Genomic DNA, 71,343 nt, shown 5'->3' with positions numbered 1-71,343 from the left:
ATCCTCTATGCTGCTCAAATGTAGAAAGCATTTGGGGAATAACACTGGGAATTAAACAGACTCTGATCTGCTACCTCACTGTGAAATCAGGGGTATTTCCAGCCTCAAGTAAACAAGGCCTTTCCTCCTTTCCCATTGTTCCTAAGAATAGAATCAGGACATTACAATAAACTAAGTGTAAAGATTTGAGGTCCACACAGCCTATTTCCCCTCATATTTTCAGATATCACCATTCTGATAGAAAAAACATGGGCACTCCACACTTCCTGTGCTGAACAAGAGAACAACATCTCTGCACTTCAGGAGCAAGACAGCTGATACATAAATACAAATATTATATCTGTAAACAAATGTCCCAAGACTCCCAATTAAAATGAATAAACTTACCAACAGCTGAAAGGGCCTAATACAGTAGTGGTAAGTAGTAAACATATAACAGTAAATAGTATCTCTTGTAGTTAGTACTAGAGAAAAGAAAACCAAAATATCCCCTTCTTCATTTAAACGTCCAAAAAATCTATTTTCCAACAAGTTTCCTCAGCCTGAGATGGTCTCTTGATGCAAAATAGCAAAAGGACAAGAGGGAAAGTGCCAAAACTTGGACGGTGAAATGCAACATCTCGTTATTCAAGCTGCAACCATCTCCCACTCAGCTGTTCAGAAAACAGCTAATGGCATAAAAGTGGATCTGTGCCCCTAGAGGGCAGACCCTTATACATTAAAATTTCACTTGAGTATAGATTTTATAGATTTTTTTGGGACTTAGTTTTGCTACTGGGATCAGCCTTGAGAAAACTGCAGTCGAGATCCAGCTCTTAGGGCCCGAGGACAAGCAAGTGGGAGATGTTCTGGTGTCTTCTAGCAATCTGCAGACCAGAAACATTTTCAGAGGCCTCTTGCAGCAAGGTCCCCCCTCGCTGGCTGGGGAGCTGCTGCTATTCGATGCCTCTGGGCTTCGGTCTGCCTCTTGCTTCTGCGTGCGAAAGCAGGGACAGGCTCTGTGCTGAGTCATGAGACCCTGGTCTTTAAATCAGGCAATGTGTTTATAAAGAAAGTCACTATCGTGCTCTAGAAGGGAAAGGTGAACTTTAGGTTATGTCATTTAAAGCTCTGAAGTATTTAAATGGCACTTCAAAAGTCATAGTGCAGTGATTTATGCTCTTTTTTTTTTATCTATTGACGTAACACACCCAAGGACCTTAACCTTTACATCATACAAACTTCAAATGATTTCCTCTTCATCTGCTTTGGATCACTTCCTTCACCTGGGAAAGATCAGCAGTTTTGAGTAGAAATCACAGAAACTGATAACAGGTAGCTCCTGAACTGATAGCCTTCACAGGGTCTGCCAACATGGAAAAGCCTCATTTGTCCTGCTGAAGGAGTAGAAGAGAATATCAATCATATAATCATTATGGTTGGAAAACACCTTCAAGATCATGGAGTCCAGCCATAAACCTTACAAGACCATCCCGCTAAGCCATGTCCCCAAGCGCCTCATGTACACGTGCTGAGCTCCTTGGCAGTGACGGGGCTACAGCCCATCCCCAGATACACACTGAAGAAGGAAGCCCTGAACACTTAAGAATATGAATAAGAGCTCAAGCTAGCGCAGGAAAGCCTTACTGTATGATAACCACTATGATAATTCTCAAAAGCCACTCAAAATGTGCCTGTGAGATAAGTTACTCTCCTGCCTTTGGAGAACACGGTGCAGCTTGACTGCTAGCTGGACATCAGGAAACCCAATACCTGATACAGGAGGCTACTTAGAGATCCCATCGTGCCATCAGCTGCTGAGCTACAACATCTTGCTAAGTCTGAGCTAACAGTGTAATTCCCAGAGCAGTTTACCCACTGCTTATTCCAAAAATACCAGCAAAAGAAAGGGTTTTGTTACTAATGGGAAGTCCAAAGGATAGGGCTGACATTAAATCTACGAGTTACTCGTGGGCTGAATCCAGCAGTCTGAACATATATTCTATCTATCTGCTCAGACCATCTCTTCCAGAAAAAGGAAGCAGACTCGACAGCTAGGCTGGTACCAGAGCCTTGGGTATCCTCTTAAAAAAACAGCTCATCCAGCACACATTTGGTTTTCTAGGATCCATTTTATGTTAAAAGCAAGTTTAACTCAGAAATACACCTATCACTTTTTTAAGCTACTCTCTTTGTCCTAAGCTCAGCATGAACAACCAGGATACTGTGAAACTGAAGGTTATTCTGAATTTCTTTTCTTCTCGCTCCAAACAGCAAATAATGCAGTGACAGATGTTACGGTAACCAACCAAAATCTTGTGCTGTGATTAGCTATTGTTAGCATGTCTATAATCCTCAAGGGATTAAGTGGTCACCTAAGCATGGCTTCAAGTGTCACCTGTGTCGCAAAGGGGCATAAACTAATCTGTTTTGTTGAAAATAGATGAAGTGGTAAATATTTTGAAGCCTTTCTCATTTACAGAAAACTCTTGTCTTTCATTCTGTCTTGGACCACTACTTTGTGGTGGAAAACAGAAGTTCTGTGTGTGGATTCAGTTTCATGAGAATGTCCTTTGAAAAGTTAGTGCATATTCAGCCCACGAAAGCTGTTTAAGAAGTTGCTCTTCACGTCCTTATTTAAGTGGCCAAGCATTTTAAAGAAATCAAGTGATCCTTCTGTTGACTTTCCTTTATTCCACAATTAAGTAAATGCTGTTTGATGAAGAAAAGGAGTACGTTACAAGGGAGCTTTTGGCTCCAAAATCACCAGTATTTACATGTTCAATTCACAGGTTTTTAAGCCCGCGTTCAGGCAGCCTCCCCTCCTCTCCGGCAGCTGAGGTGCTGCCTGTGAAGGGTCTGCATGCCAAGGAGGCACCAGATGACGGTGCGCGTCTGACGCCTTATGTAACCAGTTCTGCCTAAATTAACTGAGCTGGTTATCGTCACGGCCGGCGCAGACGGCTTCAGCCCCGTGCAATCCCTGCAGGACCCTGCTGATCCCCGGGGCACCACACATATGGCGAGCGGACAGCTGCAGATGAAGGATTACTTCGGCAAACGGCCACTTGGCATCTTTCTAGAAAAACTGGCCAGAGGTCCGGGCAGGATGTGGTAGGTCCATGTTGCCCCAGGCATGCAGCACCCAGGAGCTTGTGGTGGCAGAGGGGCATGTGTTGTCTTCTCCAGGGGGAGAACAGGCAGATGAGAGTGTTATTTGAATGGTGGACACAGGTTGCTGCCAAAAATGCTATTCTCGTCATTCCTGGCATCCTAGTTACTTGTGTGTCGTTGCATCCCCATGGAAAGCTTCTAAAAAAATACCTTGGGAAGGACAGAGTTTTGTGCAGTGTTTGTGCAGCTGGAAACGTCCATGAGACAAGCTGGGAAAGAATGTGCATAGATATGTTTCCCCGGAGACTTGGGGACTCCTAGGTTTGTTGTGGACCTGGAGACAAAACTTTGGTTTCTGCAGGTTTTTCTGCTTCAGCACCTCTCTGCTCTTGCAGGGATCACCTTCATTCCGAGGTGCACGCATTGGAAGTGACCTGCGATGTAAGTCGGCAAGTATGAACACATGCCCATGCCAGTGCATATGCACAGTCCATGAGTTTCTGATTAATGCTGTGTGCTTATTCTCTTAACACGTGTAAGGAGCAGGAAGACTTCAATGAGACAAAGGTGTGGTACAATCGCTTCAGCAGACTTACTAGCTTTCTGGGCTGCTTTTTCCATTATGTAAAAGCTGTGTTTGTATTAGTATAGCAGTCACCCACCAGCGTGAGGATTACAGCTGGTTTTTACATAATGGATTATCCAAGATTAAGTGTTTTATTCAGACACACGAGCAAAAATAACCAATTAGTGACTTTGCAGATTCATTATTTAAAGGCAGCTGGAGGGCAACTCACTGAACGCTCTCCTGCTGACTGCAGCCCCAGGACCGCAGAGTATCCTCAGGGACCTCCAACACCTCTACCCCAACAGGTAGGTCTTTTATCTGGTATCTCTTGCAGCAGGAGCCTGCAGCTCACATGGCAGCGCAGGGAGCAGAGTAGCTGCTTGGGTACCTGGTAGGCTCAGGCTGGCAGCTCAGCTCCGATGAACATGTCAGGTTTATATATATGTGTTTTAGATTGTCATCAGAACATATGCTGCATATGTGTATGCAGGGGCTCTCTTTTCACAAAAATGAGGGCCAAACATGCTGGGGTGCAGGTGAGCACCGACAGATGAATGCAGGCATGGCCATCTTCTGCCTTACTGCTAGACAAGATCAGCCCTCCAGAGACTCCGTGTAATCTGCTATGACTGTAGGGGAAAAGATCTGAGCAAAGGAAATACTGAAATGTACTTTGCCGTTAGAGGAGGCAGCTCTAGTGCTTGATTGGGTGATGAGAACTGGGCATAATCACAGTTTTGCTGTTTTTTACTGACAGTTTAAAATGACAGTTTTAGCTGGTTTTAAAGAGTGGAGAAGCATAATTAGAAGCAACAGGCTTTCAACCTATGCTGCTTTACCAATTTTTTTTTTTCCATCAAAAGAAAGAAAAAACAGGTATAAAATGTTATAAATTCATACCGACTTTATCTAATAGAGTCTAGCTTGATTTACAGCGTAAAAAATGGCATGAACTGAAATACTGCTAGTGACAACCAAAATGCAAAGGATTTCCCTTGGTGCTCAGATGCACATAGTGAGCTGGATTCCGGCATGAAAATGACTTAGATTTCTCAGTGAAATAGTTCTATACTCAGTGGGGGATGAAGCTAGTTTTTAAAATAAATGAAATGTATCTGTAATACAGCACTGGCTACTACATCTGCTGTGAAATAAGGCTCTGCATGTCTGCTTTTGTCTTGCAGAATGAAATACGCACAGTATGTTTTCCTGGCATCGATCTTCTCCACTGTTGAATATAGCCTAGCACAGTCCTGCGCAGTGGAGTCTTTCTCTGTGAAAGACAATTTTGATCCAAAAAGGGTAAATTTCATTATTTAATCTACTATGTGAAGAAGCCTTACTATATATTTTCCCAAGTTAAGGCTATGTAAAGAGGTTTACTGCAAAGAAGTTATCTTGGTTTATATGCTGTCTTGCAAACAATATTTCCACAGCTTGCTCTTTTTGCTAGTGTTTGACTTGCTGAAAATTATGGAAATACTGGCCTAAAAAGACTGAGATGTTATTCTACTAGACATAATCTTCTGTTAGCTCAGTTTCAGTATGGCTTTCATTTTGAGGCTGTCTCAGGAATACAGCACATTACTAAACAGAGAAGGTACAAACAAGGTACCCCATGGACTTGCATCCAGAGCTGGCCACTCTTGGTAGCCACAGGAAGACTATTTATCTAGCTGTGTATCCCGATCACAGGATTTTGGTTTGGGCTTTTGGTTCTAAACACAGCATTTAATTTGCCAGCCTCTAAAGGGGAAATCACAGCTAACTGTGTGCTGTAAAGGTCAAGTCCCGTGTTCCAGTTCCTGTTTCGACTGCTGCCTGCAAACATCACTTCCAGCCACAAACAGAATTTATGGGTTGCCAGCACTCTTTCATTCAAAGTTTCCAGGACTGGAAAGAAACCCATGTTTAGGGAGAGTTTTAGGATCATCAGTATCTTACTAAATTGGAGTTCTGCTCAGCATCTTGTATGTGGGAGATAATGCACTCTATTTCACTCCTAAGCATTTTCATTACCTTGACTGAAGAGTCAAACTGAGGAGAGATAAGTTCTGCTAAGTGCTGCTTTCCCCACTGGTTTTATCAATAACAGCAACTTTTGAGGGTCTTCCTATCTTGCAGTGACTTGTTTAAATCTTATTTTTATTTAACATGATACTGAATTTTGAATTTATCATGATCTCTAATTATTTTCTTCTTCTAGATCTGATTTCATTTCCCTCTTTTGCACATCTCCCCCCAAGTAGTTTATTTCCTCTTCCTAATTCACACAGTGATTGCTCCTTTCTTCTCCAGGCAGTCCTGTGAGACCTTCATAGATCAGCTTGGGCTCACAGCAGCCAGAAGAGTAGCTACAGGCAGTTTGCTCCAGCCTTTGCAGCTCTGATTTTGTGCCCACATTGTCATCTACCATGGAAAAGCTCGGGCCTAAATGAGAACAGAAGAGAGCTGGTCCAACTCAGGGCAGGCATTTCAGACCTGTGAGACCTGTTCAGAGCTGAGCTGTGGCTACAGTAAAACCTAAGTGGTAAAAAGTCAATCTGTACAGAAAGGTGGAGCTGCTAGGGTCATTCCTGGTGGTGTTTCATGAAGCTCAGAGGCACAGGGTGATCAAACGGAGTGGCAGGACCTGTGTGGTGCCTTCCCACCTAGGGAAGCGTGTGGGTCTCTCCCTTCCTTGCAGTGGTTGCTTGCAGGGGAACTCGGTTTACAGGAGTACCTCCGCATCAGCCTTGCCGTGGCCCTTAATCTGGATGTTGATAATCTCTCCTTTTAGTATGCTGGCAAGTGGTATGCCCTGGCCAAGAAGGACCCAGAAGGCCTCTTCCTTCAGGACAATATCTCCGCTGAATACACCGTGGAGGAGGACGGTACAATGACTGCTTCTTCCAAAGGCCGAGTGAAGCTTTTTGGGTAAGCAAGTACCTGCCAGCTCTAGGTGGTGGCATGAGGAACTGGAGAAGGGATGGACAGAGAACTACCCTGAGTGCACAACCTGCCCCGTCATCAAAGGAAGTTCAATTAAGCTAAAGGTTAAGCTCATGGGAGTCCTTGGGGAATTCTCGGCCTGCCTTGGCCTAGCTCCATCACAAAACCACTGTAAAAGTGCTAGTTCAATTGCAGTGTCCAATCTTTAATTACAGAAATTTAATTATAGAATAGTAAACAAATTGCAATAAGGAGGAAGCAGCTAGTGTAGCCTGGAGGCCCAGGGGTAGCACAACATCTTATATTTCTTTGAGAAGAATGAAATGAGTGTAAATGTGCATTACTTGAGTTCTTTCAACATAGTGTAGGACAGACTTCCCAGGAAAATAGTTAGCTCTTGGATATCGCTGTGGTGCCGGAATGGACAGATGAAAAGAAGCTTAAGAGTTTTTCTTGTCAGTAATACTTACTGTGAGGGATTACAATAGAAAGAGATTAAATAGATTTCTGGATGTACAAAAGAAAAACTGGAGCTTCCAGCAGGTCACACCAGGAATGTTCTTTGTTAATTGCTCCAAACTGCCCAACGGCAGGAACAAAAGAGCAGAGCAGGTGGCTGTGCACCATAGGCTTAACATGGGAGCACTGTTAGGGTATTTTCAGACAGAGCTAAATGAAGCTTTGCACATATTCCATGCAATGTGGGACTTCTCTTCAGAGAAGAGTCCCTCTTCAGAAACCACGTGGGATCTCAAGGTTGCCATAAATTTGCTTATGTAAAGGCAGGCTCAAAAGGAAGCTCATCCTTTGCTAGAAGGGGAACAAAGACCTTAATGCTGGTGCACAAAGCCAGCATTTCCTCTGCACTTCCTGCCACTTGTAATGCAGGTAGAATTCAAAGCAAGATACAAAATTCAAAGACACAGGTAGTATTCAAAGCAAATTAGATATAGGGTCAATAAGGGAAATGGATAAAGAAGATGAGCCGTTCAGGTGACAACAAGGCCGTCTTGTAGCCTGAAGGCATTTCACCACTTTGGATGGTGGAGCAGATGTAATTATTTTCTTATATGTAATAGGAATCTCCTAGGCCAACCTCCAGCCTCTCCCTGGGGATACAACAAATTTTCCCTATCCCAGCACAAGCACAGGCCAGTCCACACCCTTCTGGCAGGGAAGCTAGAAGTATTCACTGCTTTGCGTGGAGGTTGCATAGTTGTACCCAGGCGGGTGCTAAGAAGCACGTGGAGCTGGAGCAGGATAAGAGGAGCTTCCCAACCATGGGAACATTGATTACTGTGCAATGTAAGTGGATTTCCCATCAGTGGATGGGAAATCACAAACTTGCTCTCCTTGATGGCCAGGAGAGAGGCTCTATTAAGAAAAGCTATTCCTGTTGGTGTGCTCAAAGCAAGTGCACTGTACGCCAGGCTGGTGCTCCTTCCGGTCCTGCATGAGGCTGCTGTGGGGCCCCTGCTCAGCAGGGTTTTGCCTTCAGCCCCAGGGATCTCGTTACAGGTTCTGGGTGATCTGTGCCGACATGGCTGCTCAGTACACGGTTCCCGACCCCACCACTCCAGCAAAAATGTACATGACCTACCAGGGCCTGGCCAGCTACCTGTCCAGCGGTGGTGAGTTTCTTCAGTGTCCGCTCTCCCAGCTCTTAAATCCCCCCAAATGTTGGTCTATAGCTTATAGCTGCCCAGATTTGTGTATTTCAATATGTCAGCAGGAAAAACAGCTGAGCTGAGACTCCTCTAGATGCAGGTAAAACATCCCTGGAGGGCTCGAGATCAGGCCCTCCTCACGCAAGTCCCCCTTGCTGAAACTCCTTGAGCTGAATCTCACTAACGGCACCCTACACGCCTTGCATTTCCAGACTGAGTTGCCCATACCCATTGGATAGTACTTTGGAAACTTGGCATGATTTATCTAGCTTGCTAAATATACATATATTCAGATCTGGCAGCCACGCTGTAATATAATTTGTTGACCAAGAAGGCGGGAAAACAGGAACCACACTTTACTGAGGCTTTTTGCACAGGAAACGTGATCTTTCTGGCCTTTAGCACCACTCCTCCCCACAAAACACTCCTGGGAAAGAAAAAGAGAATTTTGTGATCGGAATGTTATCCTGTGAATACTAGAAGGGTAAAAAACAGCAGGGGGAAAAGCACTAACCTCAAAGCCTGACTGAGCAAGAAGTTGTTTTGTTGAGAGGGACCATTGGAACTCGCCTAAGCCCTCATCTGCAGGGTGGAGGTCAGACAGTGTTGAGATGATGTTCAGCTCTATCTGAGACATTCAGTCCTGTTTTCTCTTGGGAAAACTGTCATGTGTTGCATTGACAGGATGAGGTGCATCCAAGGGTGCATTCAAGAAACACCAAGTTTGTCTTAATTCTGTGGGAGATGACTTTCCATCCATTGGGAAGCCACCCTTGCCACATGTTGCTGTAAAGCCTCTCTTGGCTGGATAAGCACCTGTGTCCCCCTTTGACCTGCATTGCCCACCTGACAAGCACATATATTCTGATGTTTCAGGAGACAACTACTGGGTGATTGACACTGACTATGATAACTATGCCATTACCTATGCCTGCCGCAGCCTGAAAGAAGACGGGTCCTGTGATGATGGCTATTCCCTCATCTTCTCACGCAACCCTCGTGGCCTCCCCCCTGCTATTCAGCGCATTGTGCGCCAGAAGCAGGAAGAAATCTGCATGTCTGGGCAGTTCCAGCCTGTGCTTCAGTCAGGTACTTCAAGTTAATTAACAAACTCACAGGAATGGCTGCATTGGCAGCTTGTAGAGCGTTTGCTCTAACTAAGTGCAGCAAAAGTGCTCATTCTTTGAGCAGTAATTTTTTCTAAAGTCACATCTACTAAGAATGTTGCTGCAAGAGCAGGGGTGGCTAAACCCATGACTCCATGGTTCTGTAGCCTCAATTTTCCCCTTTTGGCAGTGTGTGTGCAGAAGCCGCCACACTAAGAAGAAAGTGAAGGCTTCTTTTTCCTAAGACACACACACACACACACAGAAGGACTTGGATAGGTTTAACAGTGTATTGTTTCTGAGCATGGTTTGGGCACCTGTGTAACAGCAACTTAACTTAGGTCTGTGCACTGTGCCATACCAGAAAATCTCCTTCCAGATGGGAACCCCTCACTTTCAGTGAAAGGTAAAAATGTTGAAGAACTTCACAAATTTGCTTGTGTGAACTAAAGTTTGCTTTTCTTTCTTTCCAGGGGCTTGCTAGAAAAATACTTCTGATTCTGTCCTTAAGCACAGAAACCAGACCTCTTGGTCTTGAAGTTGTCATTCAGCTAATTGAGAAAAAAAGAAATCATAGTTTGGACTAGAGTGTTTTTCCTGAGGAGCACATGAAAAAACTTTTTTTTTGTAAATTGTGTGCAATACAGTAATGATATTTGAATTTTCAAGGGAATACCAAACACAGCATTTGTCAATAAATGTTTTTAAAAAAAGCCCGTGTCTTTGCTTTTTGCTACACACTGCTGGGGAGAGGTTTTACTCCTTGGGAAGACAAAGAGGGAGCCAAGGGCAGCATCTCCCCCCACCAAGGGAACATGGGCCAGGGCTGGTGACAGGGACAGATCGCACTGTCACCAGCAGCATGATCTGCAGGACCCAGCTGCAGGACAGTAGCAGGGTGACAAGGCAGGTCCAGGGTCTACCCAGCCAGTCCAAACTATGAATGAGAACAGAGGGGCACAGGGCTGGGCACAGGCACATCTACAACGTGACCCCCCTCTTACCAACACCATCTGTTTAAATTCTGAAGCTCTAAAATCCTCTTGAACAACAGCTCTGAGATGAGGTCAATAATGTGAGCCTTGCTGCCTGAATATAAAATAAATATCATTATTTCTGGCACTGTTTCTAAGGAGATTCTTAATCAACAACACAGTAAAGCAACTGTTCCTATATATAACACCAGGCTGTTTCTTTAATCGAGCTGTCACTTCCGTTCTGTATGGTATAAATGGTAATTTATTCTCCATTACTTCATGATCCAGCCTCAGTATCTGAGAGGCACAGCTGACAGGCTTCTTGGCCAAAAAGCTTGAAGACAGGAGGAACCAAAATTCTAGGTAGATCTTTGTAGGAGAAGTAAAATGTGCATCAGTATTTCTCAGATGTTTGCCATTACTCCTGAGATAATCAAATTCACTTTGAATGTTTCCCGGGAATTTTCTGCAAAGTATGGAGTTCTCCCAGGCTTGCTTTTCTCAAGATTTCCAGGTGGGACATCTAAGCATCTCAACAAGTAGAAACTAGTAGTAAAAAAAAAAGAGTGTTTTCTCTACTGGTGCAAGAATGGTATCTTGAAGTACCATGGTGAACTACCACTGAATGCTTAAGACAGAAATGGAAGAGCAACTGGCCATACAAAGGAAAAACATATAGACTGAGACTATCTAATGTTGAAATACTGTTAGCCTTCTGTTTTGGACTAAGTGCAAGGTCTATGCATTGATTGAATGTTCACCAACTGCACCCCTCTCCCATGAGGAAGTATTAGGGTGGAGTTCTGTGAACTTAGGCCTTGTATCATTATCGATTCGAAAACATTAACCCCTAGCTGAGGTAGCCTAGCCTTTGGCCAAGACATACAGACCAAAACTACAAATTCTAAAGCATTGGGATTTTTAAATGTCTGCAGCTGTAGTGTCTGTATGATCAGAACTGCTGAGAGTTCTAGCAAGCAGGAATTAGATGCTAATGTCCTCACTGAGCTTAGTAGACTATTCAGAGGAGCTAACCCCTGAAATCCCTTCTCTGCCATGCAGTGTTGAGGCTCCGGGATAAAAGAGGATAGCAGTGGTTCTGGGTGTCTGTGCTGCTCAGTTACACAGGACCCATGAGCCTGCCTTGTCCTTGGAAGACCTATGCGCCTGTCAGGTCTGCAAGCTCGTATATTACAATCTGCTTAGTTAATAAATAGATGGGACCACACCAATTAGCTAAATTTTGTTTCCTTCCACAGACTACAGAAAATACATACGGGAGTCAAGCAAGAAGGGGTGTAATTCTGCTTTAATTTCCAGCTGTCTCATCCCATTGAGATAGACATAGGAAATAGTGGCCTTGGAGCTGACTGATTACGTTGCAAACATTTTGTTATCTTACCTTTAATGAACCAGGCTGTTATTCTCCATTTTAACTGTGTACATAGGTCTTTGTCCTGCACAAACTTTCCACTAACAAGAGAAAAGAAAAAGCTGTTTACAAATGAAAAGGGCTATTGTTTTGTCCTTACAAGGTCCTTTGGTACTAACAGAGTAGCTATGACCATGCAAAAGCAGGAGGAACCCTGCAAGGATTATGACCTTCACACATCAGTGAACCTCCTACCACAAGGACACTGCAAATCCTGAGATCTAATGCTATAGTATCACATTGTTTTAGACCAGTCCCGCCTTGGGCACAAACAAGAGTGCCTAGGACTCTGGACACTGAGCACAAGGCTATATATGTATTTTTACATTTCTACTTTAACCTTTTAGTTTCTTATAGTCATACTCCTTACATCTACAAGAAGTTGGAAGTTGGTGCAAGTTGCATAAATGAAGAGGTCTTCTCTACCTTGAGCCCAGACTCTACTTCAAAATAAAGACAGAGTCAGTGACAGAGCGTTACAGAAAAGTCAAGTTTCCTGTAAAATAGTATTTCTTTTATTCTAGAATTTTAATTACACAAAAGGACAGAGCAGCCTAAAACTTACATACTTTGTTATGCATCCTGGAAATATCAAACCATCTCCTCTGATGCCTATTTTTTTAAACTTGCTCACTGACTAAATGAGTAAGTTTATGCAAAGGTCATAAAAATAGCACAAAGGTAAAAAATGCTGAATTTCAAAACCATTTTCAGTACTACAGTACTACAGTACTACAGACCACCATTTTTGTTCAGTTCTGCTTTGCAAAGATTTGCCAATGCCAAGAAAATACATGAAAAAGCATGTGCCATTTACAGAAATATTCAGCAATATGCTCTTGATGATATTAAGAATAGAAATCCTAAAGGAGGGAGCTAGTGACAGATCTTCAAAGTGCTTGGACCTGGTTATCCTAAGAGATCTGATTTTATTCATATCTATCACATGCTGTCTCCTGAACTTGCAAATAAAATTGCTGCCCTTAGGGGGATAAGGGGAACAGGGGAGATTCAACAGGCAATATTATAATGTCTGAAATTTTAAATGGAAAGTTTTGCAAAAAGAGATGCCACAAGTGGGACATCCTGTTAACTCATTTTTTTTGTATCTGAGAAACTAATGAATTAATCATCTCCTTTTTCTCTTCTGCACCACCACAAGGTTGCACGGGTAGAACAGGCTTCTTATTCAAAAAATAAGGAGACACAAAACTGATCTATCTGATTTCTGCAACAACATGGATCTTTCATAGCTAACTTTCAATATAAGTAAATCAACAATACAAAAAAAGAGGTAACAAGCTTCTTCTGATATATACTGACTTTTTATATATATGTCTTTTCCATAATAAAAAAGTGAGGCCATTTGAGGTGATTTGGCCCTGTCCTACTGTGAAACTCGATGTTCTGAGACCTGAATGTTTCACCAAATATGCAAGATTTGTTGTTGTGCTGGTGAAGCACTCCATGTCAGCAAAGAGAGCAGTAGGGGAGTTGTTTGTGCGACAAAGCTGCTTCTCTAACGGAAAACACTCCAGCTGTTTTCACTGGCATTATCTTTCCCTCTATAAGCATTTTAAAGGCAGAGTTCAAAGTGTTCTAGTTTTGAAGACGGAAAGTTAAGGAAAAAAACAGCTCTGTAATTTCAGGGCACTTTTTTGTTACATAAAAGTGTTTGGCTTTTGCAGGGATATCCACTGGTGTTCTGTACCCCTTTATTTGAGGCAATAACATACTCGCAAAAGTGCTTTGCAAAACTCAGAAAGTCAAGGTGTTCTTAGTTTCCTAACTGGCAATGAGTAGCAGCCCTCTATTACATTCAAAAGCATGCCCAAAATGAAAATGAAGAAGGCAAACTGACCATTTTAACTTTACCCTTGCCACCTAAAACCAAGCTTTATCTCACTTATGAGTTTCAGCATGAGATGCTCTAAAGAAGTTCTGCTGGATAAGGAGATGCCAGCTGTAAGAGTGCAGGAAGCCAGGCCAGGTGAGTGCAGCAGAGAAAAAAAGAGGCTGTCTTTCAGGGCTAGTGTCCACAATGAGGGAGCAGTTGAGGGTCACTTACCAACATAAAGACCTCGTGGGGGGAGGGGGCGGGGGGGGGGGCGCGGTGCAAGCACATTACTTAGACTAAAGCAGAAGCAGGTAAATCTTGCTACAGCTTTCTATGTGAAACTTCCCCACTGAGGATGAGTTGCTACTCCTTCTTTTGCCTGTGTGAAGGGAATAGTTCTGACATGGAAATAACAGTCCCAAATGCAAAAGCAGCTGTGTTGAAAACCGTGTATAAGGAAGCAAAGAACTTCTTGTTCAGAGACAGGGCAAATGCTCTGCAATAAATGATTAGAGCATGTGGAAATAACCTGCGGTGCCTCTAGGGATTTGTGGGGACTCTTGAAGTTCCACAGCCATTCATGTAGCCATTCATTCAGTCTCCCAGCTCCCCTTTAAAACAGTCAGTCTGCATGCTGTGGACAGGCAGTGCTGTCTCCTACAGGTGCCTTTGCAACCATCCTTACCTGCACAGTGAAACAATGGTCCTGTTTCTGTTGCACTTTGTGGCTTTCATAAATCTTTGGATGCCCCTGATTTAGCTCAGTGTGACACATGAAATAATAGTTATTTATGCACATAATGGCTAATTACCAAACTGAATCCCAGTCCTTGAGCAGCCTCTTACAATTCTACCAGTTGGTTTGTTGGATGTGTTTGTTTGATAATGTTGCCTTTGAGTTCTGAAGAGTTAATAGGTGCAGTGCTTCTAACTTGCATTCCTAGCTTGCTTCATTGTGTCCCTTCTGTACTCCCTCCTCAGCTAGGGAGGAGTTTATTTTTCTGGAGAGTTGTCATCTGCAGGGGACCGTACACCACCCAGCCACCAAGCCAGGCATCACTCTTCAGATTTGCTTGAAAGTCTCAACATATTTCACAGGGACAGAGGGCAGGCCTGCCTTCCCCCAGTAGTCAATCGCACTCACTCTGTAAAAGCCGGAGACTGAGCTTCCTGCAAACGAGAAGGTTAGATATGGTCACTTTGAAAGGCTCACATCAATGGTGCTTGGAGGACACGGAGAAGGTACTACTCTTACAAAACACAGGTTTGAGGAATAGACTGGGGAAGTGTTGAAATCAGTTCTGCTCCACAAGTAAGTGTGTCTGGGCCTATCTATTTATAAATGGTAGAAGCAAAGGCTGGGTCTTCTTTCATTGCACTAAGAACCTTCTCCATCCTTATTACAATTTGGGAGTTCAGTTACAGGTCTGCTTTTCCCAGCAGTCCCTTTGGAAATGGGCTATCACAACTTCTCTGACTAATAATAACCACTTTCATTTTTTTCTGACTCTACTGAAATTCTGACTGTTATTATGCATTTGGAACAGGAAATGTGTGGACAGGACAACAAAGGAGCAGGACAGAGAGCATGCTGACTGAAAATCCTCTGCTCAGCTCGGAAGGCAACACTATTTAGTCCAAAGGTATGTGAATTGCTATTCCATAGCTCTGATATAGTCTTCATGCTTGCTCTTGTTTGAGGACACAGGTTTCACTGTCAGAGACTGGTACCTCACAAACAAGTTCTCTTATCTACTTCTTTTTTGTGTGTGTGTATGTTCTTGCATATTTCATGGTTTTCTTCTCAAAGGCTAGCAGGTTAGAAATAATAAGTTAGGCAAAAATATCTAGGAATATATAAAGAATGTTGAGATGTGGGATTTTCTCAAACCTTTTTTTTTTCTGCACTGAAACAAACCAATCTGGTACATTCTGCAAATGTGCAATACTACATGATAATGAATTCTAAACTTGAGGACTTGCCTTAACCATGACTTACAGTTTTTGTTTTCCTGCACAGCTTTATATTGCAATACTGTCTCTGGATATTATTATGTGCCTGTTACTAAATCCTAAGCATTGCTCAGGTTAAGGTGAGCTTGCATTTCTGGCAAAATTCTCTTTGAAACTGCTTATTTGTATCTCTTTGAGGAAATGTCTCTCTGTAATTCATTTATCTCTAATCAGTGCCTCATTCTGTAATACTTCTTGGACTGAGTAACACTGCGTATTAGACCACTTACGGTAAAACAAAACAAAATAAGACCAAAAAAAAAATCCTGTCTTCTTCCAGCTTTATTCATTCAACAAGTGTTTCTATTACATTTAGACTGTACTGCAGGAGATATAACCACAGACTCTAAGGGAAGCTTTGCCTAGTGACAAATACGAAACTCATATTCCTCTAAAGTGAAGTATCTAAAACTTAGTCTGCTTGTCAAAGCTAGTTCTGTATCAAAGACAGGGATCTATCCTTGGCTAGGAATTCAAATAGTCAGGAAAAATTGTCCTACTGGAGAGCCTCTTCTGTTCTTACAGGTGGGAACCTCAGTAGCTTGAATATGGTAAGATGTAATCTAGCCAAAGGGTATGGAAATAGGAAAGATCATCAAGGGGAGAACAGATGTGTGAGCTTAATAAGTAGCCCAACACACAAGTAATCTATGGGTCAGTTTTTTATCTTTCCAGTAATTCTGTAAAACATATGTAGTACTTGCTGACGTTGGTTACTGTGTGTCCAACTTAGTACAGTAGAATGTGGAGGAATTTTTGCATGATTCCATACAAGAAATGTGAGACTATGGATGGAGACAGAGAAGCTTCCTAGCCTCTCAGGTTTCTTGCCCAACTCATGGTTCATGGGTCATGGTGAGTGTGGTTTCAACCAAGCAAATTACTCAAAGCAGTGCTACTCCTAACAAAGCCCTCATGACAATTTGTCAAAAAATGCCTGTCCTTGAAAAAAGATTTTCACAAAGAAGCTGGACCTAAAAGAAGAAACATATTCGCATACACGATGACAAGGTACACGAATCAGCATTGTATATATTTCCATAGTCATTAAATGAAATTCATATTTCATGAATTGACTGCTCATCACAGACCACCAAGTACGTGTGGCGGTGCCTTACCCGGACTGTAGACCCAGAGAGTGAATATTGTGTCTTTGGCATTAATCCTCTGATATGCTTTTCCATCTAATGAGAATTCCACTTCAAATGTCTTTATACATCTAGAAGAGAAACCAAGAGGCTGGTTATTACAGCTGATAATGCAGTGAAGGACCAGATGCTTATCTCAAAGAAGGAGAGAGGAATTTTTTAGTGCACGTTCCTACCAAACACAAGTTGGTGTTGTCTTGCGCCTGCCAAAAATTGGTTGCTCTAGGTTACCAGAAATGGAAGACTTCACAGCTCCAATAGCCCACAAAAGAGCACTAAAACTGACTTGCTAATGTTGTATATAAGGGACATCTGAAACTGGTAAGTGCCTTTTACTCTCGTATCAAGAGTTATCAAGGCTAAAGAGACTTAAGAGAGCCTTGCTTGAAAAAGAGTGAAGTCAGTGCTTCCTGAGACACTCTGGATGTAAAATGGGCAACCCATACTTAGCCCATAGGTTTCTGATCTAGTACAGATTGCTGGAGCAAGGAAATGTCAGTTTTCTTTTCCAGGCCACAAACCCGCGGAAGAGTGGCTGTGGCTTTTATTTCAGATCTTCCTATCTGCTCTGCAGGAGACAAGTCCCTCAAAATGCCATTGGGTGCTTGTGAGCTACTGGCTAATTCTCTTGCTGGCAGAATAGTTAGGATTGTTCTCCACGGTACTGCATATGGATCTTTGCTTTTGGTGGGCAAGATGAACCTTGCCAAACACGGTTTCATCCTTCCAAAAAACAAACAAAAAAGCAGTGTAGCATCTCTTAGGGAGATAATAATAAATAATTAATGGCTTACATATATATGTGTGTGTGTGTGTGTGTGTGTGTGTGTGTAAGCCATTAATTATATATAATATATATGAGAATATTAATTAATGTTAATTAATATTAATTAATGTTAATTAATGTTTCACTTTATAAAACAGATGGCAACTTGCAGTCATGTACTGGTGATTTAGATATATCCATTTTACTTTGAAGGGTTCTTACCTTGAATTCACACAGCCATCATCCCACAACACAATAACCTGCCCCTTCACAAGAGGGATCAAGCGAACACCAGTCACCTGCCCAGAACAAACAACCCTGTAAGAAAGCTGTACAAAACAGTCCAGACACTCTTTACTTATCCTGCCTTTAATGTCTTTTTTGATTCATTCCTTTGAGCATAGGGATAAAACAAAATTCGTGGCCATGTGGCTTTGTTAGCCTATGTCTCCAAGTAGTGCAGGTCAACCACCTGATCACTTGCTGAGGAATTTCAGAGGTTCCAGACACGACAATGAACACCACTATGAATTTATGCTCAGGACTGAACAGATTAGAACAGACTTGGTTTAGGAATCTAACCTATGACACTCATGATTCTTTTCTTATTTTTAACTACAACTTTTCCATAAAAAATTAAAATTAAAAAAATGAATTAAATAATTAAAAATTAAAATTAAATTAAAAAATTTTCATCGTTTTTGGTAGTTCCAACCACTTTTGGTGAAATGCTGTATCTTGAATTAAGACCTGGAGTGCCTTCTTTTTTAAGGAGTGAAAAACATTTATTTACTAAATTGTAGAAAACTCAAAAGCTAGTCTACCTCCTAGTGAGATTTAAGGAAGTATTGTGGATGCAGTTCCTAGCTTGGTATCGCTCATTGTAAAAGACAACACATACTTGATCAGGAACAGAACGAGGTCTTGCACATATGTGGACGAGAAAGACAGAAGGAACAGGGAAATCCTGTTTCAGGATCAGGGCGCCACCTTCAGGGACTGGGAATGGGCCCAATGCCAAGGGGTCCTATGAAACCGAACAAAAGCCTTATGAATAATCTTTTACTATCATTATAGCTATTAATGCCTAACTGGTAGATCAGTGTAAAGTAACTGTATTTACTTTGGGGCTGTACATTTCTGTACAACTATGTTAGAGTTGTAAACATATACAGATAAATGGCTAATAATTACAAACACACTCCAGCCAGGGAGACTGTTGTCTAGCTAGTCTGTCTTACAGCTCCTCAGAGAACATGCTAAGCAGATCACAGATTCTATGTGAGATTCCTATTGGAAAACTGTATTTTAAGCCTGTTACTACTCGTAGCCTCCAGACACACTTTTCAGGCTAATGACATTTTATAAACCTCTTTCCTATATCTCCAAGATACAGTGAAAGTCATTCCCAATTACAAGACAGACAGCTGATCTTTGAAGTTAAGTTTTCACAAGATAACCAAAAAGATCCAAAAGCTGTTGCTGCTCAGCAGAAGGAATATCTCCTGAACTTGTTCTGAGTAGTTCCTCTCTTGAGGAGCTATTTGTACTCTCATATAGATTTTTTTTCCCATGCTCTGTTGAGGTAATCATCTGATCCGTCCTTAACCCACACAAGGTTAGGCGACTGAGCAGAAATGGTTTCAAAGCTCATGAAAGTTTCACAGCAGAGGTAGAAATGCTTCACAGCAGCTCTGCCTCCTTAGCTGAGAGTAGGTCAGTCACTTTGCCAAAAGTGGCAAACAGTGAAGAAGTTGACTTACACTTAGCATTTAACTAGTGCTTTGTATTTGTATAATATGAATGCAAAGGCTGACTGTAAGCTAAATTTCTGTCAGTGGCTGCAACTCCATTTTCACACATATGCCCAAGATGTGTATGATTGTGGATTAAGCAAATCCTGGCTACTTGCTTACTTGTAGCTATCAATTCACAGGCAGTTTACCCATTATAGTGAGTACCCTTTGTACCCATTACAATGTTTCAAGCGAACAGATGGTCATACCTCAGCATCCCTTATTTGCTGGAATTGTTCTGGGGAAGGAAAGTCAGGGCTTCCTAGTTTTTTCCAAATCAGGTAGGGATTTGTTTGGTTGTTGTCCAAATAGTATGTCACATAGACCAGATCTTTTGGAACACAAGCAAAAGACAGTAAACCCTTCACTTAGATTTGCAGGCTGACAAAAATAAATTCAACACGAAATGTTGAAGTCTACCTTCTCAAAAATGTTTTCAGCATTCTGGAGTCTGGCATCTGGTCACAAGTCTGAGAATAGCAATCCTGGAAAGCCCTAAAACTTATATTTTCCAGCTCAAAGTTCAAGCTATTACTTCCATTTCCAAAATAGAAACAATCATATACATTCATAGGTGTTTGCTTATATCTCTTAAACAATTGTGTAATCATGTGGTCATGTTGGCTATCTTGGAGTGACCTCAGTATAGGAAATTGTTGCTTGGAAATTTCCAGCCGAGGACACTGAGATGAATAGCTTTCTGAATAGGCAGCATTTACAGCTGTCATTATGGCAAGGGCAAAGTGCAGGCATTAAGAAACTTTCCTAGTAGCACAGCATTAGATCTCAGAAAATATTGGGATAGCCCAAAGACTGAGACTTAGAGTTAGCAAATGCAACTCTCACTCTTGCCATGAAATACAACTCTGCAGAAATGCTTCAGCACATGTAATCTGCTAATGATCAATGATACATGATGCCTACATGGCAGCTTCTTACCCTCAAATTTGGGGAACTGGGTGACATTCACAGTGACAGTACTGATGTTGGCTGAAGTCCTGTTATCTTCACTTAAATACATCAGTAGAGTAGCTTGCCAGCTGTCGGAGGTCTCCTGCTCAGCAGGTGTGTGCAGGGATGCCAGGACACCGAGTGTGCTGTTCTCTGTGCTTTCGCCATCACTGCTGAGTACTTCTGCAAAAACTTGCTTTTCTCCTTTAAAGAAACCCAACAACTCTGTAAGCACCACTACACTTCTGATAGAAAGAAAGAGCTAAACAAGGGGTGGGCTCTAGGCTGAACAGTGCTCTAGCTTAATATACCGGGGATGGCATCAGTCAGGCTTATGGGTGGTTTTTACAACTGCAGAGCACTCACTACTGCAGTTCTTTTGCTTAGCTGTTCATTAGCAGAATCAAAGCACATTGAAGTAAAATAAGACTCTCTTTAGTATGTTGTCTATGTTTAGGATGTCTTAAAGCCACCTGCAGCTTGAAGTGATAGCACATAAGGGAAGTAAGAATCCACAAAAAAAGGAATAGTTGGCATACAGAGTATAAAAACAAAGCAGGAGAATTAATAAAGGGATCACAGACTGTGAGAAAGATCTTCCAAGCTACTAATTTCTCAGGGGAAATGAAAAGTTCATTTTCTTAACACTCTCATCTAGAAAATCAGAGAGCAGGGTAAATCCCAATTTTATTGGTATGAGATGGATAAAATAATACTTCTCAAACACGAAGCTTGTTGTTAGGTGAGATTGATGTGATTTCAATCAGTGGTTACTATACCTAGCAGTGCCAGTAAGCCCATGACAGTTAGTACTGGTTTCCGCACCATCTGGACATGTGGTGGCTTTGTATTGTTCATCTGAAACCGTGCTGTTAGAGTCCTCTGTGTGAAGTAATGGGGATAGTAGTTCATGAAGGCATTGTCATTACTCAGTAAAGTATAATTGATGGTGTTGTTAGGTTTGGAAATGAGCAGGTTTTGATGCTGGATGATTACCTGCAAAATCACAGAGAAGACGGGACTTCAGCTTGCAGAAATCCAGCAAATGAATGATGTCTTTCTTTTCACACTTGAAAAAAACAACTGTCATACTGTAATTTAAAGCTCTGAAAAATTAACAGTTTCTCATAGCTTTTACAGAAACTAATTACTTAATGATGGTTTATACATAACTCATTGAAAAAAAATTAAGTATATACAGTTCATACAATAAAAAGCCTCTGAAATGATTATTTCATGAGTAGCAGTATGCATAAATTTTTTATATATTTTCTTAGCTACTGTAGCTATCACTAAAAAAGTATTCCTCTGACTTGAATATGGATTTACCTGGATAATAAAAAATTAAATGAGTGGTCCTCTAATTCTGCAGTTACTTTGTGCCTGTTAAACTAGTGTCCCTCGGATAGCTGGTCTAGGATTCTCTTCATCAGCGAGAATTCTGTTCATCAACAAGTAATTTTACCTACTTTGTGCTTACATGGAACTAGCTTTTTCCCAGTATTTCACTGATGACAGTGCTATTAACCTACAAAAATCTAGCACTCGTAAGCTCTCTCTCCTAAGTTTCCAGATTCGGCCTAAATATCAGAATGAATCAGAATTGCAGAACTCTAACAATAGAAATGGTCTCAATTGTGGTCCTAAAGAAACTCTACTTAACAACACAGGATACCAGCTGTCATCTGGGTAGTCATCTACCCAGATACTAATCTTCAGCTGGATGTATGTTTTTTCTCCCTTTACATCATGACTTCACTATACTGTCTAATCATTGCTATCTGTTCTCAGCAGGCAGCCTAAAATGTAGTCAGTGACTTGCTGCTTTGGAGAACCCTCCTCAATGAAGCCTATAGGAGCTGGGAACCACTATGAGTCTCTCCTGGAGCCACAGATGAGTTATACCCAGTTTCTGGGTGATTCTCCCAAAGAGATGCTGTATAATGGTTCACAAGCCAACGGGAATGCAGTGAGTTCTCACTCTGCAGGATTAAACACTCAGCTTGCTTCGGGGCCAGGCTACAGTTTCTGCAAGGGTGGGAATGCTGTGAATTCTGCTTTACTTCTGCTTTTCTGACTAAGCCCACTGATAGTAAAATAAGACCAGCAGCAGTAATGAAAGGACCAGGTGCAGAGTCATCCAAAGCCAAAGAACAACCCAGTGCTGATGGCTCAACAGACTTCCTAATTATTTCAGTGTCTTTCAGTGAGGTGGCAGGATCTAGACAATAATGTCCAACAGAAATGAGGTGATAGTATTTATGGACATATGTGTGTGGATAGTCTTATCAGTTGGATCTAACTAGGGAACTACAGAAAATTTCTCACACATTGTGCAACACATGAAAGGCTAAAGGAACTAGCTCTTGGATTTTTTAAAGGAAAGATGAGGAAAATAAAGGTAAACTAAATAAAACTACCAAGAACAAACTATTCAGAGGAAAGCCCAGCTGCTTGTATTATTATTATGGCTCTATTTTTCTGACTAGCCATTCAAAAATTGGAAAGTAAAATTTAAAATTATAAGTAGAAAAATATCTGCTTTTGTGACTGCATTATTGCTTCAGAAGACTCTACTGCAACAGGACTGTCAGTGATCTAAATTACCTTTACCACCATAGCTGCATAGGTGACATCAGCTCGCCACAGCTGTGGAACTGACCATCCAACCATCGGATCTGCTTCATCATTATATATGGGAACTGAAACAAAATTTGGAAACAGCTTCTGAATTTGCTCAACTGCGTCCACTTCTTGTTGCAAAATGTAGTGAGAACTCCCAGCTCCCTGCAACAATATTTTATATCTGCTTAGTGAAAATGAGAAAACAGTGGCAAATGTACAGTATTCCCTGAAAATATGTTCTTGGTTTTCCAGAGAAATATGGACCAGAAAGAATTAGAAATTTGTACTTAATCCACTACAGTATGTGGGGTTCAGATAAGGATCTTTTAGAAAATAAAATGAAAAGAAATATAGGAGTATTCCCACCTAGGAATAAGAAACAGGTAAATTTGCTTTGAGTTGACATCCTTCAGCTGAACATTTTCAAACATTCTTTAGAATTGGTTGCTATTCTTCCTGTTATAGGCAGGATCTCCATAAATCAGAATAAAGTCAAATTTGACACTGAAGTGATTAAGAAATAGCTTTGTTTAAATCGTATTCCTGGAGTAACCTTTTTATGGAGAGAGATGTAGTCCAGTCTAACACCAGTCTCTCCTGTGAAGAAGTTGGTTCCATTGTAGCAGTGATGTAGGAGACTCCAGCATATAGGTGACTTGGGGAAGGGGTGAAAGGAGTCTCCAGGCCCACCAAATTTCAACAGAGGACTCGCTGCTCTTAGTCCTTCTGAGCAAGCATCATAATAGTTGAGAAATCCTGAAATTCAAGAAGACACATATATGAAAGGTGCTAATATCTCAAAACAGAATCTTGATATAAAACTAAGGGAATATGTTATAATTCTTTCTATTATGCATTCATTGCTAGGAAACATATTCATTGAGTATCAGAACCTGGGGCTACTCTTTTCTGTGCACTGAGGACACCAGAATTCAAAACCTCAGCTTCATTCAAGAAGTTCCTCCACAGACCTTGTGAGGACAGGTTTCCAAAGGATTCGTTAGTCAACACACAGTAGTCCTCTAATCCCACCACTACTATCCTACCCCAAATAACCCAATTTTATATCCAAATAATGAACAAGGTCTTATTAATGTAGCTGTTGTTTCTGTTTTCCCTGTTGCTATTTCCATTCATGCAGGGGAAGTGCCTACTGCAGTCAGTAATGTGACCTTAGCAAAACATACTAGATACATCTCAATATTTCTTATCTATCTCATTTCTTTGCCAGTATCTCTACTTTCTCTCTGTTAGACCTCAGCTCTTATGTTATTAAAGAAACAAGTGATCCAAAGTGCTTACCTTTAACTGTCATAGACACATTATCAAAGTCATGATGATCTGGTTCATTCCAAGTTTCAAAATTCCATTTAGCAACATGTCCCAATCCGTATCGACCTATAAAAGAGGCTTCCTTTAGCAATGATCTTCAGTTTATGTACAGACAATTTCTATCAGTTAATATGAGAATTTCTATCAGTTAATATGAGAAACTGATATGAAATAAACCCTAAAACAGGGTGTAAATATTATTTACTGTTTAAAACTAGGAATGTACAATTTTGGCAATTTTTGAATGATTTCTCATTTGAGATAAAATATAGTAATATTTGAAAAAGATGACAGGATCCACTTCCAAAAAAATAGAGGGTAGGATGATGTGGTTAGGACATTCATTCAACCTACAGAAGATCCAAGTTCAGGCCTCTCTGAAGAGAAACCTTCTCTATAGAGAACTCTGGTGGGGAGATAGTTGTCATATGAGAAAGATACAAGTTATAATGCCATAAGGCAAACCAACTATTTATGGCCACAACAACAGGAAGAACGTAAAACTCAGAACTCAGAAGTAGGCCAAGTGTGATGTTCAGAACACATTACTTGTTCAAGGTGCTGCTTTTGACAGCAGAAGAGCAGAAAGGGAGCTATTGCCCCACTGGCTGTTATGACATGAGTCTTCTGCTCTGGAATCCCTTTTTTTGGTTAATGACTGCAATCCCTTGACCTGCAGGGGGTAGTGAGAAGATGAGATAAAAAGAATAAATAGCCAAGTAGTTGTTTTTTTTCTTTGAACTTACCTATATATCTCCTGGCCAGAAGTGTAATTAAGTTCCTCCATCTTACTACCTGGTCTTTATCTTCAAAATCTATAAAAAATCCTGATGGATTTCCCATCAATTCAAATCCTAAAACAGATCCAGAAGATTAGCTTCCTTTTTTTATGAATGATATTTCCTTTTGATTAACTTGAGAGTTATTGTATTATCTGACCCTAACTGCTTAATGAAGGATAGATAATGAAGAAGCATCCCTTAAGTAGGGATGCCTGGTTTCTGCAGGCATATTTCAGATTTGAGGTTGCTCATCAAGTTTCTGATCAATGACATTATCCAAAGTAAACCTTAAACCAAAAATTCAAGGTTCAAGTGGAAACTTCAAATATTGCATGTTTGTAGAAATTCAAATGAATATAAACCTAAAAGAACTGCATCTCTATCCCCTTGCTAGGCATACAGTTTTCTCCTCTGAGGAAAGTGCTTTTCACAATTCATATATCTCAGATTAGTGTTGAAAATAACAAAAAGCAATAGGAGTGTGTTGTCTTAATTGCCCCAAAGGTATTATTTCACACAGAAATTGAATTCACATTGACAGAACATAAATGCAAACAGAAAACTGAATTATTATCAAAGTTATCTTTGGTAAAGATCACTAAGATTTATCTGATAACTGCACAATATGGACAAACAGATAAAGCAAGCTGTGAAGGCAAGCAGCTACCTGGAATTAACTTATTCTCCCATAGGCGATCCATAAGGTTATCCAAGGCAGTAAAATTGTAGTGAAGTTTTCCATTTGTCGCACTGAAGAATACAGATAACAGAAAATCAAACATAATTATTGTAGCAAAGGCTGTAGATAATTGCCAGAGGAGTGTATTACTTCACTCTCAAAATTTACGTTTGGATACAAAATTCTTCTCTTTATTCAGAGTATATAAGCAAGCTGTTTTCTCCTACCCAGCTCATGCTGCTCCCAGAAGAAGCAAAGAAGCAATATAATGAATTTGAATGAAGTTTTCAGTACTGTGTAAGGATCTCTAACTTTTTGCTCAAGTAAAATTTGCCCTGACTTTCTTTTGCGATTTTGCTATTTCAGTTTCTACTGAAATAGTATTATCTACTACTAGGGCAAATGGCTTCCACCTTAGCTCAGTTTTTCTTAATTATCTTTATTTTGCAATATTTCTTGCAGTTTTCTTAGCAGTAGGATTTCCAGGTTTAGTTCCAAATGAGAAATAGCTCTTTTTCAGAGAGCACTGAAAACCTTAGAGTAGTTCTACTAAATAATTCGTGTCAGTGAATTTTGAAGAAGCACAGTAAAATTCTGGGAATGCACTAACATAGGAACACTAGAATTCTTTTATGCAGGGGCCAAAAACTGCGATTTGCCATTTGTCTACGCTTGACTTTAAATTCCTGAAGGTCTTCTTGCCTGATATTCAATGAAAACATATATATTCTATGTGTGGGTCAATGTGTATTTTCCCTTAACACACTCTAGACTGACATCTTGTCACTATAAAGCGCCAAACAGGAATTAAAAATAAACTGTTGTCGGCAATATTCTGGTAATGTGATTTGCTGCCATTTGGCATAAGCCTCAGCCTTGGCTTGGTGTACGATTTCTGTCCTCAGTATGCCCCGAAAAAAAGGCTTTGTAAGCACCCTTGAGGTCAGGGCAAGCCCTTGTATACGAGGGCTGCTCAGTGCACGTTAAAGCAGCTCCCTCCAGCCTTGAATCAGCTCAGTTCTGTCGTACTGTTCAGCCTGGGCTTTGCCTCTGCTGCCTTGCCTGCTCTTTCCCGGGTTTCTGCTTGGGTGTAAAGCTGTGTAAGGGAACTGCAGATATAATCACCTAGGCAATTATTTATAGGGACTGTTACCAGTGATAGCAAGATACAGTGGGCACACAGGGAGGAGTGGGAATAGGACAGGTACCATGGGATCTCTTAAATCAGGGCTGGGTTCTGTACTGAGATTCACAACATGTTTCTTGGTTCTTAGTAGGGCAGGGGGACTCCAAAACACTTAAGGTCAAAGAAGTTCTCCCTCTCTGCTTTTTTTGCCAAGTAAATGTTTCATTTAAGAACCTGTAGCAAAAACTCTGAAGTCCTGGAAAAGTGAAATATATAAGCAAAGTTAACAAAATTGCCTAGTGAAAAAAGAAGAGAATTATGTCATCTGAAGAAGACAAAGCTCTGACAGCATCTCTGACTGCTGTCTAGCGATACCTGCTGTTACATTCCTAACTAGCAAACTCAGAGGAAAACAGGACAGGCAAAACAAAAGCAATCTAAGCCATATGTACCAAGCCCATCTATGAAGCAGCCAAGAATACAACAGTTCCAACGTGGCCATGGCATTTACCAAAGATCTGAAATTCTATTCTCTTTTAAAATATGTCCTATCACCAGGACAGAAATTGATTTGTCTGCAGCTACTAACTGGATTACAGTTCCTGCCACATACAAACCATGCAGCTGTGAAAGAAAACACATTACAGAAAGATATTTTACTTTAATAGTCATAAAAATATTTTAGAAATTACTCGTGATTTAAAGAATGGCTACTTGGATTTTTTTTTTTACCTAGATATTTAAAAGCCTGCCAGTCCCATTCCAAAGTTCAAAGAAAAATATTTTGCTGCAAAATGTAGTTCTGCTCCCTCAGATCCATTAACTCTATTTTGAGTTATACCCTGTGTTCTATTGAAATATTTGCTTACTTATGCACTTACAGTCCGTAAGCATAAGAATCATTAACTTTACTGTCTCGTAAAAACTTAATAATCTTGTTCAAATAATAGCACAGCAAGAAGTGTCTTCCTAACTCCAGTCTAAGCTCTACACAGTACTATGTAAGAACACAAGTAAATAAGGCTCTACCCATGCACATGGGTATATGTCTGCATTAGGACATCTGTATTTTTTAAGTAAAATATCTAAACCAAAACATCATAGCTAAACAAAAAAGCAGACATTTTAGGTTTTAGGTGCTATTACATTTGTAAAAATACAGGTACTTCTTACATCCTTCAGCTGATCTGCCATTTTGTGAGAATCTTTTCTTGCTTGCAAATTGACTAGGCAGTATGCTCCTACCACCTGACTACTTTAATGATGACCTTACTCTTATCCATGCTACTTTACCTAAGTAAAACTGAGAGGTTTTGTTTTTCAAAGACCTGCATGTGACTACTAGAATTCAGACTGCATCATTGCCAGTCATGAGGTGTTCGGAAGCTGAGGGACAGCAGTAACATTATACATTGCTTTGATTTTTCCAAATATTCTTCATAGTGAAAACTTGGCTCAGCTGTCAGGCTGACATCAGCAGCAATATTAAACAAAATTTTCAGACATTGATGACCTGAGCAAAACTGCTACAGACATGTAACAAGGCCAATCACTGATCCAGGACAAATTGACTTGACACAGTCAAAGTTGTTCAAAACAGCTTTGTACATCTGACCTGTTTGTGCAATTTCATCTATCTGTGCATAGGTCCTTCGTAGCAAGTTTATAGACTTTTACTGGTCTTTTACCTCTTCTTTGCCTACTTCCTTTCTGATATTTCACTCTTAAGTTGTGGTCATGGGATGCCACTGTTTTCCACCATGAACGGGCAGAAGTCTTTATCCATGGCACTTCAGTTTTATGTTTGCCAAGCTCTGATTGTTCATTGTTTGTTCTTGAGTCTTTCCAAAGTGGAGTAGCAACCCCTGTCCCAGTAACTCCGTGACTGGCTTTGAAACGTCCTTTAGTTGGGCATTCTTTATGGAAGACTTGCCAGATATCTCAACCATGTTTACAGGCAACCCAGCAACAAGACCCTAACCAGCCCCAGGCCTGATGCTGGTTTACTCCAGAGACTGCTGCCTGCTGGTGAAGTCCTTCCAGCCTAGGCCTTGCCATGGCCTCAGTTCCAAGCACATCTGCACATGCTGTCTTCTGTGTTGGGGGAAGCTGTATGGTGAACATGACAGAAGAGTAGCCTCTGTAACAACAGGTGGAATGATCAACAGGCTATAACTCTTTCATGCCACCTTCATTTTAAATGCACTCACTAACTGAAATCTCTTGGGAGGAAAGGGATGAGCTGGTTTTGGTTGTTGTCAACACCCTGCATCACAACCAGATCTCCTCCACTTAGCATAGCTGTGCATGCTGCTCCCCAGATCACAGCTACATCTCCCACCCATGCACTGAAGGTTGTATCTGCTGCTGCTTTTCTGACCTTAGTTCATCTAGTCTAGGGTTATAATGGTAAGTTCAGGAAAGCAAATGTGCACACAGACATTGGACCAAGTATCTTATCTACAAAGAGCAAGAAAACATAGGCAGGGAGTGTTCCTTTCCCAGTAATCTTCAGTCAAGTACTGAATCTCTGACAGCACTTCAAGTAAACTTCATCAAACTTTATTGTCATATTTTAACAGTATTTCCAGGAATAGGAAGTCATATGGCTGGTACCATGCAGGTAGGTCACAGTCCCACATAAGCAATTTAAAGGCGCCATCTGGCTTGACTATCACTAGAGGTATTTCATTAGTTTTACCTGGCCTAGCAAATACATGATACAAAAAACATGACCAGTAAATAATACACACACACTCACACATACAGACATGTATGTGTATATATAGCTGAGGACAAGGCTTTTCTTATTCTTACATTCTCACTCAGCTGGTGTGGTAACCTTTTGCTTTTCTGGTGGACACAGTTATAAACACCTCAGAAGCTGAGTGATGACTGATAATTTAGCTTGCTTTGCCCATGTCTGAAGACAGCAACACAGATAGACCTGTCATTGCCTGTCTGCATCCTCTCCTCAGGTAGATGAGTGGTAGTGACTGGCTACAACCACTCCTAAGACAGCAGAGCTTGCTTACATCTCTGTTAGGGGCTTATACTGGGAAAGACTGATGGACCAGTGGCAAATGCAGCCAAAAAATAGAGACAGAAAACGCACAAGGTGCTGGCAACAGTGAAGTGCAAACAACATCTTTGCAGGAAGCAAAAATCTTCAGCAAAGCAGTGTCTGACCTAAGAATTGAAAGGCACATTCCCTAAGAGAGCTACCCCAAAAAAGTCTGTGTTCCCTGGGATGCTTTCTCCATTACAGTCCTACTTCAAAGAGTTAACTGCAATGCAGTCTGAGATGCCAGGCACTGTGTGGTATTTTCAGCTGAGACAATTACCATGTCATGTGCTAGCATTAAGTTGACAGATATGCTTAGCTGTGTACCAAACCATCTCTGTCCTGCCTAGTAGTCTGGTTCATGCAAGCACCCACTCCCTTGGTCACAGTGCCAGCACACATACTGATGGTCTTTGGCTGGATACCACAGTCGTTGTTTTTATGAGTATCAATATGAATCAAAACTACATGCTCCCTCTCCAAAGTAAGCAATTGCTGCTGTGATTACTATGAGGACCTTTGTTAGATACAGTGTCCCAAGGAACAGTTTCCTGCTTTAGTAGTGCCCCGATGCCATTTTAGAGACTGTGAGATTCCAGAGCAGATGCTACGTAGTAGATGAGTCAAGCTGAAAAAGGTGTCCCTCTGCCCTGGAAAGGAGCTCAGTGTCCAGAGCTGACTCGCTCTATGCGCAGGTAAAGAGAGAACTGCTCCTAGGTGATGCTGACTGGAAAGATGTAAGCACTGACCAGCTACGCCACCTCCATCTACTACTGCCACCATGTTCTCCAGAAAAACCTGTCTTCAGAAGTAACTGTCTTTAAATTTGGCCACAAAACCAAGCTAGGGAAGTAGGTGTGTAGCATATGAGCTTTGGGACTCAATATCTTCAAGATGAAAGTCAAGAGTTCTGGATATGGTATGTTAACAGGTTTATCTTTTTCAAGACAGCGACGTGTCCCACTTACCACACAGAAGGATCCTATTTCTTTGTTTTTCACTTGATATTTGGTAGCTATGAGGAATGAACTGGAGACAGTTTAAAGTTCAGGCTGCTGCAAAGACTGTGCTCCAAAACCACAATTTGTCTACATTATTCTGCTTTATAACACCTTATGCAGTATACCGCCTTATTCTGTTGAGTACTTAGAAAAGAAAAAATTCTGACCTTAAAACCAGGTCCTAGAGGTCTGTGAGCATTATGAAGGGCAGCATACATCATTAGCATTCACCTTTCCAGAGGCTGCCTTCTCAGCAGTTATTGCTTCAGCTTTCCTCAACATCAACAAAAAAAACCTACTAAAAACTACTAAACCGATACCTAAGGTTTAAGCGCAAGATGATTAATGAATAACTATGAAATGACCCAGCTTGTAGTTTATTAATAAACACCTCTTTGCCATTTAAACTTGGTGGGAGCTGGCAGTACACTATCCACTCATAGCACATCTGCTTCCACCATGTTCTTGCTCCACTTATTTTTGCTTCTTATGATCATTTCAGCTACAGTAAATCTTGCTCCCTCTCTGAAACTCCTATGTCCCCAAATAACCATGATTATGTGAGGAGACAGATGGAGCATTTTGTATGTTCTTATGTTCTGCCTCTTCCTCCTTTGCACGAAAAACACAAACTATGATTTTCACACAGGCTCTGCAGATCAAATTAGCCCCTAATTTTGTGGGGTTTTTATTCACAGCTCTAACGCAGAAGAGTACTGCACCCACCGTAGCAAACAGACATATTTTATCACTTCCACTTTTATTAGCAATAATGCTTATCTGCATCTGCTTCCCAACTGTGTAATTTATGTGAGCAGGGATCAAAAGTCTGCCTGCTTTACAGGCTGGGTGGTATGGCTTCTGTACAGGCAGAATGCCAGAGACTTCAGTGCGCGCAGCGCAGCTCTCTGAAGGCTGAAGGAGGCCTTGCTGCGCACAGCCAGGCTTCGCTGTGGTGGGAGTGAGTCAGCTCAGCAATAAGGGGAGGATGGATTACAGCGCCGCAGAGCCAGGCAGCAGCCAGCCCTTGCTGATGTCACAGCTTGTCATAGTTAATCCATCCACACAACCAACCGGCATGATATATGCACATAGCGAAGGAGGGGGATGAATTGTTGTGCTTTAGGAACAAATTGGCTTCATATATGCAAAACACAACCTCTGTTATTTTTTGGAAATCACTATTTCCTGCACAAGCCAGCCGGAAGCCTGTGCATTCAGCTGAATCTTTTTTTTTCCCCATTTTTTTCTTTTTTTTTAATGCATAAAGAACAGAATTGATTTTGATATTTTGATTTATACAGCATCTTATATTGCTGCTTTACTCTTTAAAATCAGCATCACTTGACTTCTACTTTGCAAAGCAACTCACAAAATCCTTGTTGCAATACGGCTAAATCTGACGTGCACACAAAGGCAAGCAAACAATGAACGCTCCCGAGCTGCTAGAAATCACGGCCTATGATTTACCACTTCTTACTCAGCCTGCTGCTGTGAGCACAGCCTCGGTCCTCCTTTCAGCAATGTGCGCGCTGTGTGTGAGGGAAGAGGGAGAGAGGCAGACAAACCATCAGCAGCTCCCTGTGCAGAGGTGAGTTAGCTTGTCAGGAAAATACTGTCAAGTCTCCTGTGTCTCTTTCCCCCATCTCTTCCCAAATTGTGAAACAAATTCAAGATGTGACAGGGAAAACAGGCTAGGGAAGTATAACAATCTAGGCAACAGTGCAAGGTATTTTATAATTTGTCATTTCCAGCCATGTCAACATATCTAATCAGACCATCTAAGCACAAAGAATTTATATATTGATAATGAGATCTGTTGTGTCTACATTCATTTATGAAGGCAAATAATCAAATCATGATAAGCAAAACCCAGCAACAGGGAATGCTTTTTGACTGTTCTTTTCAATATAAATTTAAGGGCACTTTTTGAAATATAGGCTTGGTCACTGCATGTAAGTAAGCTGCTAGGTCTGACATTTTTTTCTGATTGGATTTGCTTTATGGAGGTAATTTTGTACCTGTGTAATTCATGACTGCAAGTATAATGTTAGCTGTGGTTCACAAGCAAACATCTTGAAGAGAGGTGGTGGGGAGACTAAATACCTACTGAAGATTAAAGGGTGAGTAAATTCACAAAGAATGATGACCCAATGCTAGCACTACCTTGAATCAAACTCCTTTTGGCAATGCCAAGGAAAGCTATCACTGAACTTTTTCCTTCAAAATGGCAACTGAACTGTTTCTATATACATCCAGAATCCTGATTCAAGCACTCAGACCAATATTTCTTCTTTACTGTTAGGAGTCTCCAATGTATATAACTGATATTATCTTATGCTCTTATTTCACAATTGATATTGTTATTTCTTATGTTTCACAGTTTTGTGTTTTTATTATTTTGCCTGTTACATCTATGTGGCAATATAATCCAAAAGTATGTGAATCACAATGTAGTGTAGTACATACCTTATTAACCTTCACAGCCCAACAAATCTGAACTGTTGCCCTCCCTTGAAAAGGGCTGCTGCACAGTACACTGTGAAAACTGAATGAATTCAGCAGCATTCCACTGAGTACTCACATGCACCCATGTTGCTTACAGGTTTCACTCATATACTGTAACTGGAACTGAAATTTTGTGAAACTGTTGATTTTTTTCTATCTTAATATTCTCAAAATCTATTTCCACTTGGTAGAATGAAGATGCTTAGTGAGAAGCCTCTAATTTGACACTTAAAAAAACGCTATGAAAACCAAAAACATGTAACTAAATAACAAAGGTGCGAAAATTTACAGCTAGCTTTCTAAGCTTGTGCACTTCTCTAATGTCTATCTGATGTAGAGAAAATTCATGGTGTCTAATTAAGTCCAGCTGTTCCTTAATCAATTTTCATGATAGCTATACTTTGAGGTATAGCTTTCTATGAGGATTCTTATCTGCAAAAGACCATCATCTCAGTAGCATGTCTTATTTTAATATCTTCCCACTATGCCAAATGAAAATTAGAAGAGATCTTCACTAGCTGATACTGAGTTCATTTCCTAATTTACTCATATTTGATGACTTATGATGGTGAAAACAGAGACAATGCCAAGACTGCTTGCTTTTACTCTTTCAGAATTTTTATGATGAATGATTTCTGTATACTTCAGAACTGATATATGAATGCTATAACCCAGTTCAGATGGAGCAAATCTTTAAATGGCAGTCCAACATCACCTCATGACTCTACAATATAAAAACGGCAAAACCTCTTAAGACTGAGAAGATAAAATCTATTGCATTTACAGACAGTTTTGAATGAGATATTAACTTCTGGCTCTCCACAGACTAAGAATTGGTAATTCCATTTGCAACCTACTCTTGCCATTACTGAAAACTCTTCCACTCCTTGCTTTTCTTTAATTCATATTTAGTCTTTTTTTGTTCTTTCTCCCTCCAATTCTTTGGAATTTATGCCGGAATGGAAGATACTGTCCTTTTCACTATAAAAATGAACTATGTTCTGTAATTACATGATTAATCTAAACTATGGCTAGTAAACAGTGCTTTGATTTTTTTCACACACTGCTTGAGTACCCAGTTAAGAATGTGCATAAATTCAAAGAAGGAGTGAAGGAAACGTTCCTGGAAAACTAGCCTTGCTATTTTTATTTCTAAGACTTAAGAATATTGGTAGTAATATTCTTTGTAAATTTTTCAATAAACAGACTTTTGTTCCAAGGGCCTATCTGTTTAGGGTTGAAAGGGCTGAAGAGGAAAGGTTATCATGTGGCAAAGCTACTAACTGACTACTATGAGTCTTTTACCCTTACACACTCTGCAAGCGAATTCCATGATAGCCTCCAGTCTGGGGAGCATCTTTCATTTAGATGTCATTCTTCCAGAGGAGATGATGTTGTGAGATTTTGTAGGTTAATTTTGTTTTTCATAGGACCAAATCTTGGAAGTAATTTTCAGTCATTAAGACCAATTATTATTACTTAGGACATCATCCTGGGAAAAGAGCAGAGTGCCATGAAGACAACACATCATTTGTTTTGCAGACAAAAGGTGACAAGCAAACAAGCTCTAGCATTTTACACTTAATGGCACCTGAAGTATGTAAATTCTTCCTAGACATATAATTTGTTAGTCAGGCCCCCTCCATAACATGTTTTCATGAAAATCCATTTCCAAAGCGTATGGTTATATTAACTACGGTACACGACCCCATACTGTGTAGGAAAGTTCCACACAGTGCCTATCTTAATCCTGATTACATGCAGTAATGTATTTTTGGTTTAAATGAAGCAAATATACAAAATCCATGAAACTGCCTTGGCAGCAACTATACTTTTAGTTGATCTCCACATAGGACAACAGGCTGTATTAAAAAAAAAGCTAGGATGAGTTAGAAGGCAGAGGTCCCTGGTTCCTGAAGAACATCATATTTGCACAAGTCAGAAAACTAAATCTGTACTTTAATGATTTTAACCTTATCTGTTACCTGCAATTACACCATGTAGGACAAAGATCTTTTCCAGTACATTTTTTAATGTTATCTGACTGTAAATACTAGTGGAGTAATATAACTGGACAGACCCAACCTTTATCACAACAGAATTTGTAATCTATTCTGTAGAAAGCTCCAGAGGAACGGTGCCACTGTTCTGGGACTATTGTGCTACTCTTTCGGGACTACTGGGCTAATACTATTGTGAGACAACTGCAGCTACCCTGTGCCTTTGGTAAGTGCTACTCAATGGCTCTATGTTTGCAGTAAGAAAGAGAAGAGAAGCCTGGTAAAAGTTGGTCTTGTTCAGTTTAGAGCATGCACATTTGCCCTGAAAATGACGAATTTCAGCTTCTTCTGTCTGCAGGGGGAAGAAATGTCTGTAGAAGAAATATATATATCTATACATATTTTAAGTAGCAGTCTTCCACCTCTCACACATATACATTTTCATCGGTAGTAGAAATGTACCCCAGGTAGAGAAGGAATATTAAGTGCAGTATGCAAGTGTATAAGTTTCCCAGGTGATGCTGGCAAGGATGTAGGAGAAAGGTTATAGATTTTGAACTAGCAAATTCTTCGCTATTGGAAGGATATTTAAGTATTGCTTTTACTTTTTCCGCCATGAATATGCTATAGACTTTGTAGCTTTTCATTTTCTGCTGTTTCAGCATCTAAAAATCATCCTGGGATGTTGTGGGGACATCTGTGTATGAGTGGAAGGAGGGAGGAGAAGCTAGGAGTGGAAGGATTTTCTATATGTTGCTTTGGCCTTGGTTGTGGGTGGCTATTGCTTTCCACAACCAATAGGGTTTAGTACTTCAAAGAGTTCACCTGTTTTTTCAAGATACTATTCCCTTTACCTTATTATCCCCAGTTCTGCATTGTCAAGTGTACTGGAATAACAAAATTTGGCTATGAAAGCACTGGAGGACACTGACAAAAGAATTCGCTTCTGGATACATACTTCCAGTGCTCTCATCTTTCTTACAACACAGCAACCACACTTTGATAGCCATTCTGAACAATATCTAGGCCCAAGTTTAAGTATGTTGTAACACATATTTTGCCCTGAAACTGAAAAGAGCATCTTTAACACTAATCAAGTCTGAAGATAAAGTCTAATTGTTTTATTCTTGAATGCTGAGGACATCTGGAATCTATCCTGCCTTTTGGATGTTTCAGTGCTGCATTTATTAGATCTTTTTTCTTAGCTTTGATTCTGGTGTTGGACCATGGCTGGAGCTCTTGAGTACTGTTTGCAGTTCTGGCCACATTGGAAATATTCATAATCCCACCAATAAATTCTGACAGCTGACACTAGCTACTGGTTCTCTTGAGACTGACACAAAAATCACCATAATTAATGATACTTCACATTGCATGCATGGCCTTAAATATAAGTTACTTTGTTTATAATGAGCTAAACTTGCACCTGTGTGCAAACTGCAATCTGTACAGGATTGCCATTTGAACATGCTATTTTCTCAAAAACTAGAATATTTATTTTATACTGGGACTTTAAAAGCTCAGTTTCCTTTAGACAGATAGTCTCCACTTTTTGTGAATAAGAAGTTCAGTATAGACAACAGTCCATTTGCATTTCCTCCCAAAACAACAAATTTAACAGTTGTGTGATAAAAATCAGAAAAATATCATTAATTCATCACAGGGCAATGCAAAGTGTTCCTCTCTGCTTTTCTGCATTTTATTTCCTTAAACACATCACAATATTCATTCCTGTGACAGTGCTGTTGGCGCACCGGCATCTAAGTGGAGTAATGTGACCATGGAGCACTCTTCAATCTCTCCTTCCCAGCAACTGTCCTTGAAGCATTAGTGAGTTCGAGTGTTGTTTTGGTTTACCAGTTGGTAAACAAAGTTTTGCCTGGCAAGTATGCATTACCCTGCAGATCAGCAGAGGAAGCTAAAGTGGTTTGGTTATACTCAAGCAGCAGCACAAGACACGCAGTTCAAAGACAAGGGCACTCAGTGAGTTCTGCTGTCTTAATGCTGTCCTCACTGAGTACACAATCACAGATAACCCAGAAAGAATGGCAGACTCTGATCTCCAGAATGCTCTGATCTCCAGAAACAGAATTCCATAGAAGAACAATGTAGCACCACCAAGTACTTTCTGTCTGAAGTGGCTGTTTCAGTTTCAAGAAAACTAAGCTACAGTAAGATGGGAGAGGAAGCAGTACAGCACTGCTTTGTGAATTCCACTAATCCTTATGAAAAAGGAAACTGTACTGTATTACAACTGGAAGGACAGACTAGAATGCTTAGTATTGTTACATAAATTGTCCTCTGCAAATGAAATGATGTTGTTTTATTAGGTGTGGCATAGGGTTATTATGGTTTAAAGTTACACTGCAACTAACATGAGGTTTAAGGGGATTTTAATTGATGCAGGCATCGGATTGAGGTGTATTTTTTATGGATCACTGCATTTATAGACTTCAAAAAAATTAACAGAATGAAGAACAAGGCTATTTGATTTGCACTATGTACTTTCAAAGATTCGATGTTACTGATTGTAGCCCAATAAACAAGCACTTTTAACCTTCCCCGTATGACTAATTTTACAGTGCACCATGATTTTTTCAAGCACATAAATATGTTACCAGATATGAATTGTATGTAGAAATGCTTTGATTTGTTATGAAACATCTTGAAATCCTCAAGTTAATGTTACAACAAAGCTAAATATGTTTTATTTACCACACTGATTTTAGAAGTGTCCTCAGGTAGATTCATATTTTAAACTTTTACAGTTTTTAATCCAATTAATATTAGGCATCTGAGTATAGGCATAAGAAGGATGGCATTTAAAAGAAAAAAATCTGTAAACTCTCAAGTAGTTGTTAATAGTCAAATTTTTTTAAATGTATTTTCTGTTCTCAGAACAAAGTATTTATAGCATGTCTTTCAGTTGTGTCAGCTCACTACTTTTGTTTCTCAAACACAAAATTAAGCATTTGACAGAATTTGACATAAAGACCTTTAGAACTCAGTCCTGTTTTGTTAGTGTCAATGGAATTCCGAATGCTAGGATCTGCCCAATCAGAAGTTATTGCTGCACTGAAGCTTTGATAAATACAAGCATGCTATTGAGGTGCACTAGCGTCTCTATTATTAAAGTTCAGATGAACCTTCTGCTGTCAGGATTTTTATATATTAAGTAAAACTTGTTTTCCCTAAAATGCAGTTTCTTCAAAATTGGACTGTTTCCACAAATCCTGGAGACAGAATAAAAGACATCTTTATTTTGTCCTTTTTTTTTGTCTCTCGCTTGTAATTATCCTGTTCAGAGATACCTAATTTCTATTCCTTATTTTCCACGCATATGTACTGCCATCATAAATAGCACTTGAATTTTCAAAATTCACTTATTTGGAAATTTCAGGATGTAATTTTTATGCTAGCTTGAAGTTATAAAATTACAAGTGATTCTGTATTAGCAGTGTCAAACAATAACCTGAATATTCTTCCACACTTATTCCAGAGGTTTGGAAAAGTTGGAGGGAAATTCAGGGAGGTCTCTTTCAACTGAGAGGCAAAACCCAAATACTTTGCAATTTTAATCGCAAATATGATCCTAATGGAAAAAGGCTGTAAAAGAGACAAAGCAGACAAATTCACTTTGGTCCTGAAGCAAACAGCATGCCAAACTTTAAAGGCCACTAGATATGATGACTATGATATTGAGGGGCAGGTAATAAAATGGATGAAAGCACAAAGCTAAATGATGGAGTTTCCTTTACAGAACTTAAAGAGAAACGAGAAGAAGAAAGGCACTTTCCATTCCATGATGCACAGGGCCAAAAAGACAGAGTACTCCTCCAGTCTCAGTCTTGCAAAATTCATTATGTGGATAAGTGCATTGGCATGTCCATGTTATATGCACAGTTCTTTTCAAGAGCTACTTTAGAACAGCAAAGGGACATACCTATCCTGTTGCTTGTCCTTCCCTACTGCTCAGCCAGAGTACTGGAGAACTGGGTGTGGTTCTGGACTCCCCATGACAAGAGGGGCATGGAGCTATAAGGGCAAGCCCAACAGGGTTACTAAAAAGATTAAGGGACTAGAGCATTTGTCATTTGAGGAACCTGTGATTGTTTATCCTAGGGAAAACTCAGAGGGCCCTCCTCAATATCTGAAAGGAGCTGATAAAGAAGATGCCTCTTTTCACAGCATCATAGAATCCTGAAGGTTGGAAGGGACCTCTAGAGGTCATCTAGTCCAAACCCCCTGCACACACCTAGAGCACCTAGCACAGGACCTGAGTCCAAGCAGGTTTTTAAGATCTCCACAGAAGGAGACTCCACAGTCTTTGTGGGCAGCCTGTGCCAGGGCTCTGGTACCCTCACTGTTAAGGAATTTTAGTTCAAGTTCCTGTGGAACTTTTGGTGCTTCAGTTTGTGGCCATTTCCTCTAGTCCTACCTCTGGCCACCACTGAAAAGAGATTGCCCCATCTTCCTCACTGCCTCCCTTGAGGTGTTTATAGACACTGATCAGGTCCCCCCTCAGCCTCCTCTTCTCCAGGCTGAACAGACCCAGCTCCCTCAGCCTTTGCTCACAGGGCAGATGTTCCAGGCCCCTGATCATCCTCGTAGCCCTGCGCTGGACTCTCTCCAGCAGCTCCTCATCCCTCTTGTACTGGGGAGCCCAGAACTGGACGCAGTACTCCAGATGTGGCCTCACCAGGGCTGAGTAGAGGGGGATGATCACCTCCCTCGACCTGCTGGAGACGCTTTTCTTAATGCACCCCAGGATCCCGTTGGCCTTCTTGGCCACCAGGGCACACTGCTGCCTCATGGTCAACTTGTCATCCACCATGACACCAAGGTCCCCCTTTGACAGGACAAGAGGCAACTGGCATTGAAATACAGAATTTCCGTCTATAGGAAAACATCCTTACTTTGAGGTGCCTGTGCACAGGTTGCCCAGAGAGGCTGTGCAATTTCCATCTTTGGTGATATTCAAAAGTTGTCTGGCACAGTCCTAGTCAAGGTGCTCTTTGTAACCCAGCTTGACCAAGGGAGCAGAGTGCAAGATCCCTCAAGGTCCCTTCCAACCTCAGCCAAATCTGTGAAAAGATGTTGATCTGTTTCTCTGTAGTTGTGCCTGAGTGTTTTACTCCTGCTTGCACCCTCTACTGGCAGGGAGAGAGGAATCACTTTTGATCATTTGGCAACAAAACCTTTTTGGACCTTGTGTTTTCCATCTGAGAGTCTCACGGCACATTCACTCTTCTTTGGATGAAAAACATTTTCATCTCCAAATCTATTATATTGCAGGCCAAAAATTTTGACAGATAAGAATATTGAAAAGTCACTGACCCCACACTATACAACAAGGCCATGTTAGAAATTAGAAAAATTAGAAAATGAATGCAGTTCTTGTGCTGGTCCTGGCCTTGTGCCCCAACTATTCAATGACCCTACTTAGAAGCATCAAATAATACTTATCACCTTTGTGATCGGTGATTATTTGTCATTTGGATAGGTATACAACACTCAAGAGACAAGGTAACAGACAGGCAGCTCAGACATTTACACAGTGTTCATTTACAATCACTGAACAAAAAGACAGTCTTTGTCCCACTGATCTCCTGCCTACTTTTTACAGTCCCCAATTCACAAGGAAGAGACTGAGATCTTGTGATCTGAATGAACTGACATGTAGGAATGGAACTCTGACCTCTAGCAGTCGTATCCTATGTATAGAGCAGAAAAGAGCACCTACTTCAGCTTGCAAAATGCACTAATCTCAGGCAAGATCAGTTTTGTTTTTGACATTGAGAATGTAAAATTAAAAGCTAATGCTGCATGAGGATGTACACAGCAGAACAAATATTAAGTGAGAAGCAGCTTCAGAGGTCAGAGATGCACTAGCCTGTACTCAGCACACTTTTGGGTTTTAGTTAATTAATAATCTTACCTATTATTTAAACTCAAATTCTTAGCAAGTGCCAGATATATGTCCAAGTTCTCAGTGACAAGTGACGACACAATACGAAGCAACAAGCTCAAGATCCCTTTACTTCCCATTCTTACAATGAAGATTACATAGTTAATAATTATCCTTTATGCAAACAGAGCATAACCATACCAAAGACTTTCATTCATACCAGTGTGCAAAAACTGTAGCCACAGAGCTGAACATTCCTGTCAAAAAGCTGCCCAGGTAAGAGTTTTACACATCCCCATATTCAAACTTGAGCTCTGTTTGTTCTTCATCTGTTTTTGAAGCTGCAAAACTGCGACTTTCCTGTTACCTTATAGGCTGGTGTTACTTATTAAGTTGTGCTACTATTCTGTGCTTCATAAATATTGGTGTTAAAGAAGATACTTGTCAGAGATTTGCAAAATGCAGTGAGCTGCAACTGGTATCTTTCAGTTGCATTACTAAGTAATCTTCCTTGCAACAAATGATACCAAGACCAGATTCATCTGCATGTCTTGCACGGCTGCATGAATTGTTCTTTGTACTTATAAAGGTGGCTTATATGAGGCTTACTTGAATCTCAAAAAAATAAATTAAAATTGAAACTGAGCATTTTCTCAATGGTTGTCTCAGGACAAAAGAGGATGTTCAAAGGTATCGTCCTTACTCCCCATGGTATAAAAAGATATCAGCATAGTGTGACAACAAGAATTGGCTTGTTTAGGAAATTGCTTTTCTCTAAAAATTAAGGGTGGCTCAACAGCCAAGTGTCTAGCAAATGCACAGAAAACAGCTTTAGCTGTTTAGCTTTGTGACTGATGACTGAATACTTGTAAAGCTGTTTTTAAAGATTTTTTGAAAAAGACTTTAATTTTGGATGACCACCTACTTCTCCAAAGCCCAAGAGTCTCATGGATAAGTGTGTTCTTTAATACCACAGAAAAAAAAATACTTTTGGTGGTCATGCTCTAGGACTAGCCACAAGAATAAGATGGTCTTATCTTCCAGTGCATGGCAACACATTGATCCATATGTTCTGGAAACCCTCAACAAAATTATTCCCTGGAGAAGCAGGGTCACTAATTGCAGAAGCTTGATCATTTCCAAATATAAGATAACGCACAAACTGTGACAACAGCTGCTAGTGGATTCTGAGATTTGTTTTGAGCTGCTCACCATCTCCAAGATTGTCACCTGGCAGCAGCAGCCTTACGTTGGTGGATCCAGGGCTGAAAATTCTTTGAGTAAATGTAAATTGAATCATAGCTATTAGTGAACGTATGAGTTTGACGAAGAACCTAACATGGTTGGAAATCCTAAATTACATGAATAGGTAGCAGCCAAAGTTGTCAATGGGACACTTTAATCAGAAGCTCAGAAATCTAGAGGATTGTTCAACTGACAGAACAAATCCTTAACACAAACTGTGTTGGTTTGTAAGAGGAGTTCCATTAATCCAGTTTTACTATCTTAAATAGATTATAATTTGTTTTTTTTTCTTTTCTTGACTTTCAAAATAATCATGAAGCTCAAAAGAAAAATGTTTTGAATTCTCAAGTTTTTGCCCAGATATAGTCAAAAATAATAATACTTAATCCATCAAATTTCACATGGTTTTCCTAAAAAGCATTGCAATGCTAACGGTCGTGTCATGTCTGCCTATGGCCTAAATGTTTGCAAGGTCAATGTTTAAATACATGTTTTTTGGTTGCTGGAACCTTGCTTAAACTTGTTTCTGAGTACATTTAGATCCTGGTGAAACTGGAAACACAAGACCTGATGCAAGACAAGCATTCATTTCACTTGTTTTGTTGACGGATCCTTTCTAAATCCCAAGGACTGTGTCTACATTTCCAAGTAATTCTACACAACAGGAACAAATCGGTAAATCAAAGCAGTTGGTTCTGAAGCCTAGATAGCTGTATTATATGCAGCTCAGGACATTATATTTCAGACTGAATTTAGGGTGGTCTGCTAGGCTAAATGTCCTCATCACATCTGCTCAAACCTGTTCAAAGAACCAATTGCTGGCTCAGGCTTTTAAGTCCCATTAGGGTCAGAGTGCACTGGAACAGAGCTTCTAGGTATTTTCCTCTGAAAAAAAAAAGCCTGGTTTGCATGCATAGCACTCCTCAGTACACTGAACCTCTGCAGAGTAATGAGGCTAACTAGTGTTTTTTTTCTTTCAAAACTGGGTTACTGCTGAAAACAGAACACTAATGTAGTCATAGCCATCAGAGACCATGGTGAGGGTTCCTTAAATAAAGTGCTTAGCTAAACTGCTTAGCTAAACTGCTGTTACTCTTGTGGGTTCTTTTTTGTGCTTTATGCAATAAAAATACAATGAAATTTCATAGATATAATGCCTGCTCTAGTCAGATTGTTTGGCTGATTTCTATAATCTTCAGCACAGAGAAAACGCAGACTGTGTAAAAGATTTCTTTCCTACCTTTTATTTGCCATTGCTTTATCAGCAAGCAAGATGGATACTGGTACAGAGCCATGATCCACTGATTTCTATCCCAAGACCACTTCAGTGATCTCCTTATGACAGAGAAATAGTCTCACTGTTCTTTCTCCATTTTAGGCTTCTGGAGCACTTCAGTAATTATTTTGTGAGGTATAATATTAGGATGGGGGGGGACAAGATTATGCACCAGAACACAGTCTGGGGGAAGTCCTTGAACTGTGTAGCCAGTGTTTTTCGAGCGGCACAGCCTATCAAGACATCTGGCAAGAGAAATCCTGCTGAACATGCTGTGATGAATGTTTCCTCCCATGTAGAGACCTTTTTGTTAATTTACTGATGGGATGAAAAGACAGGAAGAAAGATGGGACAGAAGCCAGCTGGAAAGCAGACAGACAATTTGGCCTGAATGGTTCTTTTTTGCTTTGTTTCTCTATTCCACAAAGATAAACCAAGTCATTGCATTTAACCTGAAAAAACAAGGAATTCAAAGCATGGGCAGAAAAAGTATCAAAAATTCTCATGCCTATTTGGAGTTTTCTTTTAAGCTGCAGATGTGGAAATTCAGTGGCTTCAGTACAATCTGTGTATATAAGATAAAGCTAAACAAAACCTTTTGCCCATATAATCGTGTACATTTGAAAAAGCCTAGCAGAATGCTAACATCAAAATATAATTATAAATGACTGATTACTTATATATATATGGGCTATATATATATTTATACACACACACATGTACACACACATATATATATGCATGTATTTAAGTAACTTCCACTGTTATTAAACAGTTTATAATGATTAATATTAAAGTATACCATGGATTTACATGTTCTGTATCTTGCCACTTCAGTTGTACAGCCCTGCTATTGTCTTTGGAGACAGCAAGAAGTCTTTGCTAGGAAGTAAAAATGTTTAGGGGGCATCATACAATCACTGCATTCCAATTTTCTATAGTTCCAGTGACACAGCTAAGTAACTATAAACCTACCTACAACATGGTCTGAGAACTCTTGGGCTATTACAGTTGAAAAAATGATTTACTGCAAATAACACTCCCTAATATTATTTGGTGTGGCTTTATTATAATCTGAAATCAGTGATTAAGCTGTAAACATTAACAGTGCCTGCCACAAATGGATAATACTAGCATCTAACTTTATAGTCAGATATTTTACAGGTAGCATGTTCATTTAACATAACATTCTTAAAATTATATTGAGGAAGAAACTCTTATTTTCAGGAGAAAATAAAATGGAAAATAATGACTTCAAGCTAGCATTTGGCTGTGTTTTGCTTGAACACATCAGTTTCCATCAGGAGCTAGTTTTTGACCTTTTGCTAACATGCATCAAAAATGCTTAACAGATCTGTGCTTTAGCAAACAAGCTTTTCTGCAATTTAGAAGTTTTGTTGCCTTTCAAAAAGAACTATTGTTCTGATTATCCAGCAAGGCAGACAGCCTATATTCATTATTATATTACTATATTACTATCTGGTACACAAAACTCTTAACAGATTTCCATAAAAAAAAAATTACTCTGTTTATTGAAAGTATTAAAAGCAAATGGCATCTACCACATAGCTGTACAGGCTTTATATATGCATTAATTACCTTTTTTGTTTTCTTTGTATATATATGATTTATAAGTAAATAGTGAAAGTTTAGGGAGAGGCAGAAGCAACTCAAATCAAATATCTATACACAATCAAATATCAAAGTCTAGTACACAGATGTGAATGCATTTTTTTCTAAATAGCGTCTCAAAAGCACTCATTGGATATTGACTGCCCACTAGTTTGTAAGTATGTAAAATAAGGTCACTTATTTCTTGGCTGCCTGAATTCACTTGGCTGTAAGGAGTAGGTGGCATTTGAACAGGGCTCTCTGTCTCCGTGTACAAAATTCTCATTTTCCAAACTAATGTAGGTAAGATGTGAAGTATTATTTTTCGCATCTTAAAAATGAATGTCTTTGCTGTAGCTTCTAATATTCAGTATTTGGTAAGCTTTAATCATATGTTCTTTTGCATTCCTCCTGGTTTTGTACTTTCTTTTATCTTTTCTCTCATTTTTACATTCTAACAAAGATCAGACCCAACCTACTTGTAGTCCAAACAAATCTTGCCTAGTATAAACACTCAGTTCAAGTTTAAATATGACAAGACAGATAAAAAAGTCATCCGTCTTTCTAGATAATTATATTAAAATTATGATTCACTATCCTGTATGACTGACCTAAATCTTACTCAGAAACATAACAAAATGCACAGGGGAACTTAAAAACTAATGTAATCTGGATGCATAGAAATCAACTGATTTTTTAAAAATGTTTTTACCACCTTTTAGGTAATCTTCAATATGGACAAACAGTCCATTCATCTCCAAAAGCATCTTTTTTCTGCCTTGTACCAAGTCATGAACTACATACTTATAATACTTTGGCACTTCTGCCTAAAACTGTAGCTAAATTTTGCATACCATTGAAATTTAGGCTATTACTTAAAACAATATCTGGGAATTTGTTGCAGACTTTTGTACTAGCTACAGAAGTATATCTTTGTGTTATTGTTTTCAACTATGCTGACTAAAGGTAATTGTAAAATCTTTACAAATTTTCCCTTGCTAAGTAGGACAAATAGAAAAGATCTTAAAATGAACCACTCTTTTATTAGGAGTATTACTGAGCATCAGTTTAATGCTCATTGGTTATGTATTCTTTTAGGTTTTGATTATGCTTCTAATCAGAGCAGAAGTACACTGAAATTCCTCAGCTGAACTTCTACACTTAAATCAGATGCTACCAAACACTAACAAATTAAGATATCCTCAAGAGAAACAAAAACAAAAGTAATAATACACAGAGAATGATGTTTCCAGGCACTAGACTGTAAACTTACTATTAATTGTTAAAATTATTAAAATACATCAGAAAATGCTTTGACAGTGAGTAAATTCAAGTTTGAGGGAATTGAAGGGGCTGGCATCTGTACAAAAAAAGGAACAGCTTCAGGTTGGGAGCAAGCAGAAGCTTTGTTATTATATGGCAGTGCCACACTTATCCTCAAAAATCTTTGTTGTGATAGCTATTAAAATCAGCTGTTCTGCTGTATTAAATGCAGATGCATCTTCTACCACATAAGAACTCAACAAGCACCAAAGTTATATTTTTTGCTGGTAGTAGCTCTACTGGTTATTGCGTATATTGGCTATTATTCTCACACATGCTTTGAACACACTTGGTACCAGCAAAGATTCTGAATATGGACTAAATTTCAAAATACAGTAATTTCATTCTGCACAAGGCAAAAATGTGTGTCACCACAAATAAAGATATTTTTGTTTTTATCTTTGCAGAGCCTAGTTTGTTTCCACTTTATCAAAATAAAGATGTGTAGATGAATTCTGTTGTGTACTTGGACAGGTTAATTGATATCTTTTAGTGATGCTGCACAAACAAAATTGGTAGGGAGAGAAAATATTTTTATTAGATTGTTTTAACTGGTTAGAAAAAGCAGAGCTTTTGGGTGTGAAGTCCCTTTACCAAGAACGAGACAAAATGCCTGATTCTTGCAAGATATTGGCACCAAGCTAAGTAGGTATTTTTGAAAATTCACTCAGCCTCAATCCATACTTCAAGGTGCTCAGCTAACTCTGAAAATCTGACTCAGAAAGAACACAAAAGCTCCTCATTTAACTAACTGCAGATAATTTTTAGTAGTTTATCGGAGTTTTAAGTTTTAAAAAATGTTTTGACATTTGTTGCTTTCCTTCTAAGAGGCCATAGCCTTTAGCAGTAGTATTAGCAGGTCATCTCTAGCATTGCAGAGATCTTAATTGTTCATGAATTTGGGAAAAGCTGAGGATGGAGAAGTTTTCCCTCCCAAGCTCCTACATATTCTGCAGACTGTTAGTACTATCACATGCTCTCTCTTCCAGGTTAAAATTTGGTATTCATTTTATCTCAGTATTTGTAAGTAGGCATTCATTCTTTACAGTCTCTTCTACTTTCATTCCATTGCAAATCTGAAGACAAGATTTGACAGATGACAGGATCTTTGACATTTTCTACATTCCTGCTCCTATTTTATTAAACTGTCCTTTTAATGCTGGGCACCCTTAAGTGCTATTGCTCTGCATCTCAGTCAGGTATCCCTCTACACGCAAATTATTTATGGATGGACTAAGCTACCTTCAACTTAATTTGCAACTATATAGAAGTACAGGGATCTAAGTTTGGCAGACACATTTAGGTCAATAGAGTACCTCCTTTAGGAGAAGAAAAAAATTCCCATCCATAGTTCCTTAGTTATTAGGAACAAGTCTGTATTTGTTCCACTGCCCACAGAACTAATTGTTATATTTTATTGCTAGGAGGGCAAATGTAGGGAAAATACCATTTTTTCCTGAAAATACTAACATGTATCACTCTTCAGAGGTGGTAATATGGTCCACAAAATGTTTGACTGGTGCTGATAAAGAAACATTTAGTAATTAATAAAGTTGCACATCAAATAATCTATAGTGCAATGGGTTCATGTTATGGGGCAGTTAATAAGACAGTTCCTAAAGGTCCATTGGTGGTTTGTCTCCAAGAACTCTAGAAGAAGTAATCTCCTGTGCTCTGAGCACACCTGCTGTGACAGATTGCTATACCATATGTGACTTCCACATCAAAAACCACAAACTCACAGAAAGACTAGAGTCTATCCTTTACTGTATGTTTCTTTCACATTGGATAGTGACCACCATCACCACTTTAGCTCCATTTTTACTTTGAAAAACAAATTATAATCCATTTAATTCATTCCTAAATGTCCGCAGAAAATGTCTGCAGAAAAGGGCTCAGCATTACAGATTTATTTCTTAGCGTTATGTGATTCAATACCAGGGGCCTGTGGTTTGTTCCCAGTGGGAAGATATTTTGATAAAAACACAAACAGGTGATGAATTTTTAGTATTAAGTATCTGTGCTAAGAAAACTTGACAAGTTACAACTTAACAGCATTTCCTTTCCACTGCAGGAACAGATGCATGAAGTAAACACTGGCACAATGGAAAGACAACTGGAGGCTACCAGGCTGGAAAGCAGCACCTCCTCCTGCTTTTTTATGGAAAGAAAGACTCAGGTCAAGATTAACAGAAAAAAGATCATGTTAGCCAAGCTAAGGAAGAGCTGTTCTTGCACCCCAAGGAAAATGAAGAACATTATCATGGACTTCTTTCCTGTCTTACGGTGGCTTCCCAAGTACCGGTGCAAAGAGTATATATGGGGGGATATCATGTCTGGGCTAGTGATTGGGATCATTCTGGTACCGCAAGCAATTGCATACTCATTGCTGGCAGGTCTAAAGCCCATTTACAGTCTTTACACATCATTCTTTGCCAACATCATTTATTTCTTGATGGGCACATCCCGTCATGTCTCAGTTGGCATTTTCAGCTTGATAAGCTTAATGGTAGGACAAGTTGTGGACCGAGAGCTTCTCTTGGCTGGGTTTGATTTGAATGATGATGCTCCACCAGGCCTGGGTGATGGCTCCCTCTGGAACAACAGCAAACCCAACACAACCGCCTTCAATTTCACCATTGGAGGAACAAGTGTAGAGTGTGGGAAAGAATGCTATGCTATCGGCATTGCTACAGCCTTGACATTTGTAGCTGGAGTGTATCAGGTAGGTGGTTGCCGACATCAGAGAAAAGGTATGAAATTCATGAGGCTTCTTTGCATTATTGAGTTTCCTCCTTCATACAAGAATGACAATGCAGCATCATTTCACTTCAATGATTGTACTGTTTTCTTCCGGAATCCTAACTCTGGAGGCAACTCAGAAAAATCCTGAACCATATAGTTTTATTAGCAAGCACAGGTAAACCAACAGCCTTCTGCAAGCCTGATAATGTTTTGATTCTCTGTTGCCTATTGGTCTTGCTACCTTCATGGGATAATGGATTTCATTTAGATATGACAAATTGTCAGGTACCTGTGCACTTTAAGACTGAATAAATTATTATGTGTCTCTGGCTTTAATACACAGAAACACTTAGGTATCCACCGCATCTTCATTCAAGAAATAAAACTTAGACAAGTCACTTCTGTGCAGTCACTTTGTACCGAGGTTGGAGTTACAGATCTTGATTTGACTCCATTTTAATCTCATCAATTATTTCTTTTGTATGCAACGTCTCACAACAGTGAAAGGAATCCACTTATTTTAAAAGCAGATTAAAAACATCATAAGATACTTGCTATCTTAAGATGTAAATAGGCAAACATTGCTTGCCTAGAACTAGTCCCCTCCCATCTGTACTTAATTATATGTAGAATAAATCTAAAGCTTTTTTTTTTCCTTTCTCTTCACAGGTTCTAATGGGAATCTTTCATCTGGGTTTTGTATCTATGTATCTGTCCGAGTCTATGCTAGACGGCTTTGCAACTGGTGCTTCCTTAACCATTTTAACAGCTCAAGTGAAGTATCTGATTGGAATAAAAATCCCACGTAGCCAAGGGCACGGAATGCTCATAATTACTTGGATTAATATTTTCCAGAACATTACTCAGGCTAACCTTTGTGATGTCATCACAAGTGCCATTTGTATTGTGGTGCTGGTCACAGCTAAGGAACTAGGAGATCGGTATAAGCATAAATTGAAATTTCCTCTGCCCACAGAGCTGGTGGTTATTGTTGTGGCAACACTGGTATCACATTATGGGAATCTGAATGAATTATATGCATCCAGTGTTTCTGGAGCTATACCAACAGGATTTATTCCCCCCAAGGTGCCATGCTTTGACTTAATGCTCCGTGTCGCTGTAGATGCCTTGCCACTTGCCATAATAAGCTTTGCATTCACTGTATCCCTTTCTGAAATGTGTGCAAAGAAATATGCTTACACCATCCGAGCCAATCAAGAAATGTTTGCTGTGGGGTTCTGCAACATCATTCCTTCATTCTTCCACTCTTTTGCAACCAGTGCAGCTCTAGCAAAAACACTTGTCAAAACATCAACAGGCTGTCAGACTCAAGTCTCTGGAGTGATTAGTGCAATGGTGGTTTTGATGGTGCTACTCTTCTTGGCACCTCTCTTCTACTCCTTGCAGAAGTGTGTCCTGGCTTGTATCATTATTGTTAGCCTCCGAGGAGCCCTGAGGAAGTTCCGAGATGTGCCAGCACGATACCATGTAAACAAGGTGGACACACTGGTTTGGATCATTACTATGTCTGCATCCGCCTTGATTAGCACAGAAATAGGGCTTTTGGTTGGTATCATTTTCTCCATGCTGTGCATCATTGTTCGGACACAGCAGCCACGGACAGCCCTGCTTGGTCAGATCCAGAACACCAACTTTTATGAGGATGACCTGGAATACAAAAACCTCTCTTCTGTTCCAAAGGTCAAAATATTTCGTTTTGAAGCACCACTTTACTATGCAAATAGAAACTACTTCCTGAAGTCTCTGTACAGATTGACTGACTTAGATCCTAATCTAGAAGCTGCAAGAAGGAAGAAATATGAGAAGAAGGAACAGCAGCAACTGAAAAAGGGAGATCAAACTTCTGCTAATGGACTGGGCATGGAAGAAACTATCGTGCAACTAGTACCCAAGCAAATTGATTTCCAAGCCATTATTGTAGATTGTTCTTCCATCTCGTTTCTGGACACCACTGGAGTTAATACACTGAAGGAAATCCTGAAAGACTACAAGGAGCTAAACATTTCTGTTCTCCTGGCTTGCTGCAATCCCTCAGTAATAGACTCTTTGAAAAGAGGAGGTTACTTTGGGAAGGATTTTGGAAATATGCAAGAATTGCTATTCTACAGCATACACAATGCCGTGCAGTTTGCAAGAGACCTAAACGTTCCAGCAGACTGCACTGGTGTTTAGTCTGCTTTTTTCCTGCAACTGGCTACACAAGCGACAGATGAGAAGAGGCAGTTTGCAATAATTAAAATTATCAGACGCATCACTGGCTGCATACAGCAAGGGGCCTACAAGCCATTTTTCCCAGAAGAGTTCTGCAGTTTGCCAGGTGCCACGCAGAAGAGTCACTAGTACCAGCCTGGAACAGGTTGAATTATTATTCTTCCACTCTAAAATGCATGTGATATGCTATAGGCAGTTTGAAATTGACTTCCCCTTGGACCACAGTCAAATATATACATCATAAGACTGTTGTACTGGAAGTCAGCCCAATACTAGCCACTTGCCCCAGGAGTTCATTAGCTCATTTGTGTTATGAGGCATAAGCCATTTTCAAGAAAATGCAATGCATTTAGCATTTTGGCCTCATAATGCTTAAAGTTGGGATTGGAAGGCACTTGCTTTGTCCTGGTTCCAGGTATGCTCCTGAAAACAATTCCCACCATTTACATGCAATTGTGTATAAAATATTGTGGGAGATAACATGTCTCTCCTTGATTTCAAGGGCTTAATGACACAATCTACCATTGGAGAAGAAATTATGATTCATCACATGGTCCTCTCAAAAGTATCATGTCCAAAAAAATACCCTTGAAAAAAAATCACCTATGTTGTTACAGTAACCAGCTGATGAAGGTTTTAATATTCTTAGTAACACAGGAAGAAACATGGCCCTAACAGACTATTTTATCATGAGTAATGAGACAGTATAAACTCTTAATGCAGGTTTTGACTGCCAGTCCTATTGTGACTCTGATTGCTATACAATCTGTCAAAATGAGTTGCTCTGGTTGGGCTGATGCAGATCTAATTCACGGACACACAGGGATGATCAGCCACAGAATTGTGCTGAAACACAGGATGTTTGCCTTGTAACAGCCTACCTGGGAGCTAGGCTAGCAAAAGAATATGGGAGAAGAAAAGGCAGGATGAGAAGGCAAACCAGCTACCTGACTGCAAGAGTAGTGACAAAGCAGGACTGCTAGACTGGCCTTCTCTGTTGTAATGCTAATACAGTTTTATAGTAACATATCTTGGCTGATTAACGGACAATGCTTTGTTAACTATGTATCCCTACATGCTGGAAAAATCTCACTATTCCTTATACTACAGGCTTCCCCCCTTCCCCTTATCATGTTTTCCTTTGATTTGATGTTCATTAACCTGTGTTTTCCAGGGATGAATTACTTTTTCTACAAATTTCTTCCAATGGGTGTTCATTTTCTATTGTGTCAAATGATGTCCCAAAGGCCCAATGCATTGTCTTTCCAAATAAGTAGGGACCTAAATTTGGTACTGTGTATTTTGGCTCTTGGCTTTTGTAGAATATCCCTTCTCAAACCCAATAAATAGGTTAGGCTTATGACTGCCTACCTTATAGGTAGGGCAGCTTTTACCCTTCCCTCCTTCTTTATTGCTTGTTCACACACACAGTAAGGGGGTGTGGAAGAAAGGCTTCTCACACCTCTGCCTTTTACACTTAGCAGACTCTAGGCTGGGTTCCATGTATGCTGAAGCTATTTCTCTGCTGTGTGTTTTGAATTGAACAAAAGGCATCATGAGACTTCTTATTTCAACTTCTCAGACCACACACAGTGAAAAGAGCAAAGAGTTCTCCAGGTGCTCCAAAGATTGTTGCATGGGGATGGAAAGTAGCACAGCTTTAGGCTGGTAATTTTGATTCTGAGGTTCCCATGCACCCATTAGTAAAAAGCATGTCAGGTCTACATTCCCAGGACTGCCAAAACAGTAAAACCTGACAGAAACACTTGCCAAGAGATTACGCTTTGACTACTAGCAGTGTTTTCTTACCATAAAGCAAGTGCTTCCCTCTTAAAATTAGCTTATTTTTTGACATACAATCAAGTGTGCAGAGCTAAAGGTCATGGTGTTGCTTTTTGTCTGTTTGTAACTTTTCTTAAATCAGTGAAACTCTTGCTAGACTGTAGCATGAGGAAGTGGTTTATAAGAGCTATTGCCAAACAAGTTAACAAGTACAGTCAGTCTTTTGCTGTTGTGGCAAAGCAACGCATTGCTTAAAATAACTAAAACAGTTTAAGTAGGTAAGAACACTCCTTTTGGCAATCTAAATTTATCTTTCTAGGCCAAGGTAACAATCTAGATCATAAAAGAAAAATGAAAAATAAATCCATAACAAGATGGATCTCATTCAAGATGAGGAAAACAGATGGCAATGGAAGGTGTATACTTGCCTTACAAAAAGGGAATTCAGAGCTCTAATACTGACCAATAGTCTCTGAAAAAACAGAAAAGCCTCCCTTGCATCTTTCTCCTTCTCAGATCTAGCATACCAAGAAATTAAGTATCAGAAAGGTCTTTTTCACCCTATTTAGTACCAAAAAAAAAAAAAAAAAAAGAAAAAGACACCAGAGAAGAGCTAACCAGAGACACTTATATAAGGGAAGATGAGCCTTAAAACTTCTATTGTAAGAACAGATGACACGAATTATTTGTTATTTTAGTTTCATTGTCAGAGATGGCTCAAAATGACGTTGTTGTGTTAGACAATGTCAAAAACAGCAAGGAAATGGCTTTCTGTGCTATGACATATGCATGCTGGGAAATTGTAAATGATTTCTAAGGAGTCTGAAAAAGGTCACCAAGCAATCTTCAACTGACAGGTTTATGCCTGTTGTACTACATTATATCAGGATTCAGTATGCAGACTGAAAATGTTGAAAACTGCCAATTCTCTTCTCTCCTGTTGCACCAGCAGGAATTAGGTTACCATGACTTGGAGACAACCTGGGGATAGATTTTAATTCCAACTGAATTAATACTAATGTTGGAATAAAATTGTTAAATTATATGTTAGAAAGAGTTATTGCCATCATGTGGATGGTCCGTGGGCTTGTCCACAGTAGTGCCTCACAACTTTTAGTATTGTTACATAAGAATAGTGGAGGGCTCATAACCTGCAGAAAGTCTGGGTCCGATAGAGCTGGGCAAAGAATCAGTATCTTTACCTCAAGCTCTCTCCTTGGCTAATGCAGTATGGCCAGAATATGTTGTCCAGAGCTGTCAAAATAGTTAAACATACTGGTAAATAATAACCTGGGAACTATCCAGTCCAGGAAAGGCACTTTGAAATCCCTCTTAATTGTGAATGTTCTTGTATTGTAAGAGCTGGACAAAAATGTGAGCTTTTGATTAAAAAATAAAATCAGCAGTTATTTGAAAAGGGCTTGTACTGTGGTGTTCTTTCATGGTTGGACAAAATAACAGAAATATTTAGAGCAGAAAAGAAGAATGTGGGCTTAATAATCTAGAAAAAAAATATAAAATTCGTTATCCTCCTAGAAATCATCTCAACTCATAAAACCTAAAACATAACAGAGGTCCTGTGACCTCTGTTGTCACAGGATTCTTGCACGTTTCCATTTATGTCCTTCATTCAGAAATAAAACTGCTTATGCAGAGTACTGCACTGATATGAAGCTCCTCTTGTCCTGACTTGCATTCCTTCCAACCATTTCCTCTTCCAGGCTCAGTGTTTTTTCACAAGTTGCAAGCTTTCTCACTGCAGTTCAGCTCACGGACTGTCCTTCCACAGCTTAAATGTCATCTTGTCTTTAACAAATTTACATTAATGCAAAATGAGCATTTTTAGTTTGGTTCTTATCAGCAGCAAAGTTTTTGTATGAAAGCAGTCTAAATATTGAAGCTGGTGGGCCAGTGCCTAAACCACATAGCCCTATGTCCTTTCTGGTACTTCCTACAAATTACTAAATTTGCAGATTCCCAAAATTGAACTGTATCAATACGGTCTTACTCTGAAGAGCTTTAGCTCTCTAAAACGACTGAGCAGAATTTGTAAGAGTTATTCTTCTGCCTCCGTGATCTTTTTTAAAAAGCCCAATTCAACACACCACACAGCTGATGAGGCTATTGGGAGGGATTCTGGCCTTTGATATGAAGATGTGGCTGTTGACCCAAGGCATCTCTCAGGGAAGACCCTTATGTGTCAAACATCACCCTTCCTACCAAAGCTGGTCACTGCAAGAAGCATAGAATTTGTAAGCCAGTAAAAGAAGGAGGGACAGCACAGAGAGGGTTTTTACAGGGAAACTTTCATAGTGAAAGATGCGAAGGAGAAGCTCTTGTTATATTCATAGATGACACCCTATGATACGGGTGCCATACTCACCTGTGTGCAGCATCACCAACACACACACACACACACAAACACAAGAAGACCCCTACAGTCAGGAAGAAAATCTCTCCTGTTCCTAAAGCACACACTAAGATCCTCTACAGTCACATGCTTCTCTACAGTCTGCCTGAGCCCTTCTTCACCTCATTGATGTCCAAAACTCCCAGCTAGTAAATTCCAACTTTACTGTGCGTGGGACTGCAGAGGCAGCAGTGACATAGTTGTAAATATGGAAGAATACAACATCAGCTACAGTTTGCACTTGTAATACAAGTTATTACAATTTTTTTTTTTCCCCAGTTTGCCTTTCCTCTATTCCTGTCCTAGGCATTATCTGCATTTCCCATATCTTCCCCCTCCACTCATTGTCAGTGCTGTCATGTTCTGCCCCTTTAGGGTGGGCATAGTTAAGATAAGGTTATAAAAAGAAAAAAAATTACATGTAAGAAAGCTAGAGGTAATGATTTAATTTGGACCTCACAGTAAGCACAGTTAGCTAGTTTGAATCTTTGTTATATTTTTTTATTTTGCTTTTTGCTTTTGATATGCAGTATTTCCTAACTTAAAAGACAGAAAAGTAATACATATTTTTGACTCCTCAGGACTCTTAGAATGACCAATGGTTTGCAGAGCACACATCTCTTAACAGGGCTGGTAAGAAGCCTTATTTGGGGCAACACTGCCACCTGAAGTACTTTGTTAAAAATGCACAGTAGTGATGCATAGTACTCTATTCTTCCCCCATTCTTAGCTTTTCTCAGAGATTCACCTAAAGCAGGCATGACATACTGGCCTGAATATCGAACCAGATCTAAGGCTGGAGTGTGTTCTACATACACATGGAAGCAGTCAGGCTTTTAATACCCAGAGGAGAAACTGAATTCTCAAAGTCTGGCTTTTCCTGGGATTATCTCAGCGAAACTCTTCAACACTGAGTAGCTGCTGGTGTTACTGTATTACACTGCTAGACTTGAAGAAAAGGTAGTGATAATCCATGTTCAGTGCACAGCCTCAGTGACTGCTGCTTGGAATTCACCTGAGACTAGCCGTCATAGATGCTCTGGCTGCAAAACAGAACATTACTTTGCTTACATGAGAAGTAGTTCCTCTAGATTTCACACTTCCACGTTGTACCAACAAATAATTCAGACAAGAGGCACTCGGTTCAAAAATCTGAACTAGCATCTAAAGTATGTACTGGTCAATGAGATCCACTTCTGCTAGCCTGAGGCCTCTCTGGAGGTCATGCTGCAACTAGGACTCAAGGGCCTGCAGGCTGGGCATGGAAGCACAGGAGACATAGATTGACCATGGGGTACGATCTCAGAGCATGTTGGTAACACTTGACCAGGCTACCCATAAGCCTCTTCAGATGACAGTAAACCTTGAATTTTCCCTTAACCTGTGGTTATGATGTCATGCGTATAAGTTAATCCTGTCTTTCTCAATATTAGCTATCACCGTCTTAACTTCATATATGACCAAACTGATTTTCCCTTTGCAGCCCTTTAAGGACTTAGATGACTTCAAGGAAAACCTAGACATGCTCAGCTTGCAGTTATACTGAGACAAATACCAATGTGATTACCTGCCGAATCTGTCAATGGGTCACAACTATTTATGTGGGAAATTTTCACTGTAAGTGTTGCCTTACCTGACAGTAACTAGTTCCAGTAACCAGTGAATTCGAACTTGTTCAATACCATCATGTGGAACAGAAGAAATATAGGCAAGATTCATCTCTTGGTCTTTGCTCAGGTCAAATAGATCAGCTTGGCTGTGAGGCAGAGGAGGACTTTGGGAAAAAAGGACATAGAAGAGAACATGAGTTGCCATAGCAGCTAACCATGTGGTATCCAGAGCAATCTGTGCTAAGTCTATAGGAAGGGTATGGTAAGATCCTCCCTAGCATGAAGAACACTGTCCAGCATGAGATGAAAGCAAAATGTCAGATTTTCCCAGGTCTGTAGTAAGACAAATATGGTCTTCCTCTTCTTAACAGAGTCCATGTCCATGACATGTCCATGACATCAATCTTTCCCAGATGCAAAAACTACACCTTTTTGGAGGCAGGATCAGATTCTCAGAGCTTTCACACTTCTGTGATATATGGGATGTACATGTTTCATGGGAGGGAACATGTGAGTAAGTGGTTTGAAGTTTCTTTATGCTATTTATCTGCTCAAGGCTATATAGCACTAGTCATGTTAAAATGTTTTTGGTGTCTATTTATTCCATCAAAGCTAAGATAACACTAGAGAAAATTCCTAAAGTTTCCATCCTCCAAAAGGATTAGGTGCCACATGGAGGAATATCTCCTCCCCAGTTCCCTACACTTTAACATCCCTCGAGCCTCCTGCAAATCCCACTCAGCTCAGCTGGGTGAAGCAGTGCTCTCTCCAGGAAGCAATGCAGGGAAGCAGCAAACAGCAGGGAAGATGTGCAGGAACTGGGGTCGTCCATGACTCTGCTCCCTTGACCTAGATCAGTCAGACTCAACAGACAGATCAGGAGGATGCTGCAGGCCAAAAGTAAAACATAGTGGTCTTGCAAGAGGAAACTCCCAGAACGAAACTACAGAGATTCTGCCTGGATCTATTTAGGGACTGTGATAATGGAAACACTTGATAATGAATGGGAACATCATGTGCAAATCAATCAGAGTGCCATTCTGGGAGATAAGAAATCACTGTGCATGTTCACAGAACTTTAAAAGAAAGCAACAAGACAGGGATGTCAGTTAGTACCTCTTTTATGGCTCATTTTGTTTAGCTTGCTTTACTGGTGACATCCCACTCTCAGCTCCAACTTTACAACACACATGAGCAGGCTGAACAGCAAAGGGCAGTCAGGGACAGATTCTTGAGGTCCCTCAGCAACGAGCCCCTCCAGGAAGTCAGGTCTGTCACCCTTGGGACTCCCTCTGTTCAGAAGGGCTTCTCACCAAAGGTGTGGGGCCTACAAACAGGCACCCTCCCTTGCGAGTGCTGCGCTCTCTTACCAAAAGCCAGTGCTCCTCCAGAAGTGCCGCAGGGGCCGCTCGGCGCGCCGCACATCCACGTTCACCACCACAGCGGCGGAGCCGGCGCCAAGCTGCAGCAGGAGCCAGAGCAGCAGCCTCATGGTGGCCGCTCACCGAGGCGGCCTGGATGCGAGGCGACATGAGCCGCCCGCCCCACGAGGCGGAAGGACGAGAGGCAGCTCCCGCCCATCTCCGCTCCCAGCAGCTCCCGCCTTCAATGGCTCCCCACCCTCAACGGCTCCCGCCCCCAACGGCTCTCTCCCCACAGCATCTCCCAACAGCTCCCGCCCTCAATGGTTCCCGCCCTCAATGGTTCCCCGCCCTCAACGGCGCCCCGCCCTCAGCAGCTCCCAACGGCTCCCGCCCTCAACGGCGCCCCGCTCCCAACAGGAGGCTGCCGCCCTCAACGGTTCCCCGCCCTCAACGGCCTCCAACGGTTCCCCGCCCTCAAGGGTTCCCGCCCTCAACGGCTCCCCTCCCACAGCAACTCCCAACGGCTCCCGCCCTCAACAGTTCCCAATGGTTCCCGCCCTCAACGGCTCCCCTCCCACAGCAACTCCCAACGGCTCCCGCCTTCAACGGCTCCCCGCCCACAGCAGCTCCTAACGGCTCCCGCCCTCAACAGTTCCCAGTGGTTCCCGCCCTCAACGGTTCCCCGCCCTCAATGCTCCCAAGGGGAGGCTCCCTCCCTCAACGGTTCCCCGCCCCTAACGGTTCCCCGCCCTCAACGGCTCCCAACGGCTCCCCGCCCGTAACGGTTCCCCGGCTCTAGCAACTCCAATTGCTCCAATAGCGGTCGGTGAGGGAGCAGCGGGTACGCAGGCTGCCGCCCTGCCTGCCTCAGGGGAGCCGGCACTTTCACCCCGGCGGGAGGCTAGGTTGCAATAACTGTTAAAGTAAAAAGTTAAAAAAAATACCAAAAAGATGAAGAAAAATAACTGTGTATGTGCATGAGCTGCTGGCTATCGAACTTGCCACTGTGCCCTCCAGCTGCATAGTGTCCCGGTGAAGCCCGTGAATCACACACGGAGCTGCCTGAGTTCCCCTCTGCTTTCTAGCTACCGTTTGCAGTGGAACTATCTTTAGGAAGCTACTGAGCTCTGACTGAGAAGCTTGTGTGCCTGCACGGTTCACTTTTCGTGGATCTCGGCGGTGTTTGAAGACGCAACAAGGTGCTGTTTTGCTAGGAAAACCAAAGGGAGGCCCACTAGGAAGCACAGCTGGGCACATGCAGTGCCACTGACATAAGAGGCCACCACCCAGCTGCTCTCCCTGCAGTATTGCCGAGAATGGATTTTGGGACAGAGTTTGATCACATTCCTTCAAAAGCAGCAGAAAACTCTTCCTGCTGCGCATTCTTTTTTTTTTTTTCCAGCAGGAGGCATCTGGGCACCATGCAGGAAACAAGTGCACAGGAAATTTTGGGGGTTCTGCAAGTGTCCTGGCTATCTCAAGCCCTTAATCAAATAAATTTGGCCTTAGTCACAGAGCCAGCTAATCACAGCATGTGGGAAAAAAATGCTACAAGATATTGAACCTGGAGTGTGGAAATCACAGAGACTGTGAATTCTGCTTTTAGTCCTGATGCTCCTGCCTTTTCCCATGTGCTATTCCGGGCTGCAGGATGCACAGCATGAAGTTATGCTCTGAGTTTTGCATCTCCACAGCTCCCCCATGGAGCTGCCATGGACTTTCTGCATATAATAACGAAGGCACTACCTCTACACAGCAGTGACATCAGTTCCCGGGACATGCTATGGTGGATGTGAATAGCCTGACTCAGTGATGAAAGTTCTTCTTTGCTCTTCACAGGGTATTTCCTTATTTTTTCTTGTTTTACCTGTTGAATGCAAAATCCCGTGTAAGTAGGTAAACTGATTAGACAGTCTTATTATCATCGTTGCAAAATGCAACAGATTTAGCCAATATGTGGGGCCGCTCGCAGTTCTGCATATTTATCACATGCCCAAGGCAGATGCATTCAAGAACATAGATCAGTATCTCTGCATTGATGATACGTCTCATCCTACCCTGGCTTTCTCCCAAGCATGTCTAGTTGGGGCTGTTCAATAAACACTTGGACTTTTTTTCAGGGATATCGATCTTATCATCCAGGCAGGGAGGGACGGCCCAAAGGCTGAGCTGAGTGGAGCTGCTGAGCCCAGGGTCTGGTGAGGGTGGTTCTGTTAGAATGACCCCATTAAGGCCTATGAGTGCACTGAAGTCTGGCAAGGTGGAAAATCATCATATACCTCATGACTACAATGTGCCTTCTTTTCCAGCGAAAACTTCCATCTCAGAACTGTGGTGCTGGACTTCTCCATTTAGCTCAGAAGAGAAACGATTTTTAAATCTTTTTAAAAAGATTTTACTAAGGGTTGCAGAATTCTGTGATGAGACTGTTTTCCCAAGGGAAGAGCCACCTTGGGTCCAAGTTTCGAATTTTACCTGGGAACTAACAATAACAAAAGTGTTTGTTTGTTTGTTTGCTTGTTTAAAGAAAACAGCCACAAGTACCAGCAACCTGACCACAACTATGACCACAACTGACCTTCCCTTGCCAGAGGAATTAGCATCCCAAGGACTCACTGTCACAACAGCTTTCGTTTTAGGAAGTACTTATGCATTAGACTTAGAACTAAGAATGAAACAAGCATGCTAAGCACAACACCAGAGAGAAAGGGTTGGTAGTTGATGGGTGTTATCAATCTTAAATTAACACTCTTTCAGAGTGTTGTGTTCCTACTGTCCCCACAACTAGTGTCAACACAGAAGGTGGGCACAGCTGCACAGCTCTGTGTGCCAAGGAGACATGCAAGGAGCCTCCACACTGGAAGAGTGATTAGTGCACCTCTCAGGGAGGGGAGCAGAAGGAAAAAATGCCCTTCACTGCAGTGTTGGTTAACAGGTCTTTTTTGGGAAAGCATGCTCAGGGACAGCCCCTGTTTTACACTGTTGCACTGTTGCAATTACAAGGGGCTGCTCCAGATTGGTAGTGGTCTAACACATCTCAGATAGCTTGTAAAGCTGTGTTGGTGGCTCTCTTCCATGTCAGACATGACCATTTTGTGGAAGGCCTTCTTGACAGCATGGTATCTGTAGAAACAAAAAGTTTCTAAATCTCTACTGAGTGTCACAAAGATGAGACTTAGTGAAACTTACTCCCTAGTCAATCAGAAAGCCTCTATGAGTAGCTTGGAGGCCTTGGGCTAGAAAGCAGAGTAATTCTGATAGCAGTGCAGACAGAGAAGCTGCATGGCCTATGCTCCCTCACAAGTTTTGGGTCCGGTTGTAGGAGTGAATCATGCTGCCCACAACTCCCTGATGACTTAAGTGCCCTGATTCTGTATAGAGAAGGACGGCAGATCTGTGGCAACTTGGCCAGCACCTTCTGCCTTTCATCTGCCTGAGTCAGAATGCCTTAAGACCAAAAAGACCTTCTAATCTTGTAGTCTGACCTCCTGGGTATTACTTTCTAAAGAACTTGACCCAGCAGAGTTTTCACAGCACCTCATGGTGCTAAACAAGTGTAAGATGAGTCCAGCCACTCATAGCTGGGTAAGAACATGTTCTTCAGCAGTGGTTACTGTTCCCAGTTTCCCCCTGTTGCTACAAGACTTGCTTCCATTTCTTCTGTGGAACTGTTCTTAGAGGAAATAGTTTATTTATATATATATATTATTAATGGGCTATTTAACCCATTGTTAGTCACGGCACTTGCTAAATAGAAACCTACAAGTACAGTTTGTTGTGAGTCAGAAGGAATATTGTCTGCATTCAATCTGACAAGTTTCAGAAACCTGTGATAATGGCTGAATTAGTATCAATGATGGTTCTTTAAGCTCTCAGTTGTGACTGGATGCTGATCAAGAGGTTAATTAATACAAATTTAGAAGCCTGCCTAAAGAATGAAAAGACGCAAGATTTACATGTTCTTGCTTGTTCTTCATGGCATGAACTGCACTTATTTTTGTGGGGGCTTCAGAAAGGTAAAGGCAGTAAGAATAACAAATCATAAGGTCCTCCAGAAAATTCAGGATGGCTGACCTCTGAGTCCTTAGGAAAGTTTTCATTGGCTTCAATTACCTAAGCAGGCCAACCTGAGCACACTCCACTAAAACTATACCTCCATTACAAAGCAGTTTGCCATTTTGGTGCCAAGTATAGCTTTAATTTCCATACGAGAACTCCTGTGACCATCACATGAGCTCACGATGCAAACCGTCAAAAGCTGTTCCAGGTAGAAGCCCTGTTAATAATTGAGTGCATAAGTGCTCTCCAGTACTGAGCTTGTGAGGATAGCTGAAGGCAACTTGAGGGTGTTCTGCCATTACTCCTTGCAAGACAAAGATGCTTTCTCAAGTTAAATGTCCTTCTCAGCTGCAGGTAAGTATTGCTGGTAATTAGCCAAGAAACCAACATTCAGAAATAAAGGTGCTGGCTTTCATTCTGCCATTGCTACAAGGCTAAGCCTTTTTATATATACACCTCTTGTGTAAGCCCTAATTAATGTTTAATACCTTACCAAGTCTTCCATTAGGAATCCACTTTATTTCTGGGAGGCATAGAGCCATCACAACTAACATGTATCATCTGTTTGACAGTTTTATGGTTCAGTTGGAACAATTTGCAGAGCTGTCCATCACTATCTTCCCAGCAGCTTTGCAGCCTTTCTATTTTAATTACGAGCTGCAGAACAGAGTAACAGACCCTTAAGTGATATTTAGAGGCTGAAGGGATTAAGTTCAGAAGAGCAACTGGAAATGCTTTTCCTAATGGTTTATTAATTTGTTTTACTTCGTATTACTTTGCTTTGCAAGGCTTAATGCTAGCAGATTAGAAGAACAGCTGTGCTTCAGGGACATCTCCTCAGCTGTGCAGGACTTGCCATACTTTCATATCTTGGGTTTACACAGCTGTCCCACCATGTAGTAGCAGCAGTTTGCTCTCTGAGGTGGACTAGAGGGTGACAAATACTTGTGCACATCCCCTCTCCTCCACCCTGACTTCAGGCTCGTTATGAACCTTGGATCTTGTTAAATTTACCTGTGCTCACCATTGTACACCAGTCATTTCCAGATCAGGCAACAAATTAAAGACAATTTGCAATAGCCTTTCCATACCATTTCTCTTCAAAAGGATAGTGCATGTGGTATTTATGCTGAGGCAGGATGGACATGAGGACCCTGCTGTTTTGTGTCTGGAATGATTGTCATGATCCTTGCTCATGGCTTATCTGATCAATGAAGTATGTGCAAATAATATTTGGATAATTGAAGGGGGAACTTCTCAGGAAACGTTTTCCCAGTGGTGGAATGGGTATGATCAAGTTAACTAAACACTTCAAAGAACAGAACTCTTAAAATGATAAAGGCTAAAACTTCTGATATTTTAGATCTAAGGATATATTAAAAGACAACTGAAAGTCATTCAGCTTCACATGTTTCCTGGATAGACCATTTGAGTTGTTTTGCCCAGCTTGACTTACCTCCTCGAACTGGAGTGCAGCTACTTTCCTCTGAAGTTTAAAATTGCCTTAGAAATCAACAGAAACTAATGACATGCAGGAGAGGTATGGACACATTTCTGAACCTTTACATTCTATATTGCAACCAGATCAGATTCAGCTGGCAAGGACTGGCTCATGAAAGCGTTCAGATCTGCAGAGAGCATGGTTTTAATATATAGCTTGCACTCTTGCAGTCTTAACAACCTATCACCATGACTTCCCAAACACACAGATACATATTCCCATTGGAAAATGGGGTTGTTCTCCCTTCTTTGTCATTCAGAGGCCATTGGGTGCAAACAGATCTCCTTGGAGATCTAAATTATTGGGGTAAAGGGAAAGGGATTACAAAAAAAGAAAAAAAAAAAAAAAGAAGAAGAAGGTTCTACCAGGACTATCAAGGTAGTAAAATATAGCATATGGTATGTATATCATCTGATTTTAAAAGTTTTCCCATTTCAAAGTTAGTAATTTTATTTTTAAGAGAAATCACACTTCTGAATACTTGAAAAATTTTAAATTGCCTTATAAGTGACTAAGGAGAATGTGATGTTTTCCAAAAAACATTGTTTCCCTTTCCATCATTTCCCTCTTACAAACTTTGAGCTTGTCTTAATGGCAAACCTGTCAGCCAGCTTTAAACTAGAGGATCCTGCTGGCTGAGCCAGCAACGTTTTAGTTCCAGCAGATGCTGCTGCTGTCGTTGCTGATCGCTCCCTATAACTGCTCAGGGAGTTGCGTCCTTCACTCTGTGCTGGCAGCTTCAGCTAATTGACGATGTAAATAAGTTGGACAGGCACTGACACTCTCCCACCTGCCTTGCTGCTGGCTTTTGGCATGGCACCAGCTTTCAGTGATACCTAGTGGATCCATTTTGTGTCACTCATTATCATATTTTTCCTTAGACTTTGCATTTGTGGTCCTGGAACTTTAAATCTGCACCCCTGAAGTCAAGGGGGTATCTTACCAGCTGCTACCTACCTTCCTCACCGCTTCTTCTAGTTCAGAATTGCTCCATCTTCTATAGTATGATGTGAATATGTCAAACTCCACCTGGCCTCCTTGCAAATTCTTGCTCAACACACACATCATCCTGGAATTTGGCTGCAAATTTGCATTTCTTTCCTTCTGTCCATGAAGCTGGTAATGCAGGATAATTTAACATACTCTTAATAATATGCTGTTGGATACTTTGCCGGAAAGCAAATTGAAGTGTTTTTCACTGTTACTGTTAAATGTTTAACACGTAAACGTATTAAATGCTTTGCACCATTTTCTGCTTCAGTAGAGCTTCATATACGAGCCATGAGTTCAAACAGTGTATGTACACAATGTAAGAATGCCTTAAGGTATGTGGCACAGAAAGCTCTTACAGGACCCGCTCCACAGCCTCCAGAGGTCTGTCAAGGGACTGTCCTGCTTTTCCTCACTTCTGTCAATTACTTCCTTAAACAGAAGAGAATTCTTTCCATCTCTTTCGAAACAGTCTGCCCTAATTATCATCCCAATGTCTTCCTAGTACTGCCTGCACTGCAACTTTTAGGGGGCATTTGGTGGTACAGACATACAGAAACAGACAGTCGTGTGCCAATCTCAGAGTTTAAAAAGATCCAAGAGACCAACCATTGTTATCCTGCTGTACAAGAAGAGGCAAGGGGAGACAAAGGATAAGATAATTTAAGCTGTTCACAAGATAGGTATCTATGCTAGTCCCTGCAGCATCAGGCTCTGAGAGGTGCCTGTTGTAAATCATGCTCTGGAACAGACGACTATTGTTCTCTACTGATGACAAAGCAAGCTTTAGAAAAATAACTAGTTTTTAATTAGCTAGAGCTAGATGGAATTAGTGTTTTGATAAGCAGTTTATTTTCTTTTCCCCGGAGCAAAGATAGAAATATCTCTGGTCTGCTTCAACATAAGTTCAAGCCACAACCACTGTAGCATGGAAACTGATTGCCAAATACTCTTGTCTAATCTCAAACCCATGCACCAAACTTGAAGCTTCACCCCTTCAGACATTGCCCTGCTCATTTAATAGTCAGTGGTGATACTTCTATTACTAAAGTAGATGATATTTTGTAATTATTTTTTTCCACTTTCTCTCTGTCTTGTTCACAATGGTTATTATGAGGTTTCTGCTCTCCTCCTCTCTGCCTTCTAAGTGTTCTTCCAAAAAAGAACAGACAACATGTTTTTTGACCATAACGACATCAGGCTTTTTCCTTACACTTTTTGGCCAGAGGCACAAGAGGTATTGATGGTTCATCCTGTCCTAGAAATGTCTAAACTCATAACATTCACAAAACCATGCATTAAATGAAGTGTACAGAGTTATCTTTCAAGTCTCTGTAACTGTCAGACAGTCATTTAACAAAAATAAAGCACTTTCACATAAACTCAAGAAAGTCCTTCGGCCTCTGACAGCTTTGGTGCCTCCCTCACAAAAGGATGTTTATAAGAGACGTGGTCATGTCCACTTGCCTACCAAAGGCAAGGTCATGCCACATGGCTTTATTTTTTTTTTTATACGGATGCACCAATTTATACCTTCAGTTGCAAAATTACTCTTTTCTTAGCAGGATTGCTCTTCTCATAGCAGAGCATGAGCAAAACATAGTAGAGCAAAGCAATTCAGGCTTTGCTTCTGAATTACTGAAAGAGTCAGATCTTAATTGGTCATCCATTTAAATAGAAATGGGCAGATACTTTCTTCTGGCAGCTTTGAAGTGATCTCTCCTAGACTGCAAACTTTGACCATCCCCAAAAGGTTAAAAAATATCAAATATTTCAGGACCACTGTCAGGAGCTGTAGTCACTCTTACAACAGAAGTGTTTTAGTCATCTGCCTCTCTGTGACTGATGATTGATTTAAATTGTCTTAGTTGCTTCTTTCAGTGCACTTTCTTTGGGAGCTGTCAGTTTTTAAGTGATTACTAAAGTGGATTAAAAATATTTTCAGATCAAGTCTGGATTTTTGGCTAAGTGATAATGTTCATGAAAGGCTGGCACTGTTTTCTTGGGAGAAAGAGTGCTCTGTCTCCCCACTCATCTAAATCAGGTGGAGATCAAAATAAGTCACCTGTAGTGTGTCATGATAAGACTTCTTTAGAAATGTCATTTTTCTTACTGCCTTCATGTGCTGTCACTGCTTGCTCCTTTTCATCTCACGAAAACTGCCAGGCAGCTTAGGTTTATTTTAGGTTGACTATTGCTTTTCCATATTTTTAGTTTTTATCAGAAAAGGTGGAAATACCTTGTGAATGTGTGCACTGTTTTCTGAGAAGCTGTAGAAATTACTTCCAAAAGTAGCTCCATGTAGTTTAAAACAGATACTGCTAAAACATGTGGGCACAATCCAAATATAAGGGCAAATTGTTTAAGCACTGTGACAGATGTTTTCTCTTTCACCCAGGAAGAAACTTGCCAGAAGCTGCTTCATTTTCATCTGGAGGAGAAAATGTCCCATGAGAAGAATTCTGACCAAAAACCTCAGCTGAAGGGAAACCTAAATACATTTAATAAATTTCATTGCATGCCAAAGGTCAGTCCTCAGTGCTATTCTGTATCTGCAGACCTTTCATTTGAGGGTTGTATGAACCCTGAGAGAAATGTCTACAGAGCTTCTGTGTCAACACAGTTTTTTAACACCTCAGACTATTCAGACTGTCAAAATGTATTTCTGCTCATTCATTTTACTGCAAAGCTTCTGAAGATTTTGTGTCTTCAGTTTTTGCCACAGAATTGTGAGACTGGGATTTTCCTGAATGTTATGCAAAACGGAAATAGGAACTTAGTATCAAGGAAAATAATGATTGGAAATACATCTGGTTGCAAATAAGTATTTGCTTTTGTTTAGTCCTCTGGAATCCACATTTTTCTGATTGATTTTGCTGACTCCTTTGCTTGCTCTGTGTTTTGTTTTTCTAGCTGGTTAACACTGCCCATGAGATTTTGCTTTTCTTCTGCATCTTTTCCCTTGTGTCAGTTTGAATACCAGCCTCTCTGAAGACAGGCCATCTCTCGGACTGCTTGTGCAAACCTCATACAAAGTTTCTTTTTCCTCCCCCTGAAAACCTTGGCAGTCTCTGCAGTTACAGAACTGCCTGCTGATTTTAAGAAACTCCATAATCTTTCGGTGATAGATTGGAAAAATGTATAGAAACAGAAATGTTAGGTTCTCTCAGAGCAGAAGATATTCATTACCATGTTTGTTATTCCATAGTGAGGAAATTTTCCATCTTTAGGGTCAGAAGGCAAACAAGTAAGGTTAATACTTGCTAATCAGGGGATCAATATTTCTCATCAAATCTGACACAGATAATCACAAATACCATTCTTCCTTGAAAAGCCACAGGGCTGTAGGGAAGAAAGCATGGCACAAACATTGAAATGAATAGGATTACTTAACCCTCCCAGCTCTCTGGTTGGTCTTGACAAAACACAAGAGTAGAATTTATCAAATTGTTAAATTTTTGCTCAGCTACTTTCCTTTTTTTTTTTTTTTTGCACTGAAGACAGGAAATTCTCACAGATGCTTGGGAAAGCATATGTTGAATTTACAGAGCCCTTCTAAAATACTACAGCACCCATCCTACTTCCAGAAGGCTTTCTGTTTTCAAGGCAGATGTTTTCACATACAAACCTTCTTAAAAATACTTCAAAATCCATAAAATACTGTTATGCCCTTGGAAGTGGTGGGGCTAGACATGAAGAATTTCTAAGGAAAGCATTTGTAAATGCTTTCTACTACTGTCACAGAAGGCAGAGTAAGAAGTGAAGGGTCACTGCTAATTTCAGACAAAGTCCATGGTCTCTCTAAGATCAACTGACTCCTTCAACAGCTTCATTACCAAGGAAAGTCCTTCAGATTTTAGGCAGTGGCACAGGTGCCTCTAAAGAAGGGTTGATCTCAGTTCATTACATATAACAAAGCCCTGAACAAAAGATCGAGGATCCAAGATGCAGGTGCATCTTGCTTAGCAAGGTGGGAGACAGACTTCCTTGGCATATCAGGACCATCCACACTGGATGAACCTGAGGACAGTTTCTGCTGTTGCTGTCTATTTTCACAGAATCACAGATTCACAGAATATTTAAGGTTGGAAGGGACCTCTACAGATCATCTAGTCCAACCTTCCTGCTCCAGCAGGCACACCTACAGCATGTGGCACAGGGTGGCATCCAGGCGGGTTTTGAAGACCTCCAGAGTAGGAGACTCCACAACCTCCCTGGGCAGCCTGTTCCACTGCTCTGTCACCCTCACAGTAAAGAAGTTGCTCCTCACCTGGACACGGAACTTCTTGTGCTTCAGCTTATGGCCATTACCCCTCGTCCTATCGCTGGCCACCAGTGAAAACAGCTTGTCCCCTTCCTCCCTGCATTCTCCCTTCCTGAACTTATACATATTAATCATATCCCCTCTCGGCCTTCTCTTCTCCAGCGAAAACAGGCCCAGCTCACTCAGCCTCTCTTCATACGAGAGATGTTCCATTCCCTTAATCATCCTGGTTGCCCTTCTCTGGACCCTCTCCAGAAGCTCCACGTCCCTCCTATACTGGGGAGCCCAGAACTGCACACAGTACTCCAGGTGCGGCCTCACCAGAGCTGAGGAGAGGGGCAGAATCACCTCCCTTGACCTGCTGGCAACACTCCTCCTGATGCAGGCCAGGATCCCATTGGCCTTCTTGGCCACGAGGGCACACTGCTCACTCATGGTTAACTTGGTGTCCACCAGGACTCCCAGGTCCCTCTCCGTGGAGCTGCTCTCCAGCAGGTCGACCCCTAATCTGTGCTGGTGCCTGGGGTTATTCCTGCCCAGGGGCAGGACCCTGCACTTGTCCTTGTTGAACCTCAGGAGATTCCTCTCTGCCCAACTCTCCAGCCTGTCCAGGTCCCTCTGGATGGCAGCACAGCCCTCCGGAGTGTCGGCCACTCCACCCAGCTTGGGATCATCTGCAAACTTGCTAAGGGTGCATTCCGTGCCCTCGTCCAGGTCATTTTCAAAGCATGACCAATGTTAAATGTCACCAATGTGATACTAGAATTAACTTATTAAGGCAACACATCACAAATCAGTAAAATAATGTCAAATAGCTTTTTCCCACCAATCAGGAATACCTCATTTGTGTAGAGGAGAAGACACAAGTAAGAGAATGTTTTATAAATCAAAAAAGTAAATAAACTGATTTCAGCAGAGTTCTGATTCAGTGTAGTTTTGAGAATCTCCTAGCTATACTTACTCACAAGTTACCTATGTAGAATAAACCAAATATGCAGGTTATTCAAAATCAACTTGCATGCGTTTTGGCTGGTCAATGTGCTTGAATCAGTGGTCTCACAGGAAGGCATTCCAGCACACACAGATACACCAAATCATTACCAGTCTTGTGCCAGCATAGCTCATCCAAAAAGCTGAAAGAACCCCCAGACAGATGTCTTGCTCCATGCTATTAAGCAGCCTGCTGATGCTGTTGACCTGGATGACTTGGCTCAGGTAATAAGATAAGAGAATAATTTGCAAATATGTTTGAAGAAGCCAGGAAGTATGCTTTACAGCTCTGACATGGTGTTGCACTCTGAAATATCTCCTTTTTTTTCACAGCAATTCCTCGTAGAGAAGATCTATTAAAAAAACATGGAAATGTATGGTCCAGCTGCAAAAGTGTTACACAAATCACTACATTACCTATGTATAACGGGCTTCATTAGCCTGTTTTTCGGATTACATTTTTAATAGCAGTCTTTAACACCACATGCAGTATTTATTTTTGTCTGCTTAGCTAACCTCATTTTCAAATCAGAAGACCAACTGGTGCTTCACCCTAACAACAAATCCGTGCAACCAGTCAACTTACAAAGGCCACCATCAATTCAATAGCGTTCCTTCCATTGCTTTCTGC

General features: G+C 40.7%; 3 protein-coding genes across 8 annotated transcripts; 2 read left to right on the top strand and 1 right to left on the bottom strand.

The window, feature by feature from the left end:
• Positions 1-3,908: 3,908 nt before the first annotated feature.
• Positions 3,909-9,981, top strand: LOC112956437 (purpurin). 2 transcript variants are annotated; one of them, XM_026049960.1, is made up of 6 exons: positions 3,909-3,966; positions 4,846-4,963; positions 6,441-6,577; positions 8,111-8,223; positions 9,136-9,348; positions 9,839-9,981. In XM_026049960.1, exons 2-6 carry the CDS (start codon positions 4,847-4,849, stop codon positions 9,847-9,849), a joined length of 591 nt encoding a protein of 196 aa, XP_025905745.1. In that variant the 5' UTR covers positions 3,909-3,966; position 4,846; the 3' UTR covers positions 9,850-9,981. The 2 variants fall into 2 exon arrangements, with proteins under 2 accessions (XP_025905745.1, XP_025905744.1); XM_026049959.1 differs by lacking the exon at positions 9,839-9,981 and having other exon boundaries at positions 9,136-9,362.
• Positions 9,982-13,920: 3,939 nt separating this feature from the next.
• IDUA (iduronidase, alpha-L-) lies at positions 13,921-59,103 on the bottom strand. Its single transcript, XM_026049919.1, has 14 exons — positions 58,915-59,103; positions 57,568-57,708; positions 25,692-25,774; positions 24,989-25,096; positions 24,213-24,308; positions 23,464-23,666; positions 22,893-23,072; positions 21,065-21,281; positions 20,274-20,489; positions 19,544-19,665; positions 18,440-18,565; positions 17,761-17,837; positions 16,743-16,843; positions 13,921-14,781 (listed from the first exon to the last, which is right to left on the bottom strand). The coding sequence occupies exons 1-14, from the start codon at positions 59,034-59,036 to the stop codon at positions 14,675-14,677; spliced, it is 1,899 nt and encodes a 632-aa protein (XP_025905704.1). The 5' UTR covers positions 59,037-59,103; the 3' UTR covers positions 13,921-14,674.
• Positions 14,729-53,842, top strand: SLC26A1 (solute carrier family 26 member 1). 5 transcript variants are annotated; one of them, XM_026049913.1, is made up of 6 exons: positions 14,729-14,795; positions 15,159-15,254; positions 34,017-34,238; positions 35,523-35,628; positions 48,840-49,490; positions 50,180-53,842. In XM_026049913.1, the coding sequence occupies exons 5-6, from the start codon at positions 48,846-48,848 to the stop codon at positions 51,701-51,703; spliced, it is 2,169 nt and encodes a 722-aa protein (XP_025905698.1). In that variant the 5' UTR covers positions 14,729-14,795; positions 15,159-15,254; positions 34,017-34,238; positions 35,523-35,628; positions 48,840-48,845; the 3' UTR covers positions 51,704-53,842. The 5 variants fall into 5 exon arrangements, with proteins under 5 accessions (XP_025905698.1, XP_025905699.1, XP_025905700.1 ...); XM_026049914.1 differs by having other exon boundaries at positions 14,729-14,853; XM_026049915.1 differs by lacking the exon at positions 34,017-34,238.
• Positions 59,104-71,343: the final 12,240 nt, after the last annotated feature.

This window comes from Nothoprocta perdicaria, unplaced genomic scaffold (assembly GCF_003342845.1).
Source record: "Nothoprocta perdicaria isolate Ctin4 unplaced genomic scaffold, notPer1 scaffold_63, whole genome shotgun sequence".
NCBI classification, from domain to species: Eukaryota; Metazoa; Chordata; class Aves; order Tinamiformes; family Tinamidae; genus Nothoprocta; species Nothoprocta perdicaria.
This window is presented reverse-complemented; position numbering and strand designations above follow the sequence as displayed.

Excerpts from the sequence above, each read along its gene's own strand:
- LOC112956437 (XM_026049959.1), top strand. The coding sequence starts at position 4,847 with ATGAAATACGCACAGTATGTTTTCCTGGCATCGATCTTCTCCACTGTT. Across the intron at positions 4,964-6,440 it reads ACAATTTTGATCCAAAAAGG|TATGCTGGCAAGTGGTATGC; the intron begins GTAAATTTCATT and ends CTCTCCTTTTAG. Across the intron at positions 8,224-9,135 it reads CAGCTACCTGTCCAGCGGTG|GAGACAACTACTGGGTGATT; the intron begins GTGAGTTTCTTC and ends CTGATGTTTCAG.
- SLC26A1 (XM_026049916.1), top strand. The coding sequence starts at position 48,846 with ATGCATGAAGTAAACACTGGCACAATGGAAAGACAACTGGAGGCTACC. Across the intron at positions 49,491-50,179 it reads TTGTAGCTGGAGTGTATCAG|GTTCTAATGGGAATCTTTCA; the intron begins GTAGGTGGTTGC and ends TTCTCTTCACAG.
- IDUA (XM_026049919.1), bottom strand. The coding sequence starts at position 59,036 with ATGAGGCTGCTGCTCTGGCTCCTGCTGCAGCTTGGCGCCGGCTCCGCC. Across the intron at positions 19,666-20,273 it reads CCAGTTCCCCAAATTTGAGG|ATCTGGTCTATGTGACATAC; the intron begins GTAAGAAGCTGC and ends GTGTTCCAAAAG. Across the intron at positions 18,566-19,543 it reads AGCAAATAAGGGATGCTGAG|GACCCCTTGGCATTGGGCCC; the intron begins GTATGACCATCT and ends TCGGTTTCATAG.